This window comes from Phaseolus vulgaris, chromosome 7 (genome assembly GCF_000499845.2).
Source record: "Phaseolus vulgaris cultivar G19833 chromosome 7, P. vulgaris v2.0, whole genome shotgun sequence".
Classification (NCBI taxonomy): Eukaryota; Viridiplantae; Streptophyta; class Magnoliopsida; order Fabales; family Fabaceae; genus Phaseolus; species Phaseolus vulgaris.
Window position 1 is genome coordinate 8,606,840 of NC_023753.2, and position 69,118 is coordinate 8,675,957.

At 31.2% G+C, this 69,118-nt stretch overlaps 7 protein-coding genes across 8 annotated transcripts in view; 4 read left to right on the forward strand and 3 right to left on the reverse strand.

Moving 5' to 3' along the window:
* LOC137828815 (uncharacterized) overlaps nucleotides 1-422 on the reverse strand; it is a 5,289-nt gene extending 4,867 nt beyond the window's left edge. Inside the window, exon 1 of the mRNA XM_068635530.1 lies at nucleotides 178-422. Coding sequence (XP_068491631.1) covers nucleotides 178-305 — 128 coding nt within the window. The 5' untranslated portion in view covers nucleotides 306-422. The remainder of the gene's footprint in view (nucleotides 1-177) is intronic.
* Nucleotides 423-4,510: 4,088 nt separating this feature from the next.
* Nucleotides 4,511-10,777, reverse strand: LOC137828817 (ras-related protein Rab7). Of its 2 annotated transcripts, none has more exons than XM_068635535.1 (8): nucleotides 10,515-10,777; nucleotides 10,197-10,389; nucleotides 10,096-10,122; nucleotides 9,767-9,866; nucleotides 9,501-9,647; nucleotides 9,201-9,281; nucleotides 8,978-9,123; nucleotides 4,511-4,868 (listed from the first exon to the last, which is right to left on the reverse strand). In XM_068635535.1, the coding sequence occupies exons 2-8, from the start codon at nucleotides 10,247-10,249 to the stop codon at nucleotides 4,802-4,804; spliced, it is 621 nt and encodes a 206-aa protein (XP_068491636.1). In that variant the 5' UTR covers nucleotides 10,250-10,389; nucleotides 10,515-10,777; the 3' UTR covers nucleotides 4,511-4,801. The 2 variants fall into 2 exon arrangements, with proteins under 2 accessions (XP_068491636.1, XP_068491637.1); XM_068635536.1 differs by having other exon boundaries at nucleotides 10,506-10,700.
* A 9,449-nt stretch (nucleotides 10,778-20,226) lies between these two features.
* Nucleotides 20,227-30,460, forward strand: LOC137827845 (uncharacterized). Its single transcript, XM_068634199.1, has 15 exons — nucleotides 20,227-20,435; nucleotides 20,713-20,772; nucleotides 20,936-21,029; nucleotides 21,417-21,489; nucleotides 22,041-22,086; nucleotides 22,299-22,409; nucleotides 23,760-23,844; nucleotides 24,924-25,020; nucleotides 26,027-26,087; nucleotides 26,230-26,360; nucleotides 26,599-26,716; nucleotides 29,422-29,545; nucleotides 29,707-29,814; nucleotides 29,919-29,993; nucleotides 30,174-30,460. The coding sequence occupies exons 1-15, from the start codon at nucleotides 20,379-20,381 to the stop codon at nucleotides 30,215-30,217; spliced, it is 1,284 nt and encodes a 427-aa protein (XP_068490300.1). The 5' UTR covers nucleotides 20,227-20,378; the 3' UTR covers nucleotides 30,218-30,460.
* A 2,691-nt stretch (nucleotides 30,461-33,151) lies between these two features.
* On the forward strand, nucleotides 33,152-36,318 carry LOC137827846 (F-actin-capping protein subunit beta). Its single transcript, XM_068634200.1, has 8 exons — nucleotides 33,152-33,661; nucleotides 33,821-33,891; nucleotides 34,594-34,707; nucleotides 34,890-34,972; nucleotides 35,068-35,141; nucleotides 35,312-35,431; nucleotides 35,682-35,777; nucleotides 35,948-36,318. Exons 1-8 carry the CDS (start codon nucleotides 33,533-33,535, stop codon nucleotides 36,029-36,031), a joined length of 771 nt encoding a protein of 256 aa, XP_068490301.1. The 5' UTR covers nucleotides 33,152-33,532; the 3' UTR covers nucleotides 36,032-36,318.
* Nucleotides 36,319-39,739: 3,421 nt separating this feature from the next.
* On the forward strand, nucleotides 39,740-46,660 carry LOC137828997 (uncharacterized). Its single transcript, XM_068635795.1, has 4 exons — nucleotides 39,740-43,117; nucleotides 43,474-43,721; nucleotides 44,169-46,226; nucleotides 46,638-46,660. The coding sequence occupies exons 1-4, from the start codon at nucleotides 41,631-41,633 to the stop codon at nucleotides 46,658-46,660; spliced, it is 3,816 nt and encodes a 1,271-aa protein (XP_068491896.1). The 5' UTR covers nucleotides 39,740-41,630.
* A 6,317-nt stretch (nucleotides 46,661-52,977) lies between these two features.
* Nucleotides 52,978-56,930, reverse strand: LOC137827959 (very-long-chain aldehyde decarbonylase GL1-9-like). Its single transcript, XM_068634344.1, has 3 exons — nucleotides 56,553-56,930; nucleotides 55,913-56,262; nucleotides 52,978-53,762 (listed from the first exon to the last, which is right to left on the reverse strand). Exons 2-3 carry the CDS (start codon nucleotides 56,135-56,137, stop codon nucleotides 53,220-53,222), a joined length of 768 nt encoding a protein of 255 aa, XP_068490445.1. The 5' UTR covers nucleotides 56,138-56,262; nucleotides 56,553-56,930; the 3' UTR covers nucleotides 52,978-53,219.
* Nucleotides 56,931-62,692: 5,762 nt separating this feature from the next.
* On the forward strand, nucleotides 62,693-66,673 carry LOC137827624 (NAC domain-containing protein 17-like). The gene is made up of 5 exons (XM_068633838.1): nucleotides 62,693-63,499; nucleotides 63,985-64,262; nucleotides 64,380-64,664; nucleotides 65,181-65,715; nucleotides 66,068-66,673. The coding sequence occupies exons 1-5, from the start codon at nucleotides 63,304-63,306 to the stop codon at nucleotides 66,430-66,432; spliced, it is 1,659 nt and encodes a 552-aa protein (XP_068489939.1). The 5' UTR covers nucleotides 62,693-63,303; the 3' UTR covers nucleotides 66,433-66,673.
* Nucleotides 66,674-69,118: the final 2,445 nt, after the last annotated feature.

Genomic DNA, 69,118 nt, shown 5'->3' on the forward strand with positions numbered 1-69,118 from the left:
CATAAAATGATTTTAATATTTAAAAATTAATTTATGTTTTCGTGTTTTTGATATGAAAACATAATTCTATGATCGTTGTATTCTGGTACTAAAGAAATAAGAGTGTTGATTCAGCAAAGAAATCAGAGTAACTAAAATTTGGTGTAAACATGTGTTGATGAGATAGAGAGAGATTACGGTGTGAGGAGTTCTTTACGAAAGGGAAGACCATCGGTGAAGAGAGTGTAAAGAAGGGTAGCAAGCATGAGAAGTCCCACAACAGTGAAGAGAGTTCTCAAACCGGTTGCCACTGAAATTTTCGCCATTGAGATTCACAGAGAGAAGCAATTGCAAATAGCAGTGAAGAAAATTAAGAACAAAGATGCGATTTGTGGTTTATATGTGACCACCAACACAAGAGTGAATACACCATAAAGTAAGTTATATCAGTTGAATTTCTTGACTCGTGCATTAAGGTGGATAAGGTACTATTGTAAATTTATGAATATTTTAAATTCTCAAAATATAATATAATACAGGAGTGTAATGAAAACGTTTTTTATTGTTAATATTAAAATAAATCTGAAAATTTGAAGAAAAAGGATATAAAAATATGATACAATTTATATAAGAAAATTCAAGTGGTTTAGTTATTTGAAAAAAATATTTAAACGATCTAAGTTAAAGATGAAAATAGGATGTTTTTCATCCTTAAATTCAACTAACTTAATTAGGTTTTAGCTTAATAAGTTTTCTTTTAGCACATGTACAACGATTTTATGAGTTTGAAACTCTTCAAATATAATCAATTAAATAATATATAATAAAAAAATAATAATACTTATTATGATGAATAATTATTTTAATGAAAGTGTTTAAATAATAAGGGCTTATTCATAAAGTGGCAATAATTTTTTTTTTCTAATTTTTAATTTTAATTTTTTTAATTACCTAACTCAATTATCCAGTTCAATTAAAGTCAGATTTGGTTGCTAAAGAAGTAAACTCAACCTAACTCTATAAGCATCACATGGGTTGGATTGTGGATAAGAATAAATTCAAAATAATTTGGACTTACACCCTTAATTTATTAGTTAAAATCAATCTCATTTTTGTTGTTCATTTTTCATTGACTTATAATTAACTTTTTCTTTACAATTAGTATTGTTAATTTGTAGTGTTTTTCACTTTCCAAAGGTCTTTTTTTTTTGCAATTTACTTTTCAATCTATCATTTTATTTCGTTTTCTCAAATTATAACCTCAAACTCTTTATGTTTTATTTTCTTTTATAACTTCCAAGCTCTTTTCTCTCTCATACCTTTTTTTTTCAACAACTTATGGTTTCAAACTACTTTAATCTTAAATTTTAATCAAAGTGGCATAAAAATAAATTACCTGAATAAATATATTAAAATTAGTATGCATATTTGTACACAAAATAATAAAAACTATATATTATATTATTAGCATTAGCTGTTGCTATTGAAGTGATTCGAATATTGGATTATACGGTTACTAAAACCTAAAATCCACCATTTATGATCATATAATTAACTAAAATAGGATATACGTAAGATCATTATTACTAATTCATATTCAAGATGATATCTTAATCTAATATTAGTATTTTAAATATATTTGGAATCATTGAAAATAGAATTAAACTAATTTGACTATATTTGTTTTTCAAAATGAAATAAATAATTTATAATTTTTAATCAAATATGTTATCTACATATTAAACTTGAAAAATATAAAATCAGATCAAAACACATTTTTTTAAATGTGTAAAAGTAATTAAGAGTCATTTAAGAGATTTTTTAGACTAATTCTATAGAACAATATTTGTTTAATCAACCAACAAAGAGAAAACAACTACTTTAACTTTCGACAGACATAAAAGCTTCTAACGAACCACAATTTTATAAGAGTGAGATGTGATTTTGGTACAAAACAGAAAGGTCAAACATCTACTTTCTACCAACAAAAATTTCATATAATTTTAGACTTCTTATTATAAAAAGTGTGATTCCAAGCATATCAATACAAATATTATTAAAAATTGTTTTGCCTCCTTAAACCTTAATTTTTTTTATTAAATAAATTTGCATTTGTATCACTCAGAGCTGCTAAGATTAAAGAAAATGTATGTCATATGTTAACAAGCAATACTGTCAGAAAGTTTTGAAAATAACACAACTGAAAGCATGGATCTAATTAACAAAGAAGATACCAAGGACAGTTTTCTCTATTCGGATTGGTGTATGAATCTTAGAACCTGCATACAAAGTGCATAAAATTTATGTTTTTTTTGCTTCTAACACACTTAGAGTATTAGGTATATTTGTGGTAGAGATCAATATAAAGTTTGATTCATGAAATTGAACTGGTGTAGGCTAACAACAACAAAAATACACACTTGATGTGCTTTGTTTCTTTTTCGAATATATACAGAACTACTATCTAGTTTTCTGTCATAATTGCAGGGGAGAAGCTATTGTAGCTGAATCATACACTAGGCACCTTCTTACCTTAGAAGTTTGGTTGGATCATGATTTGTTGGGGACCAGGTTTTTTGTCTGCTTGTGTGTTCTTTATTTTTTATGTTGCAGCTTCAAATTCATCATTTATTCCATCACATGGTGACTACGTTTATGGACATATTATTACAATTATTTTTGACAAAATGCATTGTGTCATTCTTGAGTAAATGTGAGTCAATTATAACTGATGATTAAAATTTAGAGAATATAAACAAAATCACACAACTAAGGAGACCATAAAACTAAATTTTGTATATGTCATCCAGCACCTTGTATTCATATGTATATGGATAGTTTACGGTGCATGGAACAAAAATAATTAATAACACAATTTACTTTAGCAACATGAAGAAAAAACCCTGTATAATATTTTTTACTTCACAAACTCAAGAAATATTGTGTATCCATATCTGCAGGTTTAGTGGTTGTATTCATATGAGTATATATACACAGGTTTAGATCCGATTCCCTTTTTGTTAGTGGTATGACCCTAAGAATCCAAAACTGCTTCATACATTTTAGTAAAAATATTGAGGTAGATTGAAACATTCATACTATCATTTGGATGTCATCTTTAATCAAATATGTTATCTACATATTAAAGATAAATATAAAATCAGATAAAAACACATTTTCTATTACAAACATCTTACATGTCAGCATGTTTGTTATTATTTTTTGTGAGAGTTTCTCACCTTTATCAAACTTCAACTCTAGTTAATTATTTTTATAGTCGAGAACTTCATTTCAAGTTCAACCTTTTTTATGCAACATAAAATTTATATTATGAAATAGATTTAATATGAGTAATATTGCAATAGAATTATATTGCAATATGTTGTTAAAAGATTAGTTGTAATTACACATTAATTGTGCATAACTAAACCAAAAAATTACCACAGGTATAATACAACTAATTTTTAAAGACGACAAATTTTATTAACTCTTTTTTTGTAATTTTAGAAAGTATTTATTTACTAAAGACGGATTTAATTGATTTTTATTTAAGTTTAAAATGAGTGGAATAAAGTAGTATATAACTTAATCGTGTTAGAATTTCTTCAGTAAATATGTTAGTGAACTCTTAAATAAAATAACTCCTAAAAACGTCTTCATTAAAAAAAATAAGTGGTAAAGCTACGTCATTTCAAGAAGAAAAAAAAGGTTATAAAAAAGTAACCTACAAGTTTGACACTCCTGATATTATATTTCATTAATAAATATAAATATAAATAATTTTTTTTTAAAAAAAAATATTGGTTGGCAAGTGTCAAAGTATCAAGCCTTAAACCAATGACTTGTCTTATACATGAACATAACAAATTTTTAGATAACTGTTAGGAGACATTTAGTTTTTGTTGTTGGTGAAATCAGAAGGAGAAATTTAGGAGGGAAAATTTCCAGAAATATAAAGTTAGAAAAACATAAACGCTTGGTTTACCCTAAAAAAAATAAAAGTTTTACTGAAAAAAAAATGTCATTTTTAATAAATTATTTAATGTAATAATGAATTAAAATATTTAGTAAAAAAGTGTCATTGTTAACCAACCCAACCAAATTTAAAAAATATATATGACGCAAAAGGCCTCCCAAGATTTTCTCCCCTTGGATGGATAAATCATGCATGAACTGTGATTTAAACTCCATTGACTAAAGTATACTTCAAGTGTCTACTTCTCAGGAAAACACGCTATCTTATTCCACTAAACCACTTTCTCACCGCCCAATATTGTTACGTGTATCTCATGTTCTACTCAGTTAGCAAGGCAAGTAATACAAGGTGTTGTTGTCATCAAGCTTTTTTGTTACAAGTGAATCTTTTAGACATGATCACGTATCCACCCATGTTCGACCTTTAGAACAAAGCAAATTCTAAGCGTAATGGTAAGGAAACAAAAGCTACATCACATCAGTGTGACGCACCACAGAGATTATGTAGCATTCAAACAGAATATAAACATTAGAAGGTCCGCGTGACACATCCCAATTTGACAATCGACGGGGAAAAAGTTCAAAAATTATTTAAACATTCCATGGTTTATATCTCGCAGGCTGTAGTTTATCAATTGAACATGCTTAACCTGCAAGTGCAACATTCTGAAGCTCGTCCTTCCTAAAACAGGACTACAATAAATGGTACAATTTATCAAAATGGCAACCTCAAGGTACACAGTTCACTCTCACAATCAAAGCATACAGTACGTATGCACTGAATGACCAAAAAGAATTTGAACTACAGCAACAAGGGGACTTCAGAAAATTATTCAGTATCTCCATATCAGCATGCACATCCACTCCTCTGTTCATTTTCTGGAACTGCCGCCTCAGGAATCCCTTGAAAATATCTGCAATTGAAATTGAAACAAAAGAGTTCGGAAGTCAGTTAAGCAGCTATCTGCCAATAACTCAATCAGGAAATAAGAAAATGCCCCAACAGAATAAGGCATGAGACTCCAAAGAAGGAATAAATATTAATACGTTCATATACATATTCAAAATAACCAATGAAGCGATGTAGAAAATAAAAATCGTAATTATCTGTTTTATGGGATCAGGAAAAGTGCATAAAAAGGTGGATGGTGGGAGTAGGCTTTCTCACCACAGCTACCATTCTGTTCCAACCTTGTAGTGTGGGAAATGGTCTAACAGTACAAAGCTTCCTTTCCTTCATCCCCCCCAACACACAAACACACTCTTCAAAATTTTGCTGGAATCCGTAAAAAAATTAGATATGATTGGAGGTAAATTGAGTTGGAAATCCAATTGTGTTTTGAACTCCATTAAAAATGGAATATATTTACTATAATGTTGTAGTTTTACAGTTTCATAGTTATAATATAATCTCACGCTGAATAATTAAAACTTTCCCCGCCCCCACTTTAATAATGTAAGCTATTCATCAACTTGTGTTAATATTTATATGCTCGACCTCCTTGGCTAACAGTAGTTGGCACTCTGCATGTATGTCATACAAGTTTTTTTCTCATAGTTCAAAATTATGAAATATGACACTAAACTAAAGGCTGTTGTTTTCGTTTATCAAAAACAGAAAAGCTAAATACACAAACAGGGTGTGTAATATTGAGGAGCAAACTCCAACTAGCTCCTCTCCCTTTGTTCTATATGATTTTCATTTCATACAGAAAAAAATAAATAATACATAGCAGTGACAAGAACTTACAATCTATATTGGAGAAAATATTACTAAAAGAATACAGTTAAAAGCAGAATGTCATGCCCAAACATACATAACATCTCATAAGAATACGGTTTTTTTAAACTTAATAAACTATCAGCTGCATAAGAAACATGTGAGTGCCAGGTATATAAATTCATATTTTTAACCAAACAAAGAAATCATGGAGCAGGAAAACATTTGAAGACTCTCTACTAGACATTATGACTCCTTTGAAAACCAGATAATTTGGACAATCTATTGATCACAGCATCAATAAAGCTATTTGCTTCAATAACTGAACATCAAACTCAATTGCATCTAGTAAATGGAACATCAAACTTCCTTAAGTATTAATTGAATTGAACATTTATTGACATTGGAAGTTTAGAGACAAAAAGAAGCTTGATTGAAATGAGTATCATTTCCATAGCAACGAGATAATTTCTTAGTTAAGTATTGTTAGCATGTTGGAAAGGAACCAGTCATGATAGCTTAATATCACATATACACACATGCAATGGTGTTATCAAGAGAAGTGAAGGGATCAAATATTGACCCTTGGACATTATATGAACTGTTAAAATTATAAATTTAGAACTTAAAGGTCAAATGATCACATGAAAAAGTTGCATGACTTTAACTTCTGATCTTAACTATACATGCTCTATTCTCTTTTCCAAAAACAATTTGGGCACAGATGACCAAGGAGAGATATAAATGTTGACCTGATAGCTGCAATAAAAAATAGAGCCACCGAGAACATTTGGCTCCAATAAATGAACACCAGACAAGTATGGCAATTTTACATCTTCAAAGTGGAACATCAAACTGTCATAAGCATCACCAAAACTGAACATTTACTTCATTTGTTTCAGAATCTTCATAACTTGTTTTTCAGTATTGACATTTGACAATAGGTTTTAGGTTGCTTCTGCTTTAGATGAATCCTACCATTTTCTTTATTGCGCTTTTAATATCTTGAACACCTTCACTATCGATTTTTTGCAATAAGAGTCTTCCTCACAATTACTTTCTTTCTCTGCACTAGACACATTGATTTCAAAGAGAATTTACTGAAGATCATTGGATTTTTTTCACAAAAGCTATCATTCCATAAATGGGTTTCATGTCTTGAAATTAGTAATATCATTGAAATCAATACTTCAACGAATATTTTGAATCTGTTCATCAACCTTTGTTTTTTCAACCTCCCCTTTTCTTCCAGACTCCAAAAATTTCGAGGTGGTATATTATAATTCTTCATAGCTTTCACTAGAGATGGCGAAAACAAGATGGACCCAACAAGTCAACTCATTTAATGCACCTTTTCTAACTAGGATTTGGAGGAAGGTGAAAACTCGTAACTTGGAACACAAGATCCTATGATTTGACCTAAAATGCAAAATTACACTTATATATAATACATAGGAATAAAAAACAACATAAATTGAGAAAATAACCTCTAAATTACAATATTTAAAACAAAATTAAATTGAAAAATTGTAATCATAATGTCATAATATCCAAATAGTATAATCATAATGTCATAATGTTCAAACAGTATAATCAAAATGTCAAGTTAACTTGTGTGGGGGACTCATCAGTGGAGATCTTCTCAGTGTTTCTCCTCCCCATTTGGTTTTCCAACAGAAAGGCAATACAAGTTCATCTGATAGCTTAAGATGCAACTATATAGTAGTTGCATGAATAAGATGGAGCTATCGGTTCAAAAATTGAGTGCAAACGAAAATGGGAAAGGTAAAAAGCATTGAATATTTCTATTCTTTACTTCTACTAGTTTTAATACTACTACTTCAACATAAAATTTTCAATTATTGTGATACACACAAGAAGAAATGTCGTCATCATCTTTAGCAAATTCTCTAACAAAGAATCTGCAACTAGAAAAGAATATCAAAGAGAATTAATAACAAAAAAAGATTGTTATTAAAGAGAAAGGCTTCTATTGCATGTGCCAACAACGGAGGAGGTTGAACATTGCAGAAGCCATCCACAATAGAAGCAAAGCAACTCAAAACATGTCATCAACATGGAAGTTGTTTGAAAAAACTGAAATTCTAAAAGAGAAAGGCTTAGATGAAGATATTCTTTCGATGATCTAGGTTTTCATGTGGCTAATCAATTTCTCATCATGAGATCATTTATTGTCTTTAATGAACACAATCTTTTTAAGAAAATGGATGAGTTTGGATATTGCCTGCATCAATGCCAAAAGCACATCTAAGATGTAGTCATGTGATTGCTTACGAGCAATTGGCATTGGCTTGTACAAATACAAACCACTAATGTTTGGAAGAAGGGAGCAGGTTTGGGAATTTCTTTCTAAGAAACAGATTCTGATTCCATAAGATGAAGCTCCACAAGAAATCAAAATTTTCAAATTAAAGCCTTTCCAAAATGCCAGCGGAACTAGCACTCTTCAGTGCCTTTGACGACAGTTTGGAAAATTGCCTCAACATCTTCTTTCATGTGCAAACCAGCTAATTTAAATAATTTTTGACAGAAGATTATGCTCCAAAGTAATTATTCTTTTACATAACATTCAGAGACAGTAATAAAAATTATATTAAATAAAAAACTTAGGCAATAAACAGAAATATGTGTCATGAAACGCATATCACTGAACCATCTTCTATTTCTATCACTTCATCGACATTCCAACAGTGAGAGTATGTAGATAGGTCTTAATGCATACTATTTGTAAATTAAATCTTAGGTAAATAGTTGGTTTAGTACAACAAGTATTAACATATTTCATTTTAAGTACAATAAAAAAATTAACAATCCTAGTACAAAAACTTTAATTATGTTAGTTTTGTTTTAATGGTTAAGGTAATTGAGTATGTGTTTGGTCTTTAGTAATTGTCATCTGTGTTTATTAAAAGGAAAAATAACATTAATATGCAAATAACATTCCATTAATATACAAAGTCAAAATTGTGAATTTAGAATACATGTGAGTAGAGTTGGGATAATTGCAAGGTTAATACACATGACAATTTTTAAATACCAGACACATGTTCAGTTACTTCAACCATTAACTAAGTTCAAATAAAACTAACAGCATTAAAGTTTTTGTACTTAAAACAAAATAAGTCAATATATTTTTGTATTGAACCAACTATTTATCCTTAAATCTTAAACTGCAAGTAGTACTAGCATCATAGACAATAAATTGTACATGTCTGGTTCAATTATATAGTAGTACAACTTATATTCATGTATATCTGCATGCCAATTCAAAGTGAAACTTACATGTCTTGTTCGTGTTCATTGGCTAGAGCAGCCTTGGCAATACACAGGAATGCAGCATCAACATTGAAATCCTCTTTTGCGGATGTTTCAAAGTAGGGAATATTCCCTTTTGAAGCACACCAATCCTTCGCTTTCTTCTCAGAAACCTGCACGCAAGATAAATAAACATTTTACATTCAGAGATAAAGTGAGAAAATTTCATAGGGTAATAATATTTTCCTACCACTCGACTATTCCCGCCATCAATATCAATCTTGTTTCCAAGCAAAATAAATGGAAATGTCCTTGGATCGGGAGGGTTTGCCTGCATCACAAAATACAAAGAGAACATAACTCTGAACAGAAAGCTTATCCAGCAAATTCCAACATTGGTAGGTCATACATCAGAGTTAGACAATTTGTGAGTGTTGTGAAGACACACTAGCTAACAGGTGCATTTGTCTCTGTTGTGAGCACACAGCCAAACACTAGCTAATAGTCAAAGCAGCAAGAGATAAAGCACTTTAAAAAGAACAAGAATTACCTGTTTGAGAAACTCCTCATGCCAGTTATCAAGGGTATCAAACGACTTCATCACATTAACATCATACGCAAGAACACAGCAATCCGCGCCTCTATAAAAAGCAACCCCGAGGCTTTGGAATCTCTCTTGCCCAGCAGTATCCCATATCTATCAATCAGACACACAAAATAAACACATTAGAACACAACACAAATTTCACAACAACCCTAGAACAGAAAAATTCAAAAGAACACTGAAATACCGTTGGAATAGGAAACGAAACCCACTTGTAGAGTGACAAGTCTGTCGTCAATCTGAAGCTCTTTAGTGACAAAATCAGCTCCAATGGTAGCCTTGTATTGCTGACTAAACTTCTTGTGCACGTATCTACACAGTTAGTTAAGGTCCACACAGAGCTAAATTCCAAAAAAATATAAAAGGACGAATAGATTATCAATAACTATAAAAATATCATCAAAATAACCGAAAACACAAATCTGATAAACTTTACAGATGCACTCGCTATGATTACAACTACAATTATAATATATCATTGTAAACCAAAGTGAATCCGAAAAGCGGTGAAAAAACAGCGACGCGCGGCGCGTGAGGATACTGATTCATCAACGAGGTCTTTCCCACCCTGGCAATGGCAAAACACGAATCAGATAATGCGTTTTCAGAAGCGGTGTTACCGGAAAAACATAAAGAACGTACCCGCTATCGCCAAGAACAATGACCTTGAGCAAGGTTCGTCTGCGCAACGACATAGCTGCTTACGGTGGGGGCGCAACGCACTCGGTGTTCCTTCCTTCGTTTCTTTATTGAGGGATTTGATTCCGAGGTCAACTACAAGCACAAAAGGGGAAAAGGAACGCCATTTTCGATCGCTTTCTGCACTGTTCTTGTACTAAACAGATTTCGCCAAAAACAAAAAAGGAAAAACAAAAAAGGGAAAATAATTTTCCTTTTTAATAAATAAATTTCATAGACTAAAAAAAAAAGAAAAAAAAGAAAGATTCTTACAGTGGATACCTGAAATTTAAGTATGTGAAGTTCAATTTGGAAATTTTTTTCTTTATGGAAAGTAAATAGGTGTTGTGTCTTAGATTAAATTAAATAAATTAAAGAGATAAATAAGTTAAGACATAATTAAAGTATAATTAGTTATAAGAAAGGTGTTGCGAGATAAAGTTACGAAGCGTGCATGAATGATGCCACATCGTGGTGATCTATCAGATCCAATAATATCGCTCTGAGTTGTTTGGGAGAGAGAAGAAAAGGTATCAAAATACGATACACCACCTAGAAGATTCCATCATAATTATTTACGTCACAATTGAAACGGACTATTCAATAAAAAAGAAAACCAATTCAGCACTCCATTTATTAAAATTACATAATCGACTTCCATTGAATTGATATATCAGTACAAGAGAATATCAAAAGCCAGTGGGTCAATAGATTTTTAATTTTTAAATATTAATTTTCTTTAAAATAAAAAGTATTTTTTATTTTATTTTCAAAAAAGAAAAACTTGTATGAAAAAGTTCATCATTTAAGTAATAATTGTTTGCTCAAGCAATTGGATGAGTTTTTTTTTTATTTCTATATATAGATCAAAACAACTTATTATAATTTGAGTTAAAAGAGAAATTTAAAAGTAAGTGATTTTATTTAAGTTTATCCATTAAGCATTGATAAGATATTTAAACGGTAGTAAAATACTTAATTGATATGAACTCTCACTTAAATGATAATGTGTCATATATATAAGATGGTATGGTAATTAATTAAATAACTTATGTTGTAGAGAGATAACTTAAATTACATGGATTATATATATATATATATTCCTAGTATAAAAATGGTATGTGATGTATTGTCTTTTGTTTATAATAGTTAATTATTGTTAATTAAAATTAAAAATTATTAAGAAATTTAAGTTTAAAGTAATCTTGTTTCTATCAAAAATAGAATCAGAGGGTACTTTGGTGAGGAGTGTGTTCTTCGTGGAACGAGTTTTCAATTAGTCTCCAATGAGAGAGGGAGATCCACTTGCAAAAGACTCTTTGATGCTTAAGTCAGTAGGAACACAAAGATGATGATAAATTTTTAACAAAGAGCTAAGAGTATAAAATAAAGTTTAATATGTCCTTTTACTGAGAGAGTCATCACCTATTTATAGGTCTTGTTGGACTCACACCATTAAGAAAAACATTGAATGGTTATCATGAGATATAAATGGATCTTATAACCGTAACTATAACAACTAATAACATGCAATTGATTTATGGTGTTTTGTGTGTCTTAAATATAATATTAAACAACGGACAGTTATTGTTTGATTTATGTGTCTTAAATATTATACTAAATGAGTTGTTATTGGTTTGAATGTACCGGTCGTAATTGGGGGTATGTACATAAGTCCCCCCTGTTCGAATCCGATAAGATGTACTTGTGGACCAATTTGAAAGATGAACGAGTTTAGCTTGAACCCGTTTGGATTTGGTTTTTAGTTATGCTAGTCGTTGAACATGTTTCGTTCTTGATTGAACTTGCATTATTTTGCTTTGCTATTAGTTAAGTGTGTTGTCGTGCTCTTGGTTGAGTGTTTCTAGTTCTTGATTGAACTTGTAGTGTTTTTGTTTTGTTTTGCTATTGGTTGAGCAAGTTGTTGTGCTCTTGATTGAGCGTTTTCAGTTCTTGATTGAATTAGTATTATTTTTGTTGTGCTCTTGGTTAAGCGAGTTGTTGTGCTCTTGGTTGAGCAAGCTATTGTGCTCTTGGTCGAGCATTTTTAGTTATTGATTGAACTTATATTATTTTTGTTGTGGTCTTGGTTGAGTGTTTTTTTGTTTTTGATTGAACTTGTATTATTTTTGTTGTGTTATTAGTTGAGCATTTTTAGTTATTGATTGAACTTGACGAGATTGTACCGAGAAAAAGGGACTTTATTCCTTGCCTCATTAAAACATTGCTTGGTAAAACCCTCATTAGAGAAAAACACTCAAGCAAAGGAAAAAAAGTACAAGTTCTCGATTTTCAACTATGACCTGGTCTAATGTATTAAACGGTTTAAGGCCCCTGATGGGACCAACTCCTCCAAAAGTTCCCTTACCTTAAAGTACTCCTCCGTGCTATGACCTTGATTTTGGTGATAGTTATAGTGCCTAATCGGGTCCCCTGAAGGATTATTGGGGCTTTGTGTTGGCATACATACGAGTTTTAAGTTGCAGGGCTCTCGGAGTACGATCTCCCTTGAGGCATTCAGAGGGTGTAGTTTTTGAAACTTCCCCAACCTCTTTCTTTTAATATATGAGAAGGTCGTTGAGATTGGTGCCTTCATTGCCCTTCTCCGGGTGTCTGCGTTCTTCTCAATGATCATATATCTTACCGCCCTAGCCCATTGTTAATCCATGTCCTTAGTGTTGAACCAAGTGGTGTTCAAGCTTTGAAGAATCCAAACCCTTTGAAGGATGTTGAAGCCTTGATTGTGTTTGGTGTTGCTGTGCTGGTTTAGTATAGTTATGGGGTAGTTTGAGTTTTGTAATCCACCCCTTGATCGAATCTAAAGCATAAAGCATCTCAATCTTTGTGAAAATAAAATGTTTTCAAACTAAGTTAAAACAACCGATTGTTTTGTCGAAACAACCGATTGTTTATACTTAGGTGTTTTGAGAAAAAGATTGAAAACTGTTTTTCAAATGGTTGAACCGTTAAGAACCAAAACAACCGATTGATTCGAGGAAACAACCGATTGTTTGTTTTGGGACCATAACAAAAAAATTGTTTTATCTTTGACTGAGCTTTAAATGATTTAACTGTTTACGCTCCAGTCATTAAATGTTTTGACCAATCTTTTAATGCAATTTAAGAGTTTGTTAAGATTTGATAACAAACTACATCTTTGAATAAATTCAGAAAAACAAATTTGAGAAAAAATCTTTGACAAGTTTTTGCTAAGAGTTTTTGAGTTTTTCAAAGAGCTGAGATTGTTGAAAGTATGTGATTGATCAAAGTTTGTGGAATAGGATTCTGCTTGTATTGATTTCAGATTATCTTCTGTAACAAGTGTAATCCTTGTACTTTGTGAAACAAGTTTCGTTTTTGTGTTTGCTAAGATTGGTTGTGTGTTCTTGAGGGGATCAAGATCAACAATCTTGGTGTTGGTGTGTTAGCCAATGAGAGTGTGTTTCTTGAAGTGTTAAAGGTCATTCTCTTGGTTGTTGTGTAAGTGATCAAGGTGTGATTGCTTAGTGGATTTCCTCAGGGTTTCTGAGAAGACTGGATGTAGCTCTGGTGTTGGAGTGAACCAATATAAACATCTGTGTGCAATCTCTCTATCCCTAACTCTTTAAATTCAGTTTTATTTGTTGTTTGCTGGTATAAACAACCGATTGTTTCTGTGAAACAACCGATTGTTTTTCTGTGAAACAACCGATTGTTTTTCTGGTTGTGCTGATTTTGTTTGCTGTTTTTGGTAAACTGAATTTCTTATCAATAGTTTCCTGAGATAAATTCATTCTTGTTTTAAAAGTTTACGAAAATCCTCTTTAAACATTTCACCCCCCCCTCTAGTTTAAAGTCATCCATTCTAACACTTGGGGGGTTCGCGTATAGGGTGTCCAAGAATTTCCCTCAACGTAGCCCCCACCAGTAAGGCGTGCATGGAAACCGCTGAGTGTAGGTTGGGTATGTTTAAAGTAGCTCGGGAAAATCGGGCCATGAATTGTCTCAAGCCTTATGTTTCCCTTTGCACGACATTGTGAAAGGATGTCGAGGTGGCAGTCACGGACTTGTAATCTACAAACCTGGTGAAGAACCTGCCACAGAACGTGTCAAAACGAGTCTACTGAGTTTCTATGCATAGAATAGTACCATTCTGAGGCCATCCTAGCCAAAGTGGTGGGAAACAACTTGCAGTACACGTCCTTGTCCTTCGAGAATAACTGAGCTTGGGTCATATAAGCCTTAACATGTGCCTCGGGATCTGAGGTCCCCAAGTACTTCTCCAAATTGGGCCAACTCCATCTCTGGGGCAATTGAGCCCTCATAACCTCATTCGTGGGGATGAAAACCCCTTAAGGTTCCTCATTGTGCAGTTGGTCAACGGGTCAGGAAGTGCCTTAAAGGACTTATGCTTGTGCCCACGACTCCCTTGACCTGTCCTACATTGTGTGGAGCTCGGTGGGGTTCCCTTCCAAGATAATTTTCTGGTAGGGGTGCGAGATATCGACCTTTCATGCTGATTCGAGTTTTCTCAGGGACCCTCTAGGATTCGATGGTATGCTCCTAGTGTTGCTGGTCACACTAAGTGGTGTTGTTATTGTCCCTACGAGCTATATGATCATGTGTTGCTCTCTTAGGGATGCCAAATTTCGTTCCATTTTTTCTCGCATTTGGCCCAAGGCGTCTCTCACAGTTCTAGATAGGTCTTCCTCGTTCTTTATGGGGGTCCCCTATTGGTTGATTTGTGTTTTTCTGTTGGATACTCATAATGATAGTGTATGTTCAAATTTCTATAGTGGTTATAGGAAAAGTTTTACTAGGCCCTACAGTAGGCACCAAATGTTCCTACAAAAAATGGACTCGAAGGGTACCTCGGTGAGAACTGCGTGTTCCTCGAGGAACGAGTTTTCAGTTGGTCTCCAATGAGATAGGGAGGTCCAACTGCAAAAGACTCTCTGATGCTTAAGTCAGTAGGAGCAAAAATGATGATAAATTCTTAACAAATAGCTAAGCTAAGATTAAGAGTATAAAATAGAGTTTAGTGTTCCTCTTACTGAGAGAGTCATCACCTTTTTATAGGTATTGTTGGACTCAGACCATTAAGAAAAACATTAAATGGTTATCATGAAATATAAATGGATATTATAATAGTGATTATAACCGCTACTAACCCACAACTCATTTATGGTCTGATTTATGAGTCTTAAATATAGTATTAAACGAACAATTATTGTCTGATTTATGTACCTTAAATATTATATTAAATGAGCGGTTATTGGTTTGAATAGAGGACCGAAAGGTCGAGAGGCTGTTAACATATTAAAGGACAGTAAAATCATAAAAAGATAAATAAATAATAAAACAATCTTACATTCTATCAATGTTCAACGAATAAGCCAAAAATATTAAAAATACATTTAGTAACTGTAAGGTGTAAAAAATAAAAGTCCAATAAAGTTAATAAAGGCCAATAATTAGCACTGTAAATAGATTATATGATTAATCAAGAGTAAGCCCAACTCCACCTAACCAAGAGAAAACCCAAGTCTACATAGTTAAGAGATAACACAAGTTCACCTAACCGAAAGATAGTTTCAATCAATCAACCTAATGACCAAAAACTCAAGTTAACATCAAGATACTCAAAAAGTGTGAGAAGAAGAAGAATGAAAGTTATTTACATAAAAAAAAATGAATTATTTAGATAACTTTTTATGTTAGTATTATTTTGATATAAAATAAAAATGAGTTATTATTAGTATTTCGAGTTGAATGAGACCATTATTGTTTGAATGTAAGTTTTTAATAGAACTATGGTAATTAAAATCTTCATGTGTTACATGTCTATAGATGAAATTGGCGATTTTAACTCATGGAAATTGGTGCCAGAATACTTTAACCCATTAGCATGAACAAAAAAAAAATCTTTGCCCATTTTAGAGTATTTTAATATTAAAATTTTATGCATGTATTATTTAAGTAACTTTGAGACTAACAAGACTTTAAGCTTCTCTCATAAAAATTAAATTATCTACAATTAATGGGTTCTGCAGTTTAATTGATAACTTATTATTAATGTAATAATCCCTGACTTTTTGGGAAATATTTGAAAAATATTATTAGAGCGGTTTTCACTTAAATAATATTCCTTTATTTTACGTTGCATGGTTTAAGTTATTCAATCATTGTATAGTTATAATAAAATATTGTGTTTATGATATCTTAGAAGGTAAGAAAAATATTTCGTATGACTATGTATTTAAAGTTTATCATATGTATTAGAAGGATATTAAAATAGAATTAAACACGCAAGTTAATTAAATCACTGAAAAAATATTTTTAACAAAAGTTAATTATATTTAGTATTTTCGGGATAGATAGCGTTGGATTACCGACGGTTTTTATAAATTTCTAGAATGACAATTATTTTTTTACAGTTTTTTGAAATTTCTAATATTTCCAACAATTTTTAAATTTCTGATATTTTTTGCGGTTTCCAAACATATAGTATTTATGATGGTTTTCAACCTCCAATATTTAGATTTGAATTTCCAAATCCAACACTCTTAGTTTTATTCATGTAATCTTCTCAACTTCTAACATTTCTATCAAAAAAATATTTAAAAATTTAAATAAGATTAAATATTTTCTTAAAAGGTGACATATATTAAAAAATTGTTAAGAATATTATATTTTTATCAAATATATTGTAATACAAAGAATATTTGATATTTTCTATTAATTTTAAAAAAAAATCATTAAATAAATGAAAATCTTATAGTACAAAAATATAAACGAAAATATAAAATATATTTTAATTCATAAAAAATATTTCAATGACAATTTTCAAATAATATGTATAGTATGGATTAGTTACGTGGGCACACATAATTTACATGTTGTATTCATATTATTTTTGTTTATCTATTTGGCATTATTGGTTAACTTAATATAAAAAAAATACTCTTGTTATACCAATTTAAAGGTAAGGGTGAATTTAATTTTTTTTATTCAATTCCAATTGTCTATCTTAATAAATTTTAGAATGTAAAAATGTGAGATAATTTTTTTTATTCAAATCCAGTGGATTCTCTTAATAAATGTTGGGAGGTGAAACGTTAGGTTTCAATTCATTGAAAGTGTGGGTTTCAATTTCTGCTATTGATATACAAATTTAAAAATATGTTTTACTAGTTTAATTGTTTTAACAGTGATATAATGTCCATAATGTATTTGATTTAATTATTTTTTAATTTAATAGTAATAATAACATAAATATATGTAATATATTTCACACAATTTTAAAAAAAAAAGTTCAAAAATTACAATTATATTTTAAAACGGATTACAAAACTATGTTTTTAATCTAAACTCTTAACTATCAGAAACCACAAATCAATTCATAATTGTTCTTACAACAAGGACCAAGAACACTTGAAATGGGTTAATCAAGACTAATCCTTCAATCTTGGGCTGAATACTATCTTGGGCCGGGTACTTCTCTCCTTGATGGTGCTCTCGGCTTCTTCTCTCGGCTGGTACTCTCGGCTTCTCCTCTCGGCTGGTGCTCTCGGCTTCTCCTCTCGGCTGGTGCTCTCGGCTTCTCCTCTCGGCTGGTGCTCTCGGCTTCTCCTCACAACAGGTGGGGGGTACCTGCAAGTCGCTCCGATGCCAAAGTCAGAAAAGGTTTAATGTTCATCAGATAAAATCACTCTTACCTTTTTCTTGTGCTGACCTCCTATTTATAGGGTTTCGTTGATGGGCCTTCAACAGTACTTTTGGACTTTCTTCTCACACCTCTTTATTACTTTTACACCCCCTTGTGCAAGTTCCTTATTTAAATTGGGCTTTATTATGATTTTTATTATCCTTTCAGGTTTCGGTTTAAACCTCTCGGTTTCAACCTTTTTCCCTTGTTTATTCAATGTTGTTCTCGGCCTAAACCTCTCGGTTTTAGCCTACTAGTACAATAATTTTACAAAACTTTAAAAAATTAATTTTTAAAAAAATAGTAAATTAAATACTTATCTTTAATTGTAGGTGTTATCAAACATCAATAATAGTTTAAAATTTTACAACTTTATAAGTTTTCAAAATTTGTAGAAAATGGTTACAAAATATCTGTATAAATTTATCAGTTTCAGGATTTACACATGCGTCTCTTCGTATAGACAAATAACAAATTATCACACAAGTAAAATTTTATCATAACACCACAATTATCTATACAAGTTCATTTTACAAATTCATAGACCAATTAGTTTATGATCACTTCAATATATCATACATGCATACAAATATCTAATTTGTTCATGAAAAAATATCTATTAATATATTTTGAAAAATTCGTATTAAACAAGTTTTATACGAAACTAACACATTTTCTCCATGAATACAATCTAAGGTAAGACATCCAAAATTCTATAATTATTTAAGTAAGATACTTTAAGAACAATCAAAATTTAGAAAAGACAATGCTTGAATAGATGAAGATAAAGAAAAAAAAAACAGAATGAGAACTTAGTGAGATAAAGAAGAAGAAAGGTGTGCATATAAATGAGAAAGAGTGAAAAATAAGATGAGATATTATACTCATTTTTTTTTTTGTTTTTAACAATAATTTACACAATACTAATACATTGCATGGAACAACTAGTTATTTAATGATTATTTAGGAAAGGAAAAACACACTAATTATCCTTTTTTGTGATTTGATTTTAAAAATGTAAGTATTTTTTATGGAAATTAAAAAAATAAAAGGATGAATTTAATATATATATATATTAAATAATTAAAAATATATTAAAAACTAAAAAGTTGAAAATAATAAGAGTTAAAAATATATAGAAAAATGAAAAGTAATGTTGTAAAATTACTAGTTGAAGTTGCTAAAATTTTTAAAAAAATTGAAAGGACAAAGGTTTCAAAAAACAACAATGTTTATGACAAAATAAAATGTGAAGAAATTTTTAGAAATATATGAAATATTTTTAAAATTAAAAGTTTGAAAACATAAAACAGAAAAACACAATTTTTGTTAAAAGATGGACGATTAAAAATAATATATTTTTGGAAACATATTGAAATTTATATAAGAATAAATTAATATTTAAATTTAGAAGAAAACTAAAAATAATATTTTTGTAAAAAATATATGAAAAGGCAAAAAAGGTACATTGTTAAAGTACAATAGGCTGAAAAAAAACATTCAACCAAATTATTATATTTAACTAACAATATTAAGCTTTATAAAAGTAATGCTTATGAACACTCTTTCACAAAGTTGAGAAAGATTAAAGCTTAAAATTATATTAATGCTTAAAAAACATAACTTGTAGAATTTAGACTATCAACAATAAATTAAAACATACATGTCAATATTTTATATCTTGAATTATTTTTTTTGAAAGAAAAGTTAACCAAGTAATCTTAAATTTATAGAATATTAGATAAAGTTGTTTTTATATTAGATTTCACAATGTTCCAAAAATTAAAAATGATAAGTATTTTGATAGCTTCCAGTTATTAAATCAAGATGTTTCTAAGTTTTCAAATTTTGTAAAAGTAAGGAATTATATGTTTAAAAAAATTATGCATTGGACTTCATAGTAGAGTTATCATTATCACAATTCCCCTAATAAAAATTGTTAAAATATTTAATACATTGGACTTCATATATTCGTATTTAATTGTAAGTTATTAATAATTAAAATTGTTAATATATTTAATAAAAATTTACATGTCAAACATCACTATCAACCTTGATATCTTAATTAGATCAGCATCTCAAAGTTCACCTTCACTACCATCAATTAAAATTAAAATTATTCAATTTTTTTATTAAAGGTAAAGACTGAATTGCATATTTTATTCCATTTCTTTTATTATTTTGCACATTTTGTAACTTAATCTTAATTCTTTTCACATTTTATCAAGTTTTTAAAATTTCATTAAAGTAAGGCGAAATTGGACAATTAACTCAAAACTAAATAAAACCTAATTACCTCGAATCAAATGGTATGGTAGGTTATTTTTCTAGAAAGGATTCAATTAATCCGATTATTAATCCACAAGAAGCTCTGTAATTATTAAGTTAATATGTAACACCAATTTGATATTTGAAAAACTTCACCGAACTGCGGTATAGTGTTTGTTCGTGTCTTGACCATGGCGACTCAACCGAGCGATGCAGAACTCATAGTCAGCTTGCAAGCCAGGGTCAAGGTATTTCCATTCAATTTCTGCTAATTTTTCATGTTTTTCTTCCTTAGCCAATAGAATTTTTGTTCGTTTCTGTATTCGGTTTGCGTTTCTGTATTCGGTTTGCGTTTCTGCAACTATATATCCTAAATTGCTTTTTGTTGTTGTTTGTTTGTTTCCGGAAACTGAGATAATCTTGAATAGGAAAACCATCACAGTGTTTTGTTAGGCTTAAGTGGTTTTCGCTTGCATTGTATCTTTGACGTGGTTTTACCTACTGATTTGTGTTTCATACATTCAGGAATTAGAAATAGAGAATGCAAAGCTGTTAGCTCAACTTGCTGATTGCCACAGTCATGAGGTTAGCTGGTAGTCTATTTCATAGTTTTGTTTGCATTTTTGGTTGTGTTTTATCTTTTGGCAATATTGAGTACAATTAGCCTGGAAAAGTTAACCATGAAAAACAAAGAGGCAGGGGAGGAAGCTGCATTCCTCAATGAAATTTGTTTGAATCTTTGACGCAGGTGGATAAAAAATTACATGGCCCTGAGGGGAAAGGCAGGGAATCAAAAGAAGGCAACATGAAATTTGAAAAGAAGATAGAGGAAAAAAAGCCAGGTTCTGTTCTGGATACTTTCTTTAGGGGAGTAGCTGTGGCACCTGTGACATGGGTGCTAAGAGAAAGTATTTTTTGATAAATAATATCATGATAAATTTCTCTCTCTGCCCATTATTATTTTTTTGTCAAAATTATATTAAAATTGAAGTTATCAGCTCCACTTTATGTTCTTCAGTACAAACTCTGTACTGTGTTTGATGATCGTCTCAACTTCTTGATTTCATTGTTGTTTTACATGTATACCTTGTTTCTGTTCTTCAGTTGCAATGGTCTTTTATTTTAAATTCTTTTTTACCTGTGTACATGTGTTTCCTTTCTTTGTTGTAGCTTCTATCAGTTTTGTAAACGGATCTACAAATTAAATTAGCTTTTACATCGTGAAACAGGTTATGACACAAGTTTTATGAGTCATCGCAGCAAGAGATATGTAGCTTTAAAAGTCATGTACTTTGGAAAAAGGTATATACTATCACTGTAATATTGCCTTTCATTTTCTGTCTTAACAATTTTACTCATAGCTACTCTCTTAGTTATCCAGAGGTTGAGAGTCAAGCCTTTCATCTCACAGCCTATATCTCTCCCCCACTCACCCCCTCGCCCGCAGTTAGAACTGGGAAAGGATTTGTTGTTGTTTTCCATCTTATCAATTTCTGCTGAGATGCTGATCTATATTGAAAAGACAGAGCACATTTCATGTAAATTATTTCTTTAATGCAAACACACAAAATAAAATAAAATTTAGTATTTCAAGTTCATTCCACAATCACTCAATTATAGATTTCTATCTTACTCTGTGCTTATATATATTTAGAACTTCCTTTGCAGGTGACATTTGATAGATACTTAATAATCTGAAGTTCCATAGTTGAATTAAAGCCTTTTTTTTTTCTTTCTGTTTTTTTTATCCCTTATCATTTTGGTATTTTGGTTCTTTACACTTTTGGTCTACATTGGACTAAATTCAACATTATAATTAATATCAAGGTCTTCTGACTACCTCTTAAATACAGGTTTTATGGTTTTGCGTCTGAGGCACAAATGCAACCAACTGTCGAGGTTTGTTTTTCAAAAACACAAGCCAATAAATTTTAATCTGCATAAATTGATCATGAAAACCATGAAGCAGAATTTTCGATGTAATCACAAATTATTATTTGTTCTGGATGAAGTATTCTGGTTATCAAATGTGGGTATAATTTTGTAAAACCATTACATGATATTGTATGTGAATGCCTCTGTCTATTTATCATTTGTCATTTTTCTTGCAGTTTGAACTTTTTAAAGCTTTTGAGAAAACACGGCTATTGGTTGGGGATAAGAAGGAGTCACAGTATTCAAGATGTGGTAGAACTGATAAAGGGGTTTCCTCTGTTGGACAAGTAAGTTGAGGCATGGAAGAGTAAAAGAATAGAAATACATAACTTGATTAAGAAAAGATAATATGACAAGTTGATCTTTTGTATTTTTGTATTAAGATACCCCCCAACAACAATCATCGGGCTTCTTAATAGTAAAGACCTATATGGAAAATGCATTGGTAGAAAAGATAAGGTTCTTTTGTCGGGTGCCACAATAGATATATCGAGGGCTAAACAAGTTAATACATTATAATTAACATCGGGACTCTCTATCTTTGGGTAAGAGCTATGTATGGGGATTTATAATTTGCTGACTCTCAATTGACTTTATTCCCTTCCACTATATCACCTGCAAGGTTTCATTATTTCTTGGGACCTTTATTTTTCTTGAAACCTGGATTAAGACAAGTAACTGAAAATTGGAGTTTCTGTTATTGTTGCTTGCTAGACTTAATTCACCTGTATTCTTTAATGATAAAAGGAATTTGGAGCCTTGATTCTTCTCGGGTGTATATGTGTAGATTATTTATCCAATTTCTCACTGTGTCCCCAAACCATGACAAATTATCCTTAAATAACCCCTATGGAAATCTACACTTAAAGTTTTAAGTCTTGAGTCTGGACAGAATTTCTCAGTAAGATGAATAGTAATTCTATGGCACTAATAGTATGTTGCAGCTTCATTGACCAAATACGAATTTATCTACAAGTAGGTGTGGATGTGCTATTTTGGGTTTGAAATGAAAAAGAAATATTTATGCCTATTGTAGAGATCCCACATCAAATAGAGATAACCATTACAGGCCTTATAAATCATAGGTAGTCCTCTCCTTACTAGTCACATGTAGAGTTTAGTTAGGTCCAACTAAACCTAAATTGGAGGAAGTTGTTTAAACCCTCTTAATTTGGGGCCTCCTAAACATTATGGTTTGGAGGATATATATTCTTCCTGTCTCTGGGAGATTGTTTTCATCTAACTAAAACAATAAAACCTGAAAACAACGTTAAAAGTGTTGCACAATCCTTAATATTTTATTGTTTAGAAACTGTTGATAGTAAAACAATCACAAGGTTGTTTTGTTGTGTGAGGAAGTTGGACGAAAGGGAGAGGGAGACCAAGAAGGACATTTGAGAAATTTGTTTAGAGGGATCTCATGATAAACAATATCTCTTAAGATTTGGCCTTTAACCAAGCTTAATGGTGTTGTTTGATCTGTGTAGATGACCTTACCTAGTGAGATAACACTTTTGATCTGTGTCCCAAATTTCTAATTGTTATTTTCCTCTACTTTACAGTTGATAACTGGAACTTCATATAATCTGTTAGTTCATTGTTTAATTGGTTCTGATGATGGCTATTTCTTGAAGCAGGTGATTGCTCTTTTCCTAAGATCAAACCTCAAGTTATCTGCAATAAATAATGGAAGTTCTGGAGAAGTTTTGGATGAGAAACATGGTTAGTAGAATAATTTTTAAAAAACTAAACTTCTTTGTTGCTTCTGATTTTCATAATTTTTTAGGGGACTTAATCTCATTTGATTTTCTTTGTTTGTTCACTTTTACATCATAAAGTGAATCTGGTAGAGCATTGACACATGGGTAATATAAGAAAAGAAAGGAGGGTGAACTTAATGGAAGGGCCTGCAAGTTTGAGAAGAAAAAAGAATGATATTATAGGCATGGTAGTGGAGGATTCTGTTAGTGGAGAGAGAAAAGGATAACTCAATGGAGGCATGTGAGTAGTGTGATTGTGTAGGTTTTGAGGGTAGATTGCACACACCTGTATGACAGTCTTATTTTCTTTTTCTTTGCTTCAAATGTTCTATTTCCAGTGGTTTAATTGTCAGGAGCCTTTTCTCCCTTTCTTTATGCTCAGAATTTTCAGTTTATATCAGAGTCACATTTAATCAATGAAACGAGTTAATGCTGTGAAATTAGATTTGTACTACTGAATGTGATATTGCCATTAATAATTAATTTCTTAATTTGCTTCCAAAATTTTATATAATAAATTTAGAACTAAAACTCAAGTGCTGGGTCTAGATTCTAGAACCAAACAGTATAAATCTGTATACAATCAAGTTTAGTTTGTGTTGCTGTATTGATGACTGGATTTTATTTCCTGCATTCTCTTTTCTCTCCTATGAAAGGTTAAATTTATAGATAACACTAATTACTTATTCTGAATTCTACTACATGAATAGGGAAGTCCTTCTCTTTGAAATTATAATTCTGACACAAATCCTCCTACTTGAGCTTACATAATAGTCTTCTTTTTTTCTTCCCCAGTAGGAGGAGGTTAATTCAGTGATGCAAGGAAAGTTGAGTTTTTCATGATATTTGAATCCTTATTTATTCTTGTATTAGTTCTGAGGTTTTACGACCTGACAATAAGTAGGGCGGGTTGTAGAGATCTATGATTGATGGTCTTCTATCTTACTATTATGAATTGAAAATGTCGAATCAGAGGTTTCTTAAATTTTATTATATGGGAATTATGTTAGTACTGACCACTGACCAACCTTTTTTATGTAGAAGGGGAAATAGATTATGTTCGGGTGCTAAATCGAGTCCTTCCACATGACATTCGAATTTTAGGCTGGTGTCCTGCTCCTGTTGATTTCCATGCAAGGTTTGTGTGTATTCTTTAAAACTTTGCCTTCAATAGTTATTAGTTATTTCTTTTATAACTTTCTTTTGCTGGTTTTGAATTATTTTGTTTGTTGAAACTTAAAAACAATGGACGTATGTTATGTTTTCTGATTAATTTATTATGTGGAATTTAAATTTAGATAAATGTTTTATTGTTATGTTTTAGAAGTAAGTTATGAAATAACACTTTATTTAACTAAAATGAAGGTAATAAGTTTGAGTATTGGTATCTAAGTAACTCATAAGGTATGGGAATGGATGCTAAAGTTAATATCCACATGCTTATGCTGTAAAAAAATGTTTTCTCAAAATTAGATTACTGATCCCGTGCATAAGCACAGTGGGCAAAAATAAAAGAAAACAATTTTAATTCAAATATAATAATAAACCTAAAAAATAAGAGTAGGTGGGGAAAATTAAAGCAGAGATTGACACTTGTCCTATTGTTTGGGCAGTTTTATTATATATTTAGATGGGCTCAACCAGACATGCACAATTTTACTTGTGTTATTTCAGTTGATGTTACAAACCAGCCTAGTGCAACTGAAGATTATTTTAGTGATTTGTAACTATAATATTAGTGAGTTAGAGTTTCCATTTTGGAGGGAGGAGGGTTGAACTTTGAGATTGTGGTGGATAATATGGTTATTTTCATAAGCAATTGTTTTCAAAAGCTTATGATCTTGTACGGGGCAGCCAGACCAAAAACACACTTTGAACACGGCTCATTATAGATTTTTCCTTTCACGAGCAAGTGGATTATGCATTTCAGTTTGATCAGAAATGGAGAATTTGTCATTTCACTTTACATCGTAAGTTGATACAGATGGGGTAGGATTGTGATGCAAGCTGAATTGTCTTTATTTAGTGACACTAACCTTCATATTGTGAAGATCTTGCAAAAAATAATTTAACTCTTTACTTCATGAAGCTTCATATCTTGAATTATTCTATTTCATTATCTTCTTCCATGTTTGCTTTGTCAGGTTCAGTTGCTTAAGCAGGGAGTATAAATATTTCTTTTGGAAAGAAAAATTGAACATCCCGGTAGGAAATCAATTTTGCTACGCAGTTCTATAATTTCTGGAGCCTTGTTTTACTTTTCTTTTCGCCTTTTTGTTTCTAATCATTTCGAAGATTTTAGAAGCATGTGAACTGTAACACTTGTCATTGATTCATGTCCCATTAGGCCATGGAGAGTGCTGGAAACAAACTTATAGGAACACATGACTTTAGAAACTTCTGTAAAATGGATGCTGCAAATGTGCACAACTACAGGCGGCACATCACATTGTTTGAGATTTCTCCTACGGATGTGAGGTTAAGATTGGTAGACATTTTTCTTACCCTCATCCTTGTGTTTCTGTGGGTGCTTTTTTACTGGCAAGAAATATGTAGGAAACTAACACTTAAAAAAATTATGTAAATTGGATGTTACAAATGTGCACCACTAGTGTTAGCTTTTCTTAATATTCAATTTATTTTTTGAAGCTAAGATTAGTGGAAAATTAGCAAGGTTTTGTTATTGAAGTCAATCTTTTTCCCCATTTACCTGCAGGTACAATGGTAATCAACTTTGGGTGATTAAAATAAAAGGTAGTGCTTTTCTATGGCATCAGGTTCGCTGTATGGTAGCTGTTCTATTCATGGTTGGCAAAGGTCTTGAATCTCCAAATGTGGGTACTTGACACCCTCTCGTATAAATAATTTTGAAATCTTTTGTTGCTTTTTATTGGTTCCATAGGATTTAAATGTGTAGATAATTTTGTTTTATTGCCACAATAATGAATCTTGGTTCTTCTAACATTATTGTAGATGAATGTGGCAATCAAACAAAATCATGTAATTCTGTTGTGTAAAACTAGAGTTAGGATCTGTTTTTTTTTTTTTTTTTCCTTTTTTAGGGACAGCATTTATTGGTCCAAATCAATATAGAATTCCTTCTCCTCTAATTCTTAGGTCTAAATCAGTACAGAATATTTTCTACCCATTCTTGGGTCTAAATAAGTGTAGAGTATTTTCTTCACATTCTCAGGTCCAAATCAGTGCACAGAATCGGACTTGTATCTCTATTTATTTTACCCTCATTGTACCAGTTCCATGTGAAATTCAATCACATTTTCAATATGGTATCAAAGTTCGATCTAGTCCATCCCTGACCAGAGTGCCAGTCACACTCTAGAAAAACTAGAGTGCCCAAGGGGGAGACTGTGGGCTACGTACCAGCTCAACCAAAGGGCATGTTCTCCCTATCACTGTCTTATAGTGTATTTGAATGAGAGAGGGTAATTAATTAAGTTTTATAATGAATTTAAAATGTTTATAACAAAAAATGTTGTTTACAATCTTAAAAAAGTTGAAATTCTAGGAACTTATGAGAGTAATTTGATTACTTAAAATCAGATTATTTCAAATTTCATCCAAAATACTAGAATTTGAAATCCTTCATACTCTCTTCTCTCTCAAATCTCTGTCTTTTTTTTTTCTTTCTTCATATTCTCTCTTTGGTTTCATCTTCATTGATGTGTCATCAGCTTGACATCATTTTTTTCAACTGAAATCTCCAACGTTAATTTTTTCAGAAGTTGGTCAATTTTTTTTCTCATGTCAACAGATCGTTTTGCGTAACTTGGTTAGGATTGTTTGTGACCATTATCAGTTGGGAAAATTTTCTACTAACATTAGTAAAAATGTTGGCAAAAATACCTAACCGAAGACTTTGAAAAAATAACTCTAATCTTTATAAGCCAAAATAATTGTGGCTAACGTGAATTGGAAATAATCTTATTAGCCATAAGATCGAGTTGGGTTGGGTCTCCAAACCCTTATTCTAAGATTTCCAACAGTGAAGATTTGGTAATATTGTGATATTGTTGATTTGAGTACAATTTCAAGTACTTGGAAAAATTGTTACCTTCTTTTTTCAAAAATGTTAAGGAATTTTCAATGCAACCATGCATACCCCACAAGACTTATCCCTCTCAATCTGTAAGTCTTCTCAACAATTCTCCTTCATTTGTAGTGACGTGTGGGGTATATCAAGGATCAACAGCATTATTGTCTCTAGATGGTTTATTTCTTCCGTGGATGACCATTTGAGTCTTGACCTCCATTAAGCCAATGGATAAGAGAGAACTCTTGAGTCTCTTGGGTCTTTTCATGAAGGACAAATAGGTAGTTTGATGAATATTTGCAAACACAATTTCAAATAAGCACCAAGGTGCTGAGAATGGATAATGATCACAAATACTACCATTTCATATTGAACACCTACGTTTAGAAACATGGAATTGTGCATCAGAGTTCACTCGTGGACACCCCACAACTAAATGAGGTGGTGGAAAGCAAACATTGACATGTTTTAGAGTTGACGTGATCACTCTTAATGGCCACAATGTAAATTCCCTTGAAAGTGTTTGGATGTTCAGCCTTTGTCCAGAATCTAAACCTTCACCTTAGCAAACTTGATCCCAAATCCATCGAATGTATCTTTCTTGGATACTCATCTCACTGAACGGGATACAAGTTTTGTTACTCTCCATCAACTATAAAATTTTAGCATACAATGGATGTGACATTCTTTGAGCACCAACCTTTTTACCCCAACATTCATATTCAAGGGGAGAAGTTTTGCACAACAGAATCACATGATTTTGTTTGATTGCTACACTTATCTGCAGAAAGTAGACAACAGGATTGATGTTGTGGTATGTGTAGATTGCATGTATTTATATGGGATCACTAAGAATATGGTGTTAATATTAATTTATTTGTTTTAATAATAAAAGTTTTGTTGGCTTAATGGAGGCAATGCTCACCATATGGAAGTGTTCTCTCTTATCTGGCATATACAAAAATGTTGCCATAATAAAGTGTCTGTTACAGTCGTACATCATAATTGTTTTTATCATCTTTATGTCTTAATTGAGGTTTTAATAGTCCTCTCAAACGTCTTCGAATATTTTCTTCAATTACGTTGTATATTTTACCTTAATGCTCTATTTTATTAGTTTTCCATAATTAATATGTTTTATAATAACATTAATGTGTTTTATTGGTTTGTCAAACTAATGAGGGACAAGTTATAGCTAAAATATGGGTGATGGATCTGGATATGGCTTTATAGGCAGTGAGTAAAGGTACTGATATTGAAGTATGTATGAATTTGGGTTTTAGTATTATTTTAAAACATGGGTGTGGAAAAAAAATGTACTCGTTGTTAACCTCTGCTCCTCAGAGTGACCTTGTCTCTTTAATATAGATATCTATGTCTGTGTTAGCGTTGCAGTGCAATATTAAATCCTAAGGACAATTCATCTCTACATATGGATTTCTTATTTTTGCAGTTTAAGATAACGACTTTTCATGCTTAAATTTGAAGGTGATTGATATGCTACTGGACACTACTAGGATCGTAAGGAAACCCCAGTATATCATGGCTTCAGAGGTTCCTTTGGTTCTTCAGTGCTGCGAATTTGATGACATTAAGTTTATGTGTTCAACAGGTATTTCTGATTTGTAAGACTTTTGAGTATTGGTTGGTTGGATTCCTTTTTCCAGATCTTATACTAGTTAGTTAACATATTAACGCTACAAACTTTGGTTGCATCCAAATTCCAATATTTTTCTTCTTTGCTTGAATTTATTTAATTGATTGCATATCTAGATGCTGGAGATGCGTTGCGGTTACACTTGGTGAATGAATGTCAAATTTTCCAGCTTCAAGCTACAATCTTTCACGAAGCTCTTCTTAACTGTGTGCCTCTATCAAATGGTGCTGCAAATGCGTTAGCAAATTACTTCCCAATTACTCTGCTTACTTTTATTTATCGTGATTCCGTGATCTATTATGCTTATATATGACCATTCATTTTCCAGATCAAAGCTTGCTTCCGTTTCAGGGAACCAAGAAGAAAGTTTCCCATGTCCCTCTTATGTCACGTCCAACTGAGCGTGAGTTCTGTATCCAGCAATATTTTTTTAAAATTATTTAAAATTTACTTAAATGCATACTATAGATGAAATATGAATGATGTGTTTTCTTCCAAGCGCCATACCAAATTATTTTCACAAAATATACTTCTGGGCTCCTCTGATCTGGCTGCTTTCTTGTTTTTGTTTAATTAAATCTAGCATCATATGAAGAACGCCGTGCCAAACTCAACACAATTGCATGAGGATCTCGTTGGTCAACTCCGTTATATAATGTGTTTGGGTGAGCATTTGCATACTTGATTTTGTATGATTTTAATTTTGTAAAATTAATTTTTGGTTAATTTAGTACTTTGGTAATTTTAGTATAATGTTATTTAGTACTTGGGTAAAAATAATTTTTAGATGTGTAAATTGTCAATAAAGGGTATCTATAGACTATTAAGGTAATTGTAATATTAAATTATGGGATTATTTTTGTCCTTGCACGCACTACTGGCATTTTTTCCACTGCAAAAGTAAAAACGTGCTTCCATCAAAACCATGATTTGGAATGCTGAATCGATTCTGCACAATTTTACCAAACATGGCAAAATAAAGAAGGTATATTTGCACGGGTGAGTCATTTTTTTACGTTTTTCCAGACACGTAATGGATCATCCAAAAAATTTGGAAATTCACTTGTTTGTTTTATTCTTGGTTAGAGGATAGAGTAAATAATCTGAACTATTAATGAGAAAATAAATAGTTGTATGCATAACAAATACATATCTGTGTCAACTATCGATTTCCTTAGTCTATCTTTGTTCATTTTAGTGGGACCAAATTTTCCAAACACAGACCTTCAACATGGTTTGGATTCTTAAGTGATAATTTTTTATTGACTTTAAGGTCAAAGGAAAATGTTTGATATGGTACCATTTTTAAAAGAAAAAACCACTTTAAAGATTTTTCTTCTTCTTTCCAGTCAATATGTAAATTTGTTATTCTTAATAAATATTGATATGTATGGTTAGAACTTAGACTCGTGTATTGAGGTATATTTGTCAGACTCAATGTAAGTAAAAAAATCTTATAAGATTAATCAAAATGTAAGTAAATTTTAATTAATTTTTCTCTATTTAATGCTATCTTTTCTAAAGTATTTTTCATTGATTGATGTTTCAGTTTTAAAATCCCGCATGGATTTCCTTGCCTTTTGTTTTTTCAATTCTACTAAATTTGGTAGATGAATTTATTTTATTAAAGAGTAAATATCAAATTTGATCCACGAAAGACTGAAACAATTATTAATAGGTTTTTAATATAATATTTCATGTAAATAGATTTTTAATATTATTTTTGTTTGCACATTAGTCTATTTAATGAATGAGTGATGTATTAAAGAAGAAATTTTTTTTCTAACATAAGTGATAACACATGAAGTCCAATTTAGTTAAGTCTAAAAATAAGGACTATTGGAGTAATAGAATTCTCTCTTATAGTATGATCTAGTTTTTCCAATACCTAGTTTTTTTATTAGATATTTTAGTGTCATTATTTGATGTTAGAGAAACACTTATTTTTTTTCTCAATTGATGTGTTCATGTTATGGGAGTTTTATTTGCAAAATAAGCATTTTAAATTTCACATTCTCTGCTTATAAGTTATGTTATAATTTTTTTTTCTCTCTACTTTCATGATTTTGTTATAATTGTACAATTTTCGATGTTATTCATGGCGATATATGTCTAACTTCATTTGTGTTTAATGGTCTAATGGGTGTTGTGGTTGATATTTCCTTTTGTAATGAGGTTACTATTTATGGAATTTGATTTGGGTAGGTGTGTTCAAGGGTAGGGGAGTGGTGTGGACAATTGGGTTGGAAGATAAGGTTATTTTATGAGTAAATATCCAATTAATTCTTGAAAGATAAGATTGAGGTAGTGACACATGTCCGTAAATAAAATTTTCATGTAAACGTGTCCTTGAAAATTAGTTTAATGTCGAACCATAAGTTTTACTACTATTTAATTGGTATTCTTTGTGAGGTTGAAAGGGTAAATCACGGATATGTTTGAGAAAATGAAAATGAATCCAACGAGAGGTGATATACACTTTATGATGTGCTCATTTATTCCAAAGCTTTGTAAAGAAAGAGATTTTGAAAAGGGAAGAAAGATCTAAGATGAAAAGCCAGATCTATCAACATTACTCTTTAGTGCTGTCAATCCTTCAACAACAGAGGCTTACAATGGTGTGGAAAACGTAAGAAACTCATTGTAGGTAAAAATGATGTTATTGTAGATATTATTGACAAGTATGGGGAAGATGGTTTTTTTTTGCCAAGATTCCAAAAGTAATAGAAGAAGTTAGATCAAATCGATAAATTATCTTATAAAACTAATGTTATACAAAAATATTTATGATTTAAAACAAGTAAATTGTAAATAAGTTTTTTCTGATGCATTTTAAACACTGTATCCGTTTTTTTAATTTGACCCGGCATCTTCACAGATACAACTGTCAGATTTTAACCTTCGGTTGGGTGGTGGTGGTGGTTAGGCAAAATGTCCTCGTTCTGAGTGGTAAATCCATAATTTGAATCTCTTAACTATGGAGTTCTACTAACTTTTACTGTAACAAATCAACATTGGGTAACTAAATAGACCATCTAACGCGATGAACTCAAATAAATTATCATATTTAACGTCCCCTAATCACAGAATATGATTTCCCTTAATGAGTTTCACACATTTGTCATAGTTTGCCAAGGGAATTGAAAATGATAGGATAGGGAAAATGACATAATTGTGAGTTGAAAAAGAAAAATTCAATGCTTATTATGGAGTTGGGATGACTTTAGTAAAACAGACAAAAGCTAATTCCCAATAGTTTGGTTGTCCATGTCTCCAATGTTGGGTGCCTTGAAGCTAACTCCTAATCTGGCAATGAGCATGTGGCAAAAAGTTGAACCACCGAAACAACTAAACCCTTTTTATTCCTCTTTCTCGCTGATGGCGGATTAATCATGGCCCTCTGCTTGTTATCATATGTATGGGTAGGCATGGTCGCAGTCCCCTACTATTCATTCAATTTGAAAATGAAATCCATTAGTACCATTGTTTCAATAATTATCATCACTGGAACCCATCTCCAACCACAACTTTCAAATTCCAGTTTACACACTTTCTTCACTTAATTCAACTTCCTCAACATTTTTTTCTAATAGTTAAACTCAATAAAGTTTTTTTTTTCTTGAATATATTTTTTAATTTTAAAATTTAATTATATAAAATAGATATGTATTATTAGTATATTGTATTTCTTAAACAAATAATATTGGAAACTATATTTTTCTGTCCAGATAAATATTTAGAAAGAAATTAAATATTATATTCTTTTGAGCGCAAGGAAGAGAGAGGAGGGGGTGGAGGGAAATTCGGATAAAAAAAAAAGAAGAAAGCGAAAACAAACTTAAAATCTCTTGACACGAATTGTCCCTCACTGGCGTCGCGGTCTGTGATATGCATGTTTGCGTCGTGTAAGGTCTGAATTTGAAAGAAGAGAGAGAGAGAGAGATGGAAGCTGCGATGGGACTGATGCGGAGGATTCCGCCGAAACACACAGAAACCGCTCTCTCTGCACTTCTCAGCCTTATGCCTCACCACTCCTCCGATCTCCTCTCTCAAGTCGATCAGCCTCTCCAGGTCTCACTCTCTCTCTCTTCAATCTTTATCCCATTTAATTCAATTACAATAATTACTCTCTCTTTAAATAGGGTTTAGGATAATTTTGGGTGGAGGATGAATGTTGTGTCGCGATTTGCTTTTCCAACTTCTTTTATGAATTGTTGATGACAAAAGCAGGTTCTGTGCGATGTGGAATGCGGGAAGGAGTTCATTTTGTGTGAATACAACAGAGATGCAGACTCTTACAGGTTAATTTTCGTAACCATCGCTATATCTGCTTTGTGCTGGATTCAATATGCTTAGTGTGTGTTGTCAAGCATGTTTCTCTCTTATTTTTTTATTTTTTTTTATTTGTGTGTGGTTCTACTTGATCGAGTAGATTATGTTTCCTTTGAAGCTAAATTAGGTATGACCTTTATTTAGTCATTTTTTGTTGTTGGAATCATCGCTAGGAGCATGTACTGAAGGAATATTACATCTAGTATACTTCAACCTAGTTTGCTATAGCATTTAAATGTAAAACATTTGCGTTTTTCTTTTAAAAGGGATTTAACTTTATTTATGTCGATGTAAAGATATAGAAAATTGGCTGTGTTTGGAATCAGAGAAGGAGAGGGGGAATGAAAGAAGTGGATTTTCTTCCGTGAATAGTATATGGTTAATTCTATGCTTTTTAATATAAGGAAAAGACAATTGGATGTATTTGCTGCCCTTTTGATGAATATGGCTGTGTAGTAGAAAAATAGCAGAATATTTTATGGAAAACTCGGTCTGGAAATGGAGACCAGTACAAATATTTAATTGTGTGTTGCTAAGTAGTTCAGTTAAGTTCCTATGCTATAGGCAGATCTGTTATTTCTTTCTCTGGATTGTTCCCCCAAATTTTCCTTTTTAACGTGTTTACTATTTAGGCACGGTTTAAACTTATTTTTGACTCAATGTCTCTACAGATCACCTTGGTCAAATAAATACCATCCACTATTAGAAGATGGGTCCCTCCCTTCTTTAAGACTGCGGAAGCTGGAAGTTGAAGCAAATGACATATTTGCAATATATCGTGACCAGTGAGGTCCTTTACTTACCTCATCTTTAGAGCTTATGTGCTGTTTTTAGATGTCTTATTAAGAAACCTTTTGTCCTTAGTAACTCAATACCTAATTTTGTGTGTTCTTGATGTCTATCCGAATACAATTATTTAGCTATTTTGTTTTAAAACAACATGCACCATTAATGGATAATGTCATAGGTATTATGAAGGAGGCATTTCATCAGTGTACATGTGGGAAGATGACAATGAAGGTTTCGTAGCCTGCTTTTTAATAAAGAAAGGTGGGTCTATTATTTGAGTAAACTCTAATGGAAAGCACTACTCACACTTTTGACCTTGTTTCTGATGTGATATTTTTTCAATTCCATGATTAAAGATGGCTCAAAGACAGGGCAGGGTAGACGGGGATATTTAGAAGAAGGAGCATGGGATGCTATACATGTTATAGAGGTAAAGTGTCATTCCATTGAAGACTAAGCATTGACAAATATAGCTGTATGACAATTTTTAATACAATGAGGAACTATAACATCTCTCTTTAGGTCTAAATCTTCTGATTCTTTTCTTGCAAGTTTATTTCAGTTATTGATTCTTAGCCCTCCTTTTTTTTGTTAATTTAGGTGGGACCAGAGGAAGAAGAAAACACCAATTATCGTTTAACCAGCACAGTTATGCTGACTCTGACTACAGATAACGAGTCATCTGGAACTTTCAGTTTATCTGGATCAATTAGACGTCAGGCATGTTCAATCAGAATTAGCTCATGTTGTATTTTGGCAATTACATCATTTAGTTAATAATTGTATGCTATTTTTCTTTTTGCGTTTCTTGACAAGCCACGTTATCAACAATGCACCCTGATTGAATATTGATTTAATTACACGGTTTTTGTTTGAGTAATGAACAATGCTAATATTCTTTCCTGCCTTTAGCTCGAGTCATCTTTTTTTCTTTAGTTTTAATCCTAAATTATTTTTCCTTATATTTTAGATGAGTATGAGACTATCAGTTGCTGATGGACATCTTTGTAACATGGGAAGGATGATTGAAGAAATGGAGAGTAAGCTGAGGAACTCACTGGATCAGGTAATTTTTTTATTATCGGATTCAAGCTTCAACTGCATACTTGTATTTGAATTTTTTTTATTTTCCTTTTCTGTTATTTGTTCTTTGGTCGGGGAAAGGTTTGGGTATTTGTGAATTGCAGGTATCCGTATGTTAATCATCTATCTGTATGTTAATAATACACGTTACAGGTGTACTTTGGGAAAACAAGAGAAATGGTTTGCACACTGAGACCACCTTCTGAAGTGTCACAGATGAGAATGCCCGAGAGCTGATGTGCCGTTACATGGTGTAGCAGAGAGAAATTGCTTTGTTTCCTTCATATGTTTTGGGTTATTGGCTGGTAACTTGTCACACTATTTGCAGTAGGTAGTGTTACTACGGTTGGTGGTTCGGATGGCCATCGTTCTATAGAGGTAGTTCTGTTTGTTGTTTGAGTGCCAATTGTTGTCTTCTGTAGTGGATAAGCATCATGCTTGTTGTTGATACTTGAATGTTCAACGAAACTGTGAAATCCCAAAACACTTTCCCACGATAATGCCTGATATGATGGATTATTTTACCATTGTTGTTATTATTAACCAAAATTATCTTAGGACTATGTGAATGAAAATGAATACCAGCCCGAGTAAGGTAAAATCGTCCAGAATCATGGGCACGGCTAGCAATTGATATATATGTATTCAATAGATTTTTAATTAAATGAAATGCTTTTTTTATTATGTATTTTCCTTCTCTGTTGTCCGAATTAGAACAAATCGATTGGATTGACTAGGAATCAATCACTTGACTAATCTCCCAATTCGTATAATCCTAAAAGTTTATCTTGTAAAAGAGTGTAAAATCAGTTTATTTGATTCACATCTGGGCATAATTAGTTTGACTGAGTTAGTGGAAAAAGTTTAATTAAAAGATGGAGTATTATAATGACGTGATTTTAGTCTAATAGTATTGATGGTTTAAAGAGCGTTAAAAAGGTATTCTAAGGCACTATCTAATACATTTAAATTTTATTGACAAATACGTTGTTGATTTATTAAATAAAATGAGTTCATAAAATTGTGCTTTTTAATATTTTTCTGACAATTGTAAGTACAGCGCTTAAGTTGTACTAGAAAATATTTTATTAGTTTTTTTTTTATAATTATATTGATTTAATTTTTAATTGGATTTGCTAATCAAAAACATTATCCTGCTTTGTTTGGATTGGAAAATGAAAAGTTGACGGTGTGTGACACATGTTAGAATGAATGTGTGAAGAAAGTTTTCTTGAGTGATGTGATGGTTATGATAAAATTTTTAATTTTTTTAAATATGTAAAAATGTAAGTTTACAAATTTACCTTTATCTTTAAAATATTTAAATAATAAAATATGAAATATAAAAAAATATAAGTCAGTCAGTTTTAGAATATAATTTTTTTTTATAAAAAAATTATAAATAATATGATGAATGTGATTGAAAAAAATTAAAATTTACAAATTCATTTAATATATAAAAAATTAATTAAATATTTTAGATGATTAATATTATTTATTATTATAAAAAATTATTTTTATATAAATAATTATATTATTTTTATTATTATTAATAACTATTAATATTTAATATAAATAAAATAAAATAAATAATATTATTATTTATTAAAGTTATTTGATTTACATTTATTATCATTATTTTAAAAATTTATTTTAGTTAATATTATTATTTATAATTTTATTATTATTTTATAAATTAATTTTAAATATTATTATTTTAATATTTATATTATTAGTATTAATAATGCTTTATATTATTATTATTATTATTATTTATTTGGACATCTACAGTTTATTTAAAATAAAATTTTAAAAAATTAAATAATTTTAATTATCTTTTATTATATATTAATGATAGAAATGTAAGTTGCTTGTGATTTTCTCTCCTCTTCAACTTTCTCTTCATCAATTAGATCCACAAAAATTCATCCAACTTTAGCTTTCCACTCCCCTTCCCCTCGCGAAACAAAAATGGGTAAGCACTATTTTTTTCTTATAAATGTTATGAGGTTTCATGTTAAATTTTTGAATATCACGTACTTATTAGTTATGATATTTATCAGTAAAATTTAAATTTTATATTACAAAATTATTAATATTATATTATTTTTGTTTGATATTGTAAAATATATTATAATAAGATTATGTTAACTTTTTCTAAAAGTGTGTGTTTTATAACTAATATATACAACCTCCTTATTAGTTACTTTCTAGGACCTCCATTTCAATTACATTTTCTCCATGACACTAAAATTTAAGACCTTTCTTAAGAGTTCAATATCACTCACTCAATTCAATGAATTGTTACTCTTAAAAATGTACTTGAGGGCATATATATGTTTTTTAAAAATCACTTGAGTGTATCATTGGAGATACAGTCACCTGTGTTTTATAAGGAGTATATTAATACGAGAAATAAATAAATAATAGTTAATTGTGAAGTTTTAAGTTTGTTATTTAATTATATTGTAATTTATCTATTAAATATTTAACTTATATTTTTTAAATTATAAAAACAAAAAATATACAAATAATATATATAATAGCAACAACAATAGTAGGCCTAGTTTGATATTTTCTGGGCTTTCTTAAGTTGTTGGACTTTTAGTTCTCTGTAATAATCAATACATGAATGAGATTATTGAAAAATAAATAAATATATTATAACTACAATTTGTAATTATATTCAGAGTAATTATATTCAGATTTTGATGTATTAAGCATAGATATGGAATATATTGCAGCTTTTGCATAACATATTTTAAGTGCAGTTGTCTAAGTTTGTACGTAGTGAATGTTATACTAATTAACAAACAGTAAAAAAGAAGAAGAAAAAAAAAAGGACCCTATAAATTGATTATTCTATTCACATCAAAGTCGTTTTAATGCTTTCAATTATTAAACATATAAAAGTTCATTCAACCTGTTTGCACTGGCTCTGGATCTTACTTTTTTTCTGCCACCTCACTAGACATTTTTAGAGCAAGTTATTCTTTTCATTGCTCAAAATCAGCCCCTAAAAAATTTTCAGCACACAGATAATGATTTTATGCAGGGAGACTTGTGAAAGAACCATTATCTAAAATAGCATGAATTATGAACAGATTTAGAAATCCTCGTCACTGTCCTTTGTTGACATTTGATACTTTTGAAACTTATCTTTTAACTCATGAACTCCTCTAAATTATACAAACTATAGTAGTTTTAGTTCATTCCCCTGCACACAGTTTTTGGCATGATTGGTAAAAGACTCTACATATAGCACATTCTCTTATATGGCTAGTTACCTTGCAATATACCTGATGGAGGAGGGCCAAGCACACCTACCCAAGGAGAGCGTCTAGACCAAGACCAAGACCAAGGTGAGCGTCTAGGACGTGAAGGTGAGCGTCTAGGCCGTGAAGGAGGGAGGCTATCCATGGAGCTAGACCGTCTAGGACCCCTTACAAGATCAATGGCCAAACATATTCAAACACAAGCAAATGAGGCCACGGATGGAAGAGAGAAGGCTTTGTATATGTTTGCATAAAGGCCCATTGGGGGTACTTAGTAGATAGGATAGTGTAGGAAGCATTTTTGATGGAAACCTTCTAGAATCTAGGGTAATGTATGGCCGGTCATTGCACCTTAGATTTAGATTTAATTTTTGGTTTTATTTTCTTTAGAAAGGTGGCTTAACATTTACGTCCACATAGCCTATAAATAGGGAGGCTATCTCATTGTATTTGACAAGTTTATTTGAGTATTGTTATGCTGCCCATTTTGTGCACTAGCTATACTTCTCCTAGAAATTTAGGCTATAAACTTCATTCCCTTCACCTTTCTTCATAGAGCTGGCCGAACCTCTCTAATTCATACTCATCATGCACCTTCAAAGCCATCACAACTCCTAGGAGGGCTTTGTTTCACTCACCCATTGCTTCCGCATCAATTTTACTACTTTGATTCAAGAAGAACACATGAAATGCCATCATTTGGTATCATGAGCTTTTGGTTCTTCAAGATGAGTAGCTTGTCTTTTTAATTTCAGTTCTTCTTTATTTCATCTTTGTCATTTCAATTCCTTACTTGTCTTGCTGTTTTTATATTTTTAATTTGTTCTTGGTGTGCTTTGTGGAAGATCCAACCCAAGCACTCTTGTTCATTTGATCTTGAACAAGTTCTTGTGCAATTTGTGATAGGATTCCATACACCTTTGTGTTGCTATTTTGTTTTAGGCTTTGAGTCTTTATTGCTTTCATTATTTTGCTTCATATTATGCTTTGAGTCTTTAATTTTCTGAATCTATACATGTTTTGTCAAGTCATGTTAATCCATATTGTCATCAATTCTTAGTAGTCCTATTTTTTTGGCTTGATTGTTTCTTGTTTTGGGTCTCTTTATTTTGCTTTAATCTGCTGTTATTTTGATCCTTTGGTGCTTTTTATTTTTAGTTTGAGTTCATAATTGTGTCTTAGTTCATACACAATTTCCATTCTCACATTTCCATTGTGTTAATTTTGGTTATCTTGCTGTTTTCTTCCAGTTTTCCAGATTTCCCCTGTAACACCTCTCTGTTCTGGGCTGTTTTGTTTAACAAAATTTTTCTACCCATAGGAAAATTCTGAATTTCTGGAAAATGCAAGTTTAAGGTGTTATAGAAAAGACAAAAAAAGAATGAGGTCAAAAGGAGCAACAGAAAAAAAATGATAAATCTCACAAAATCAGAGTGCGAATCTTGAGCGTTACAGCTGGCCTAACTGCACACCAAATTTGCAAAAATTATTAAAAAAAAATGGTGCATGCGTTTTAGGTGATTCCAAAGCCAAAATTTAGCTAAGATCCTGAATTTTCTTGTATCCAAATTTCAGAAACAAATTTTACAATTACAGCTCAGCATAAATCGGGGAACAAAACTGTTTTCTGGCCCACAACATTTTCCAGTGGTGCTGTTTTTTTATTTGGTCATCTAATCTAGTGCTTTTCTTTAGGAATTCCTTTTGTGTGCCAACTTTTATTGAGTACCTTTAATTGTTTGCTTTAATTTCTTGAATCTCTTTCTAAGTTGTCATATTATAAATCCTTTTGGTGGTACTGTTTTCTTTCAATTAAATTTGTTTCTTGCTTTTGTTTCTTGACCTCTCTTTTATGGGTGCTGGAAATTAATTCTCTCTTGGTGCTTATGTGCATGGAAATTGACTTGATTTAAGGCTAAGCCCTTGTGAATAGGTGCTGGAAATTGGAGAATTAAAGCCAACTTTCTAAGGAGGAGTCAAGCTAAGGCCGAAACAAGCTTCTTGAAACAAACACTACAAACACCTAGAAGATCAACAATCAAGACAACAAAGAAAGTGCACTAACCAAAAAGAGGAACAACAAAGGGAGTTTTCTTATCTCCTTTACAACTTGGATTATTGTTAATTACCTCTTTAAAATTACGTTTTAGACGGTGAGTGTGTCTTCAAGGGCTCAAAGTGTCCAAGAAGCCTCACCTAGGGCCGAATAGCATAGTTATTTTGCTTAGTAATTTGTTGCTTGTTTGAACTTGTATTTCTTTTGTTTTGGTAGAAACGTTTTGCATGTTTAGTATTGTTTAATTTTGTGCTATACCGACTAGTTTGCTGCATATCTAGCTTACATAGTTTTCTTGCTTTTTGATTTCTCAACTTCTTGTGTTCTAAGTGTTCTACTAAGAGAAAATTTTGTGTGAAGTCATCGGAGGAAAAGTTTTTGGCAAGGAAAAGGCTTGGTACTTAAGTAGTCCATTGTGACTCACCTCCCTTACCTGGAAAACTCCCTTCTCTAACTTTCCTAAACTTTCTCCAAGTAAAACACCTATATACACAAAGTTTTAGCCATGTCTTCTTCTCCTCACTCTCCAAAGTCTATAGAAAGTGAAGTAAAATCTTTGAAAACTCTTTTAAAAGAAGTATCCCAAGCGGTACAATTGATCTCTTTTAGACAATTGGAGAATGAGAACAAAATTAATGAGTTGGCTAAAGCTCAAGAAGAGAAGTCACAAAAATCACAAAAATCAAAAAAAACTCATGCATCTCAAAGTATTGAGTCTCTAGGGGAGGGAAGCCGTAGAATCAATGATTATTACCAACCACCCCCTAGAAGAACTAGGCAAAGGGAACAAGAGGTGCCAAGGGAAACAATAGTAGACCTACCTCATTTCCATGGTAAGGAAAATGTAGAAGTATATCTAGATTGGGAGATGAAGGTAGAGCAACTTTTTGCTTGCCATAGGGTAAGTGAGGAACGAAAAGTACCCTTAGCCACCCTTAGTTTCCAAGGGAATGCCATGTATTGGTGGACCTCTCTCGAAAGAGATAGACGTCTTCATAGGGAACCTTCCATTACATATTGGAATGACCTTAGGGGAGCCCTAAGACGTCGACATATACCCTCTTACTACCATAGGGAGTTAATGGACAAGCTCCAAAGACTCCAACAAAGAAATATGAGCGTAGAGGAGTATAGACAAAAGATGGAGCTCTATATGATGAGAGCCTCTATTAGAGAGGAAGAGGAAACCACCATTGCTAGGTTCCTTAGTGGCCTATCACTTGAGATAAGAGATAGAGTAGAGCTCTTACCTTATCAAGACTTGAATGATTTGGTTCAACTTTGCATTAAAGTTGAGCAACAAAACTTGCGCAAAACTTCAAGTCAAAAGGTGAGCCCCTATTCTAGCTTTTATCCCAAGAAAGAGTTTAGAAGGGAGGGTAGTACATCCAAGGAAAAACCAAAAGAGCCTACCAAACCCTTCACCAAAGAAACCTCAACCCCACCCATCCGAGCTAGAGATGTCAAGTGTTTTAAGTGCTATGGTAGGGGGCATGTGCAAGCACAATGTCCAAACCAAAGGACTTTGTTTTTAAAAGGTGTAGACGAGTACACTAGTGGCGAGGATGAGCCTAGTGAGAAAGAGGAAGGGGGAGAGGATGAGAGGGTAGCTCCACTAGAGGGAGAATTGCTTATGATTAGGAGAACCCTCAACAATCACCCTAGCACATCCATGGAAACACAAAGGGAGAACATCTTTCATACAAGATGCAATGTTTTAGAAAATATATGTTCTCTCATTGTGGATAGTGGATCTAGTTGTAATTGTTGTAGTGCTAGGATGGTTGAAAAGCTTAAGCTACAAGTAGTTCCTCACCCAAAACCTTACAAACTTCAATGGCTTAATGAAAATGGGGAACTACATGTAGACAAGCAAGTGGAAATCAAGTTTTCCATAGGGAACTACAAAGATAAAGTTTTATGTGATGTAGTGCCTATGGAAGCTTGCCATATCTTATTAGGGAGGCCATGGCAATTTGACAAGAAAACCTTGCATGATGGTCTCACTAACGAGATTTCTTTCACCCATAAATATAAGAAGTTTGTACTTAGTCCTTTACCACATTCTCAAGTGGTGAAAGACCAAATACAAATGAAACAAAAGAGGGATGAGGAAAACAAAAAAAAAAAGAGCTAGAAAAAGAGAAAATCCTTAGGGATAGAAAGGCGTGGGAGAAGAGTGTTCCTTCCCACAAGGTTGGTCAACAAGAAAAACCTCTTGAAAATGTTTTTGAAAACTTGCTTCTTGTTGAACAACCAAGCCTTATCTTTTGTAAAGGAGCACTTACATGCACTGCCACAAGTAGTGAACTCATGGTTTTACCTCCTCAAGTAGAAAACCTTTTGAGTGAATTTGAAGATCTATTCTCCCAAGAAGGACCCATTGGGCTTCCTCCTCTTAGGGGGATAGAACATCAAATTGACTTTATACCGAGGGCAAGCCTACCAAATAGGCCTGCTTATAGAACCAACCCCGAGGAAACAAAGGAGATAGAATCACAAGTTCAAGACTTGTTGGAGAAGGGTTGGGTTCAAAAGAGCCTAAGCCCTTGTGCTGTACCTGTCTTGTTGGTGCCAAAAAAAGATGGAAAATGGCGTATGTGTTGTGATTGTAGAGCAATCAACAACATCACCATCAAGTATAGGCATCCAATCCCAAGGCTTGATGATATGCTTGATGAATTGCATGGGTCAACTCTATTCTCCAAAATTGACCTTAAAAGTGGATATCACCAAATTCGAATCAAGGAGGGTGATGAGTGGAAGACCGCTTTTAAGACCAAATTTGGACTATACGAGTGGTTGGTGATGCCCTTTGGGCTTACTAATGCTCCAAGCACATTCATGAGGCTTATGAATCACACCTTGAGGGATTGTATAGGTAAATATGTAGTAGTTTACTTTGATGATATCTTAGTCTATAGTAAAAGCCTAGAAGACCATCTAAGTCACCTTAGGGAAGTTCTTTTAGTTCTTAGGAAAAATAGTCTTTTTGCCAATAGGGATAAGTGTACCTTTTGTGTAGATAGTGTAGTTTTCTTAGGTTTCATAGTTAACAAAAAGGGGGTGCATGTAGATCCCGAGAAAATCAAAGCCATCCGCGAGTGGCCAACTCCACAAAATGTAAGTGATGTAAGAAGTTTTCATGGGTTAGCTAGCTTCTATAGAAGGTTTGTCCCTAATTTTTCTAGTCTAGCTTCTCCTTTGAATGAACTTGTGAAAAAAGATGTTGCATTTTGTTGGAATGAAAAGCATGAGCAAGCCTTTCAAAGGCTCAAAGCTCAACTCACCAATGCACCCATTCTATCTCTTCCAAATTTTTCCAAAACTTTTGAGATAGAGTGTGATGCATCGGGGGTAGGCATAGGTGCGGTTTTGTTGCAAGGTGGACACCCCATTGCTTATTTTAGTGAAAAACTCCATGGTGCCACCCTCAACTACCCCACCTATGACAAAGAGCTCTATGCTCTTGTGCGAGCCCTAAAGACTTGGGAACACTACCTTGTGTCCAAAGAATTTGTTATCCATAGTGATCACGAGTCTTTAAAATATTTAAAGGGCCAACACAAGCTCAACAAGAGACATGCTAAATGGATGGAATTTCTTGAACAATTTCCTTATGTAATCAAATACAAGAAAGGAAGCACCAATATAGTGGCCGATGCTCTTTCAAGACGGTACACTCTCTTTTCAAAACTAGGTGCCCAAATTCTTGGATTTGACCACATAAGAGAGCTTTACCAAGAAGATCAAGAACTCTCATCCATCTATGCCCAATGTCTACATAGAGCGCAAGGAGGTTACTATGTGTCCGAGGGATATCTTTTTAAAGAAGGAAAACTTTGCATTCCCCAAGGAACACATAGAAAACTCCTTGTCAAAGAATCACATGAAGGGGGACTCATGGGCCATTTTGGAGTTGATAAAACTCTCGATCTTTTAAAAGCAAAATTTTGTTGGCCACACATGAGGAAAGATGTCCAACGACATTGTTCTAGATGTATCTCATGTTTAAAAGCAAAGTCTAGAACAATGCCGCATGGACTCTACACCCCTTTGCCGATTGCAAATGCTCCTTGGGAAGACATTAGCATGGATTTCATTTTAGGACTTCCTAGGACTGCAAGAGGCCATGACTCTATCTTTGTGGTAGTGGACCGTTTTAGCAAAATGTCCCACTTTATTCCATGCCACAAAGTGGATGATGCTCAAAATATTTCTAAACTCTTCTTTAGAGAAGTGGTGAGACTCCATGGTCTCCCTAGAAGTATAGTGTCCGATCGAGATCCCAAGTTTATAAGCCACTTTTGGAAAACTCTTTGGGGTAAACTTGGAACAAGACTACAATTTTCAACTTCTTGTCATCCTCAAACGGATGGTCAAACCGAAGTAGTCAATAGATCTCTTGGAACTATGCTTAGGGCTATCATGAAGGGAAGCCACAAATCTTGGGATGAGTACCTTCCCCACATTGAATTTGCTTACAATAGAGTAGTTCACAAGACTACTAATGCTTCTCCTTTTGAGGTAGTATATGGTTTTAATCCTCTCACGCCCATGGATTTGATACCCCTTCCTAATCCACAAGATTTTGTGCATAAGGAAGGAGTAATCAAAGCTGATTTTATCAAGAAAATGCATGAGAAGATTAAAATTCAAATACAACAACAAAATGAGAAGTACACAAAATACAACAACAAAGGGAAGAGAGAAATAATTTTTGAGGAAGGAGACTTAGTTTGGCTTCACCTTCGCAAAGATAGATTTCCAACTCAAAGGAAGTCCAAACTAAGTCCCCGAGGTGATGGACCTTTCCAAGTTCTCAAGCGAGTCAACAACAATGCTTATAAATTGGACCTACCTCTTGAATATGGAGTACATGACACTTTTAATGTAATTGATCTTTCTCCATTTGTAGGAACCAATGACGATGACGAGCTGGATTTGAGGACAAATCCTTTCCAAGGGGGAGGGGATGATGGAGGAGGGCCAAGCACACCTACCCAAGGAAGCCAAGGCACAAGCCAAGGAGAGCGTCTAGACCAAGACCAAGACCAAGGTGAGCGTCTAGGACGTGAAAGTAAGCGTCTAGGACGTGAAGGTGAGCGTCTAGGACGTGAAGGTGAGCGTCTAGGCCGTGAAGGAGGGAGGCTATCCATGGAGCTAGACCGTCTAGGACCCCTTACAAGATCAATGGCCAAACATATTCAAACACAAGCAAATGAGGCCACGGATGGAAGAGAGAAGGCTTTGTATATGTTTGCATAAAGGCCCATTGGGGGTACTTAGTAGATAGGATAGTGTAGGAAGCATTTTTGATGGAAACCTTCTAGAATCTAGGGTAATGTATGGCCGGTCATTGCACCTTAGATTTAGATTTAATTTTTGGTTTTATTTTCTTTAGAAAGGTGGCTTAACATTTACGTCCACATAGCCTATAAATAGGGAGGCTATCTCATTGTATTTGACAAGTTTATTTGAGTATTGTTATGCTGCCCATTTTGTGCACTAGCTATACTTCTCCTAGAAATTTAGGTTATAAACTTCATTCCCTTCACCTTTCTTCATAGAGCTGGCCGAACCTCTCTAATTCATACTCATCATGCACCTTCAAAGCCATCACAACTCCTAGGAGGGCTTTGTTTCACTCACCCATTGCTTCCGCATCCATTTTACTACTTTGATTCAAGAAGAACACATGAAATGCCATGAAATGCCATCAATACCAATACCAAAACCAATCTGAAATCAATAGAGGAAAAAAAAATATGACATGGAATTCTTTCATGTACTTGTTTGTTTTGATAAGAACACATATTACGATTAAGAATTTGTTACCTAAAGTTTAAAATTTATGTTTTAAATATTTTAAAATTTTGTTGCTTACAAAAGTGCTACGTGTTAGTATAGTTCCCTATCACCCAGATTACGATTAAGAATTTGTTACCTAAAGTTTAAGCAACGATTTCTAGAGACATAATTTTTTTATTGTTGACTAAAATAATTTTTGTTATAGTATGTGTACACCTGTATACATTATGAGAACTGGTCTACTAATATCCATTGCAAAAGGCTATAAAGGTTGGTTTTTGGTATAACTAAATGCAAAGTAAGATCAATTGTGGGTTCAAAGCTCTATTAATAATAAAAATTTATATAAGTGAAACACGGTGGCTACATGTTTGACATTTCCTTTTGAATATTCAAATCAATTTTCTTCAATACAACAGCTGTTTAGAGATTAATAGAAAATAAAGGTTTGATTCATTTCACAGGAAGAAGAGAAAAAATAATTATAAACAAAATGGAAAGTTATTGCAAAAATAGTATAACTCAAGTAAAAATGTTTTCTGTCATAACACTGCGTCCCTACTTACTGTTATTTACATTTACTTGGTTGTTTTGTCTTTGTAGTTTTATAAACCATGGGTATCTTTTGTAAAAGATAATACTATTTGAGTCAAATAGAATAATTATAGTAATTGAGACTGGATATTAAATTAAAACAATTCTATGTAATTGATATGCTTAATGGTAATGATTGCTTAGTCTTCTTACTATATTTCCTAATAAAATAAGCCTTAAGAAGACAATTTCGTATGAGCTTGTCCTTTTACTTATTTTGAACAATGAATTTTAATAACATTATTCTTATTCCGTTCACACAAACTTGCATCCTGAAATGTGTTTTTTCTTTCTACTAATCATCATGTTTTTAATTATGAAAATAAATGTTCAAATACTAAACAAATGGTTCTGAGATTAATTGTTAGAAGATTATACTGATAAAAATAGTTATCATTTCAATTCTTTATGCTAGCAATAATTCATTTGTTTCTCAGTGAATATCAAGTTATGTGTTCAATGTTTTTTTAATTATTTATAATTATAATATCCATGTTCATATAAATATTAAAATTCAAATCTTGATTAAGAAATTAGAGTATTCAAGCACTTGTTGTTAACCACTTTCAATATTAAATGGTTACGCTTTGATCAAAGTGGTTTCAATGGTTATTGTAATAATCTATTAAGCTCTTCGAACATTTAAAAAACAGTCAAGGCTATTGAATATATGTATTTCTCACAGAATAATTGGTTGGCTCACCTATTAATATTTTCAAAAGTTTTTTACATTTTTCTGAAATATATTGTTATTATTTTAATTATTATGTATTTCAATCTGTATTCTGAGATCCTACTCAATCAACAATAATTTTTAATGAGATAAAGATTAAACTAATATATATATATATATATATAATTATAATTATTTAGTAAATAATACAAGTGGATACACATAACATTTTATCATAAATAATCTTACACAAAGTGAACAAAAATAGAAAAATTAGTTTACGGTAACATAAATAATAATACCACCTCTTCCTTATTTAATTATCATAAAAAAATCTAATAATTTATTTAATTCGATTATTATAAGATAACGAAAGATATAACTTTTTTTTAAACCATATTGTCATTTAAAAATGTTAAAAAAACTCTTTAATAAATAAAATACATCCTTATATTGATGCATAATCGTTACTATTCTTTTATAATTTACTACATAAAAAATGAATAAATTATATTAAATATTTATATATATATATAAATTGACTATGATTTTAGGTAAAGATGATGTTAACAAATATTAGTTTAAGAAGAAAAAGATATAGTAAGAAAACATAAGTGAATGAAAATATATATTAACCAAAACCTATAATAATAGACCGTACAAGAAAATTATGAAATAAAAATCAATTTTAAAAAAATAATAATTAATTGTTTGTGACTAAATTAGAGACAATTTTAGAGACTAAAAAATTTGGTTTCTAAATTAGTTTTTATTATTGTTAAATAGTTTATCTAATTAGTTATCAATGTTTTAACTACCAAATTTAAAATCTAAATAATTGGTAGTTAAAATTTTGGTTGCTAATTACATACTAATTTAAAAATTATTTAACAATAATATAAACTAATTTAGAAATTAATTTTTTTTTAGTTTTTAAAATAATATCTAATTTAGTTAATATTGTAAGTAATTATTTTGTTTTCTAAAAATTGGTTTCTAATGATTTTCAAATATATATTACAAAAACCTAATATGACTCTCAATTTTTTTTTCACTCCAATCCTTAAATTTAACCATTTTAGTTTTATATATAAAGAAAAGTATTTGATAACTGATTATATATGAAGAAAATAAAAGATGTCCATAAACATCAAGAAATTTATGGTAACTATGATTACATATTTTACATTTTTTTTTTGTTCGTATCATAACTTTTCAAAACTTTAAATTAATTAGATAAAGTAAAAAATTAAATATTTATTAAATTAAATTAATTAGATTAACTAAAAAATGAAATATTTTTTAAATTAATTTTCCGTCCCTCAGCATATGGCATAATTTCATATGCTTCAACTATATTTTTTAGTTTTTTATCATTAGTATATTTTTAAAAAAATTGTCCAAATTCCTCCTTAGCTTTTTTTTTCAATTTTTGACATGAAGAATATTTTATTAGTCAACGCGGGATAAAATTCGTTTATTGTTTATTTAGATAGAGTTGACAAATTCGTTTTAGTCAAAATTGTGAAACTATCAAATCAAAATTGTTAAATTATTAAGAACATGAAGACAAGTACGAATGAATAAGAGTTTCTTCCAAAGAAGCTTCCTAATGAAAAATGATAATAAAAGACAAATAAAATATATTGTTAGTTCTTGAAGAAGGATCAATCCTAAATCATTTTTTATTAATGCAAGAGCTAAAAATATATTTTTTCTATAAAGATCAAAATTGAATTTCAAGATATTAAACTAAACATATTTTACTGCTTAAAAGCTTATACTGTAATGATAGACATATTCTTTTTATTCTTCTTATTCAACGGGACTCAATTAATTGTCTGCATCATTGATCAATTAATTGTCATTAAGTTTTGTTGCTTCTCTAAATTCATTTGTTCTTGCTCATGAAGAGTTAGTTATAATCTACACTAAAATTTATCCATACCATGCCCAGAGCATTTAATTATAAGATATTTCTTACTTTCTTTTAAATATTCATTCATTATATGGGGAATTTATGTTTATTTTTTAAAGATGAATGATATTATATTTAAATTTATAAATAATATTTTTAAAATTTTAAATATAAAATGAATTCAATATATAAATTACTAAAATTAAAGATTATTTAAAATAAATAAATTAAAATGAACTCTTCAGTTTTCTTTATCTTTTTCTCTTCTTTTACTTCATTTTCTCTCTCATATCTCATTTATTTTAAAATCTGATCATGTCATGTTGTAGATGAGGAATCATAGTACATTTCTACCCAGTCATATTTTCAAACAGAGTAAGTTCATTTTTACTCTAAAGATCTCTTATTATCTGTTTTTCTCTATGATTTAGTCATCAAATCTTAGTGGAACCAGTTGAGAAAAATGTTCCTTCTCAACTTGATTAAGTTTATACTAAAATTTGGTAATGTTTGGATAATTTGTTATAGGTTCCTAAATTTTGGAGTGGTTTCCTTGTTTGAGGTAGAATTTCCATCAGAATAAGGAATTTCAGGTAAGGGAAGTTAACTTTAATTTTTTAATAGTACTCTAAGCTAAAAGATCTGAATGTGGAGGGGACATAATTTCATTATTCAATTTATCTTGTAGGGATGTTGTTTGTTTACATATTGTGTAAACTTGTAGAAATATTAGATGTTGATAATTTAGTATTTAAGTGTTGTTTTTTTATTATGTTGTTAAATAGGACTTTTGAGTGTTGCGGATTACATTTTGAATGATATTGTATGATAAAAATGGTATGAAATTGAATTCATACATTTGGGATAATGTATGGACTGATGTTTGTTTGTTTGTTTATTAAGTATTGATGTCTATGTAGTAACAGAGATCTCTATGCTTCACAGCTAATCTAAGTCACTTAGACTAAGATATCAGGTGGTGAGAAGTTGATGAGGGAGTTCATGCACACTGTAACATATGAAATGCACGACTTGGGTTGTATTGAACCTACCCTAATCCTTTCTCTTGGATTTGTTGGTAATCTTTGGATTTGGTGTTAGTCTCTGGTAGGATTTATTTAATACGGGTCTTTCGGAAGGAGTTAGTTGTTATTTTGCTTGTTGAATATCCTGAATGTATAGATCCATGTGAGATCTATGCGATTGTTTTATGTTTGGATTTGAAGAAGATTGAATAATTGAGAAATTGATCTATGTAATTTGGTTTTCTCTTTTGATTTAATTGTGTCATATTATAAAACTTTATTTTCACAAGCTTACCCTTGATTTTTATGTTGTGTTGTGAACTGTGATGACTTTACTATGTACACAAGTAGATGATCGTACAGGTGCAGGAGAGTCTAGAAGGCTTTAGAGTTTTGTTTTGAGTTATGAATTGTAAATATTTGTATTTCTATAAGTCTTAATCATGTATTAAGAATGTTTTAAAAAACTTTAACCTTGTTTAGAAACATGTAAAACTTGTATTATAATAGTTAGATGTATTTTTGGAGTGTTACATTTAATGGTATCGGAGCGGTTCATCCTTAGGATGACTTGAGGGTATAGGGTTTATTGTGTTTCTCTTGCGTGTAGATTTTTGTTTAAGTTTAACAATGTTATTTTTTTAAAATCTATTTTTGTGGTCGAGTCAAAGTGATTGTTATGAATAGAGAGAAAAATATTAAGAATGAAAAGAATCTTGATAAAGGGTGAGGGTGCACACTCATGACTAAATCAAGATGATTTTCTATCTTAATTTAAAAGTAGAGTATACTTTTTTTGTATTTGTTTTGGAATGGCTATTTCTATATTATGTGAAGTTGATATTGAACAAAAGTTTATTTTAGGGAAATAAATTTAATCAGTATAAGTGTTTGGTTGGAAGTTTACGGTGGTCTTTTTAGCTAATAGTTTTATACCAACATTTATTTTAGTGTACTATTTATATATATATACATATATATATATATATATATACTCTAAAGATGGACTCAAATTCTGAGTGAGTTTGAGACATCTATCTTTGGAGGACCTAGATATAATCTTTTGGGATGAATTAACTTTATGTCGATCACTTTGTTTTAATTGTTGACGCATAGAAAAGTGAGTAGTTGCACAACGAGTATGAAATATGTCACGAATTAGGGTAACTTGTTTCATAATCTGACTTCAAATAGAGATAAATAATACAAGTTAGACAAATAGTACTTCGACAGAGTAGAGTTTTATACACAGTTTTCCAGAGCAAGTGTCAAGGTTCTCTTAAAAGAAAAAGTGAAATTTTCTTTGGTTTGGTGTTATAACACCTTATAAAATGGCTTCATTTGAGTAGTAAAGTTGAAACATTAAATTGGAGAAAATAGATTGTTAGGTCGAGTATGATACCATCATGTATAAGATTTTTTTTTACTGCCAATATTTTTTTTAAAATCAATTAAATGATAAAAACTTAAATTTAAATAATAAAAAATTACTCTCTTTTTTATCATAATAAACATTAAATAATTATTCTACCCTTTAGAGACTATATAGCCTGTTAAGTATACAATTTTGTGCTAGAAATTGACGTTAATTTGGTTCCTAAATATTTCTGTGTATATAACCTCTATGTTGGATGAATTTGTTATAACTTTATAGAAAACAAAATTTAAGAACTTTCAATCGTAGTTGACATTTTCAATGAGAACTATATCTTCTTTTTAAGCATTCAAAAGTAAATTATATCTTTAACACAATGGTGTTCTTCTGGATTACAATAAAAAAAATCATAATAAATTACACAAGTGAACCGATAGAAGTAGGAACAACAAATAATGACAGCGTAAAAATCTAGTACTCTTTTAGCAACTTACACCTTCAAAAATGTTTTAAGTACATGATAATAAATAATGAAAAAACTCCTTAATCACATCATCATAGTTATGCTACACAAGGTGGGTTGGTAAACCTACAGTAACAAGATGAACTGAAAAAGCCACTAAGCCTCTGGTCTGGTCTGGTCTGGTCCTAAGGAAAAATTATGCCTTCTGATGTGAGTTTCAACAATTACAATGTGACTATTCCTTAGCTAGCCTTGCCTCAAACCCCCCTCCAGGCCTCTTTACAAGATTGAAAGGCATGTATGTCCCAAGAAGTTTGTCCCATATGGAAAAGAATGGCTGAGAATAATTGTACTTCAGCCCTTGCAGTTGATGATGAATGTCATGGTAAGCTGTGTTGTTCTGGAAAAATATATGGAAGATGTTTCCAGGCAACCACAGTCCACAGTGATCATCAACAGTTTTCACCACAGCGAAGCAGAAGAATACAACTGCTGTTCTTGCAGTCATCCCTGAGACAAGAAATGATATGGCACCACCAACAGTGTCAAGTAGAAGACCCTCAATTGGGTGATTGTAAAGGGCTCCTATTGCATAAGGAACAACCAGTCTGTGATGCTGGGAGTGGATATGGCGATATAAAAACTTGTTCTGATGCATGTACCTATGCACAAAGTACTGCCATGTATCCATCACAAACATCGCAACAAGGATCTGCAAGATTTGCTTGGGGATAGAAGGCTGCACTATAACCCCAGATGCATTTGTCGTTGTAGTCAACTGCAAAGTTGCAGGATGCGCATCATCAGACACTATCAGAAACAGCTAAAGAATTTGTCGACAGAAAATTGTTTGATTTCTAACATAGCATAGGAAATTTCTCTCTCTCCAGACATTTATTATGATAGGTCCCCTGTAATTTTTATGAGGTATCTAGAAACTTTAAGGATATTGTTTAATTATTTAACATACATAAACACATCATTTAAGGGGTAATAGCCAAGTTCTATTAATATAATGCCTACTATACTTCAATTCCTTAACTTGAACCTCTTCATGTATTAGAAGCCAAGCTTATTAATAACTGGTTTACATGGTAGCTTCATCAGGTTGCCAAACCAAACAGGAAAGCCCATAGCAATGAATAACCAATGAAAATGAAATAAAATCTGCTCAACTGATACTAAATATAAATCTACAACAATAACAACGACCAATCCTTATCCTACTAGGTGATGAAACTTAAAGATAGATCCACAAAAGACAAATACTTAATATGTTTTGAACAGAACCCAAAGGCTCGCTATTCAGAATTATAGCAAGAGCAAATCTCAGGGACAGTTAAATTTTAATATAAAGATTAACCTTATTAACATGCATGAATTAGCTCTTGAATAATGCTGCTTCTACGGTTCACGTGACAAAGTAAAAGGGAAGTCATAGAGCAAAAGATTGCGTGTATTTATTAGTTTCATTTCAAATAAAAAAAGAAGACACTTATTTTCCCATAACACTGAAGCAAAACAGTGATAATTTAAGATGGACGTGTGGTAACACAACAACAGACAGGATTGGGGATGCTTTCAATTCAACAATGAAAAGGCAAAAGGCAGAGTCTCAAAAAAAAGCCAAACCTAATTCACAAGAAAATATTCAACTAAAAATTATAATGTAGATAGATTCTTCCAAATAATCAACTATTAAGTACCAGAAACAAAAAGACAGAAAGAAAGAGGGGAAGAGAGAAGAAGAAGAAAACAGAAAGGTTAGATACAAGAGAAACAAAGAGATCAAGGGGCCATCCACTGCGATTCTGTTATTGTTTCAGCCTGCCTTATATACAATAGTCCTACTTTATTTATAAGCAGATAATCACAGCTATGAAATAACTAATATTCTTTTCTTATTTATATTTTCATATCACACCTTCACTGTTGATATGCCACCTAACCTAACATGTTTACATGGAAGCTCATATCTAAGATCAAACCATTCACATATCAAGCAATTGGATAGATCACTCCATGAATATGCCACACCATGCAATTTGGTAGATCCCATATAGAGAGACACATAATGCCACCCTGCCAAGCTGAAAATATATTTTACCCAATAAAGAGCTCATATTTTAAGCTGAGCAAATTCAAGCAAAACAAGGATGGATCATTCCTTAATATTAGCAAAAGACTACTGTTTTGTGATGGACAAATCAAACTCGTTACATAATGGGAAATGATTACTGAGAAATTAATTCACTGAGTTTTTACCCTCAAAATATTGTGTCCGTGAGAGCATGAGAAAGCAACAAAAACAGTAATCCTGGATGAAAACGATAAAGAAACAACTACCTAATTGAAGTCACTGATCTGTCTCTCTTTTACTTCCTTCCACGCAGTATGCTTGAAAATATGTGTTATTAAAGTCACTTTGCACTAATAGAAGAGTCACTTGGGGTCTTCTACTTTTCGGGATCGGTTTTACAAATAATACTCTTTCTTTGGTCTAATTTTGAGTATTAAAATTGTTTAATCAATTAATTGAGCCAAATGTATTTTATGTAACGCCTTCTCTATTTAATGCATAAATTGTAGCTTCAACATAACTGATGCCATATCATTTTGCAAATCAAACAAAGGGGTTCTTATCCTTTTAAGATGGGAAAGGAGGATATGAAAAACATAAGAGTCATTTGTCCAAAAATCAAAAATAGATGAAAGCAACAGAAAAGGAACAATTAGAAGTAGGGATACTCAAACGAAACATAAGCTAGAAAATGGAATGACAGATTCATTTTAAAAATGCAACTAACAACAGATGCGAAGAAAAACATCAGCAAGCAACAGTGCTCAAACTTTGATAGTTTTTTCAACTAAAAAACTGTTAACTACAAAAGCTATTTGTAGAAATTAACTGAACGTAGAAGAACTGACCAAGATGAGAGCAACAATTGCCTGAACAAGCTGCTGAAGCAAAACACCCTTGACAACTGTTTTAAAGGGAACCAAATTCTTGTTTCCCTCGTCTTTCCTAGTATGCAACCGATACTTGTCTAGAGGTGGGAGCAAGTGATAAAATCCAGCATATATCCAATAAAGCACAATAGGGGCAAACGTGCCCATCAATTCATCGCTCACATACCCTTCCCAGAAAACCATTGTACAGATTCAAACGTGGAAACAAGTCAATTCCAAGCAAAAGGCAATTCAACCCAGAAACAAACTCAGCAAGTCAAAGCTGCATTACAGCTAAAGATCTTAACTTGGACAAACTCCTTCACTCCCTGAAAAGAAAAAACAAAATTGTTCACTTGATGGGCAGACACGAGAAGAAACAAAAATAACTAACAGCTTCACATATGTTTGTTTACATTATTCTTATACTTTGCAAAAACCAAAAGAAACAAAAACAAGAAGGGCATAGAGTTTTGCATAAAACCGCGTTGAATTCCCAAAACCTGAAATTATGAAGATTTTGAAACTTCACCAGAAGTTCTTAGAAACCAACTTCAAAGCATGAAACTTTCCAACAACGCAGAAGAAACCCATAACAGAATCTAGAACGATAGCTTACCAGGATACCCAGATGTTCAAAATGTTTTCAGTGCATTGCTCGATCAGATCTAGGACGTAATCCGAACGGGATAAACAGTGGTGACAGTTGTGAGATTCCGAAGATCTTCAAAAGTTTGAATTTTTATTTCAAACTTCAACTAATTTTATTGCTTTTTGCACTTTATCTTCTCTCCCTTCTCTGTACCTTCTCCCTTCAGAGAGAAAAGAAACGTTTTTGGGAGACGCGAAAATGATTGAGGCATTTTCTTTTTCGCCCCTTGTGACCTAATTTTGATGTTAGGAAATGAGAGATGGATACACGTGTTGCAAGCCCGTTATCCCGATCAAGCTTCCTTCCATCGCAGACGTTCGAAAAGAGTTCTTTTGCCATTTTCCGTAACTGGACAAACAACAACACGTTTTCTTATATATTTTCTACTATCACTTCAAATTTTTGTAATATTAAAATATAATATAATGTAATAAATTAAGGAAACAGTATGTTTAGGGTTGGTGAACTTTTGGGTAGAATCAGTTAACATTTTCCATATATATTTACAATTTATGTGTTTAAATCATTAATTACGTTAGTGTAACTTTAACGCCTTGTTAACTGCGAAATCATTTTATTCATAGAATATAAGACCTAAATAATTAATTATAAATTGTAAGAATCTTAATTAATTTTAACAAAAAGTTTGCGACCCTTTTTTGATAAATTAATGGTTTGTCTGAATGGTCTAATTAAAAGTAAAATAAAAAAGTGAAAAAAATGAGAGAAAGGAAACAAACTAGTGTAGAAAAGGTACAATTTTTCTTAAACTATCTATGTTGTATTATTTTAGTCGGGAGTAAGCATTTGGTTACCAGTATTGTTTTGTATTATTTGATTGATTTACATGGACTTTAAGTTATAAAAATATAATTATAACAATATATATATATATACACGTTTTATATTTTTAAGGTATTTTTTGTTATGTTTATGGTTTTTCTTTAACTCTCTCAATCTATATATCTTGAATTATTATTTTATTCGGTTCAAAATGTTTAAGATAAATTTGAGGAGTTTCACAATAATCATTAATATTTATAAATGATATGAAATGATAAAAATAGTGGGCTCGCATTAAATTAAAATTAAGATGTTGGGTCCATTAGGCTGATTACTTGGAAGTATATGTAGTAGTGCATTTAGTCCACTAAGTAAGAAATGATTGATGACAATGAAAAGTTTTGGAGATCCTTTGCAAGTACGTTCACCCTTTGTTCACGAAGCCGTAAAGTCGTGACCTTGCAATGAGAAATCCATAAAACTCATGGGAGAGCAAAAGACAGAGGATAATACAGGCTGAATCCACTCTTACTCCTACATTGTAAGAACATTTTGGGCTTCCATCGTGTGACACAAGTAGAATCAACCAAATCAAAATGGTGTCTACAAGACGAAAGAATTAAGCAAAGGAGATGGAAGATGGTCATGCATATTCAACCATAGCTATGTTAACATAATTATGAAAATAATTTGACACTTTAAAGAGAAAAAGACTTTTCACCTCGCTTTATCTACCATGCACAACAAGCTTTTCATTGTTGGAGCTTAGACATTCCCATGCAGAGATTCCCAACAAAGATGCAATTATTCCTTAATCATTGATAGCTAGGGTAGATGGAGTTTGAAAACTAAAATAAACAGGTGTGTAGGTGTATGACCACTCTCATGCTTACTTGGTTGGTGTCGAGAACAAATTCGATGTGTGATATAATTTGTGAGAGTTGTTTGTGCGTGAGATTCTTGTGAAGAATGGTGGTGGAGAGTGTCATTCGGTCCTTGAGATGGTTGCATAGTTGTTGCAGTGGTGGTCAGTGAAGATGAGGAAATATAGGTAAACATAATCGACTACACTCTCTTTCATAATCGATTATACTTATTTTTTTTGTCTTTATTAATCAATTATGTATGCATGATAATTGATTATGTGTTGACTTTGTATGGATAATTGATTATGTTGTATGTAAATCATATTTTGTGTTTGGTTTGTGTATGTTAATCGAATAAGGTCTATCAATTATCAATTATGTGTGATGGTTTGCTTGTTTTGGACGTCTCGGAGGTGTTTGGTTCAATCTTGTTGTTCTTAGGTGTAGCCATTGGCATCCACGATGGTGCAAGGTGGTGATCCAAGTATGGTGTGGTTGGGCCCAAGTATGATGTTTAATACATTGTATTTTTTAGGTCATTCTTATTGACTTTTGTGGTGTTGTTGGAGGGTAGGTGTGGAGTGGTGGTGGTCTGATTGTTTTCCTACAATCTTAATGGATTCGCTGATAAATGTTAGAAGAAACCACTATTGTTGGTTAGTTATGATTTTTATATTATGAATGACTTGCTCATATTAAGTTGATTTGAAATTAAATAAAAAATTTATATAAAAAATTATTTAATAATGTTATTGGTAAAAATAATAATAAAAGTTAAAAATAATAATTCAGGAAATAAAATTATAAAATAATACAAATAAATATAATTGTTTATAATAATAATAAAAATATATATATATATATCAAAATAATAATAACAATTAATATAAAAAATTATATATTTCAAATTTTTATTTAAATAGAACATTAAATAATCTAAGATTTGTATTTATTTAGAATTTTAAATATTTTAAAAATTTATTTCATATTTTTTAAATACGATCTTAAATCACTTAGATTTTTATTTATTTAAGATTTAAAATAATTTAATATTTTTATTTATTTAATATTTTATTTAAATATAATAATAAATAATTTAGATTTGTAGTTATTTAAGATTTTGAATAATATAAAATTTTTATTTAAATAAGACATTAACAAATTTATGATTTGTATTTTTTAAAATTTTTTAATAACTTAGGATTTTATTTATGTAAAATTGTAAAATATTTTTACATAAAATTTCATTTGTTTATACATAAAATAATTTAATCATAATTTAATTTTAACTACAAAATTATAATCTTACACTTTTATCTTTTTTTTTATTAATGAGACCGATGACATCACTTGAAAAACTTTTGATAAAATTTTATGTAATGTGCAAAGACATTGAGATTAAGTCAAACTAAAAAGAATTCAATAAGAGTAGTTGGAGCATCTGAGAATAGTGAATGTGGTTAGAAGATTTTTCAACAAAACAACAATTGAAATTCTTCAAGATAGTAATAATTTCAAATTTAAATATCAATCTAAGTTTGTCTGAACAATAATAAAGAAATTCTTCCAGAAAAAAGAGTTAAATCGAAAGTTCTATTAGAAGCTTGAATGAAAGTTCTATGAAATAATCTATTTTCGAGCAACTCTCTCCTTATTTTTGTAAGTTTTTTGCAATTTTCATCTAATTCTTCTAATACAATATCTCTTATAAATTTATTAAGTTCTTCCATTTCATGCTTTATTATTTCTTTTATTATGATTCCTCTAATCCTATTAAGCTTATTCTTTTTTTTTCTTTTTCTTTATCTTCTTTTTCCTCTTCTTCCTCCTCTTCTTCTTTTTATATGTTTTTATTGTGTTTCTTTATTTTTTGTGTTTATTGTTTTTATATTTTTTTATTAACAAAATTCTAGAGTACTAGAGTTTTGGAAGGCGAAATAGATGAAGACCAAGTGAATTTACCTCAACCATAGGGAACTCCTGATTCTAACAAAAAAGTCATAGCGGATTTAAAAGTGAAACGACTAAACTCATTTATAATTCAATTAGGAATATCATGTTCCTCCCTAACCATGATATGATTAAAAAAATGAGGCATGTACTGTAAAGATACGGGAAAGAAGTAGTAAAACACTATTTATCATCCCAAAAATTAATATAAAAACTTATTATACCATATCACAAAGTGGACTTTAAGCCTAACTCAACCTTATAAAACCAGTTCATGGGATGAGGTTTGCACTCACTTATATACTATGAAAGGTTTTAATCTCTAGTCGATGTGGGATCTCCAACAAAACCTCTACCTCTAAGAAATATAATAGAATAAACCTGCTTAATTTTAGGTCAAATAGATGAATATCGATAAATTATTTTAAACTCATATTTTAATGTAAGAACCATGACTTTAAAGAAAAAAATGAAACTCGTTACTATAAAAATTAAAATTTTGGTTGAAAGTGTTAGAATTATTATTCCGAACCAATGTTAATTTCCACTCCATATTAGTCAAAAATAAAATAAAATTAGTTCTATGTTAGATATACTAATATTTTTTTTTATGTGAACTAGATTTTTTTAACTAACATCTATTATAGTTTTTTTTTAATATTGATAATGGACAATGTTATTTATTTTATCATCACATAGACCAATATTATTTTTAATAAAATATTTTCATTAAAAATATTGAATGTTCAAATCATAAATATCAATCGTCAGAAAATACTGTGAAAGTATTTAATATATTATATAAAATTAATATGTAAAAAAAAATCAACGAGATATTTGATTGATTAAAAATATAATGAAATAAAAAAATTCGTCAACACAATAATTGGAATCACCTCGTTTGAATTATTATGCTAATTATTTATTATTATATAAATTAACTGTATTTTTTAGAGAAAACTTATAACATTTGCAGTGACAATTACATTAAAAAAAATTAAACCTAAATAAATTATGAAGGAATATATTTGTTTATATTATATTTATATTTTAGGTAATGGAATAATGAATGAATTTTAGAAAAATGCTTAATAATATATAAGAAAAGATGTTTTAAAAATTTAACACCGTATGCATTTAGATAATAGTGTAGAAACTTAGAATGATTGTGGTTAACGTGTATTCATTCAACAAGTAATATATTTAGGGAAGTATAAAATGATATTCATTATGATAGTATGTTTACAATACTAAAAAAAATCACAATTGCAAATAATATTGTATAATATTTTAAAAAATACGAAAAAAGTGTAAAAAAATATTTCGGATACTGAAACATTCTATTAAATAATACTATAAAATAACACTTTATAAAATTTAAATTTACTAAAAAAAAATATTTAATTGGAAATTTTGATAAGAATGTATGTTTATTTTAAGCATGTAACTAAATAGAGTAATACATTTTTCATAAAACTATAAGATATAAATAAAAATTGATAAAAGTAATATGAAAATAGGAATAAATACAATAATGTCATGTAATAGTTTCTTCCACAGGTGACACTTTTTTTTTATAATTTATACTCTCTCTTCTTGTATAATACTTGTTCTTTAAGTAAAAAAATATTTCTTTTTATATGTCAATTTTAAATTTGAAAGACATTATTTTTTTTGTAATTATACTTTTATTTCCATTTTTATTATGCATTGAAAATTATCTGAAGAAAAAAACTGAAAAAAGACATATAAGTAACTTATTTAAAATTTTATTGAAAATAAAAAAAATATTTTCATTAAATTTGGTGAAATAACTTTAAATAATTATTATACACTAACGGTGAGAGTAATAACATATGAAGCTCGGACACTCTCTTAAAAGACGTGTCGGTGTCCGATACGAGTATCAGATACCGACACTCGTATGACACCTGTAGGACACGTATCCGTGAAGTGTCCAATTCAAAAAGTATTTGTTAGATTTATGACAATTTTAGTACGATTCTAACACAATTTTAAAAAGAAAAAATATATTAATTTTTTTAAAAATCAAACTTTATACATATTGTATAAATTGTTATTATGATTATAAAAATAAGAAACAAATCCTTGTGAACTAATCATGAAAAATATATTTTTACTCCAAAAATTTATATGGAACATACTTGTGCACATAAATCTTTATTATCAATTTATATAATTTATAATTATATAATATATAGATCCGTGTCCTATATTTTAGAAATTTTACGTATCTCTATGTCTATGTCGTATTAATGTCTGTGTTGTATCAGTTTCGGTGTCATAGATAATAACTAATAAATATTACTCAAAGGAGGTTCTTTAGGAGACATGAAGCAATACAAAAGATTTTAGATTTAAATAAATTATCTATTTTTATTTTTTTTACATTATAATAAAAAACTATTAACATATTAATTTATACCCATTCAATTAATAGTCAACAATGATAACCATTCATTATAAGAGATAAGAAAAGTATGAGTTGAAGGGTCTGATTCCCAATCCAATGTTCACACGGAGTAGCCCAATCCCATACACCCGAACTCGTGTGTAACCGCTATACCTTTGACTCCAATGCTCTAATCACCGATCATCACCACATCAGTGAAGCTTGAAACCCACGCAATCGCATCACGTGGATGGTCTCACACTCTCACTCCCTCGCTTTGGGGCACTTGATCTACTCAGAGGAAGGTTCCTACAACCACTGATATCAGCTTCCTTCTTTGACCGCAACACTATCCCAAACCCAAAGGAAAACCTCTCACATCTCTCCATTTTCCCAAATCACGCGTTTCTTTCCCTTCTATCACTCTTGGCTTAGGTTTTTCGTTCCGCGGCTCACTCTTCGAATCCTCTCACCCAGAGGTTCGATTCGTACCATGTAATTGTGGGTTTTCGGCTTCGCCACTTCTTTATTCCCAGAAATTTGCTTTCTATTTCCCTTGTTAGGCTTTTTGATTCCAGGGTTCGATCGCCGGTTTCGAGTACTTCAGGCTCGTCGTGTCATATTGTTTGGGGGTTTTGTTTTGATTTTGAGAGTGTTTTCTTGGTGTGGGTGATCGAGGTTGTTTGGTTTTTTCTTACGACTGAGAATGGGTGAAGCTTCGGGAGATGGCAACGCTGACTGTTTCAGCCAGATGATGGCGTCGATGCCTGGTTTTCGCTTCCATCCCACGGATGAAGAGTTGGTTATGTACTATCTGAAGCGGAAGATTTGTGGGAAGAGGCTGAAGCTCAACGTTATTCGTGAAACCGATGTGTATAGGTGGGATCCTGAGGAGTTGCCAGGTATTTGATCTCTCCTCTTTATACTTTATAATTTTTTTAAGTCGATGATTAACTGATTGTCATGGCGTTGACTGATTGTTAGATTAGAAGTTGATGTGTTGATGAGTATTCAGATCTTCATGTTGTCAATATTGGTTATGACAGTACCAATCGTTGACTTGGGTTTACTTCAATAGTGTTATTTGGTGTTGTGTTTTATTTGTAACTCTAATAGGCGGTCAGGTTATTGTTGTGGTTCTACATCTCTTAGTTGATATGGTGGGTATTTCGTAGGAATTAATGTTTCAATATTGTCAATGCTTTGGAGTTCTAAAGTTGTGGCTTGTCTTACACAAAAAAATTATAGATTTTGATATTATGTGCATCACTACTCATCTTGCATATTTTGTCCAATATTTCTTTAATCTGATTCATAAAACTCCGTCTCCCATTCGATTTTATTCTTGTTTGGATACTAGCTAATTAATGGCTTGAATATTTTGCAGGGCAATCCATACTGAAAACTGGAGATAGGCAATGGTTCTTTTTCTGTCCCAGAGATAGGAAGTATCCTAACGGTGCAAGGTCTAATCGAGCCACCAGACATGGTTACTGGAAGGCCACAGGAAGGGATCGTAATGTGATATGCAATTCTAGGGCAGTTGGAGTGAAAAAAACCCTGGTTTTCTATATAGGCAGAGCTCCTAGTGGCACGCGAACGGATTGGGTTATGCATGAATACACCATGGACGAAGAGGAGCTTAAGAGATGCCAGGGTGTTAAGGTACCATTTTAAGTGTTCATTTTGCTTCAAACTTCTTGATTTGTTTTCTTGATTGTTTTTATCATGGTAAGTGTAAATTTACTGACTTTGGATTTTTTTATATAAATTCATTATCAGGAATATTATGCACTTTATAAGGTTTTCAAGAAAAGTGGAGCTGGTCCTAAAAATGGTGAACAGTATGGTGCACCATTTAGTGAACAAGAGTGGGCAGCGGATGATGACATAGTGGATTTTAATATTAAGATAACTGATCAGGAGGCTCCAAATGTTGTCTCTGAGAATGGGAATGTACTGCATCCGTTGCTTGATGATGAAATCAACGACATCATTAGAGAAATTTTGGATGATGAGCTTGTCCTTGATCAGCAGCATGTGAATGGTTTTCTTGACTTTCCTCAGGTATGTGATCTTCTTAAAGTTTCTTATTTGATTTAGATCCACCTTCATTTCCTTTTTGTTTATTATGTGGGTAGGGTGAAGGGGTAGGAAACCTTTAGCATCATATACTATATATGTAATTATTTCTACTTTTCAAGTTCTGATTTTTTTTCTTCTATAAACTGATTCCTCTTACTAGTGGGATAAAGATTATTCTTGACGTTGGTTATAAACTGGCTTACAATAGGACAGCAAAAATTTGTAGCTTATTCATCTTGATCGGTAAAAATATGTGAAAAGCTGCTATATTTTGTGGTTTTGAATTTGTATGTGAATACCCAAAAATAATACAATTGAATATCTCTACTATAAATAAAGAATCTGGAAGGCGGTTTCATTTATTTGTTGATTGTAATGTTGGTCTTCCCTTTTTTCCTTTATCAGATTTTTCAAAGCTACTGATGATTTGTTGCCCTTTTAATTTCTACACGTCATTTCTGAAAGTCATTTACTGATATTTGTCCTAAAATTCTGTAGGTTGTTACTGAAGAAACACAAAGTACTGTTGTCGATCAGTTCTCTGAGGCGGTTATGTTCCCTGAGACAATCAATTCTTGCTGTGAATTTTTTGATGTGCAGCCCAGCTTTGAGTTCAACCAGCCAGTTACTTCTCATTTACAAGTTTCTGAAGCTTCTGAGGTTTCTTCTGCCTCCAACGTTAAAACAAAGGGGCTTGATTTGGATGAGGATGGCTTTTTGGAAATTAATGATCTCATTGATACTGAACCTACATTGGCAAATGTGGAAAATCCCGTGGAGCACCTGCGGTTTGAAGATGGGTTAAGTGAACTTGATCTATACCAAGATGCAGAGATGTTTCTTCGTGACCTGGGGGCAAATGAATATACAAATGCCCTTGTCAGCAACAATATCGAAAGTCAAACTTACCAGTTGCTATGCAATCCAGAGGATGCCAACCAAACTGTTGGTGAATTCTGGATTCATGGTGAAAGAAACACCCTGAGTCCATCAGAAGAAGGCTTTGTTGATTCTTTCTCGCTACCATCCGCAGGTATAGTCAACAGTACAAGATACAGTGTTGCTTCACTGCTAAAAAATTGATTTTACATTCTTTGAATCGGATGGAGATGCAGGCTTCCTATCTCATTTGTTCCGAGCTCTTCACAGTTTAATGCCCTTGATTGACATGCCAGCTTATGCATGGCAGAAACTTTCCTGGAGTATAAAATTTGTGCCATTTTGACAGCTTTTAAAACTCAAATTAAGTTTTCTGACTTTATATTCCCTCTGGGAAAATGAGAGCCGAGCCAGTTTCAAGTGTCTGTTTTGCAAAAATCTAAAACAAATGTCTTAGGCTATCCCCTAATATATGCTAGTTTTTTGTTTTTTTGGTCATGTTTTAGGTGTTGTATGTGAATCTCTCAGTTTTCCTGAGGAAGGCAATTACAATCAAAGTAGCACCGTGGAAGACGTTTCTACAAGTAGCTTCTCCTCTTCTCTCTGGGCCTTTGTTGAGTCAATACCTACTACTCCTGCATCAGCTGCTGAAAGTGCTTTGGTGAATCGAGCATTGAATCGAATGTCTAGCTTCAGCCGGGTAAAGATCAGGCACACAAACATTGCTGCAGGTAAAGAAACTGCAACTACGAAGAAAGCAGGCAGAAAGGGATTTTCATTCCTTTTCTTCCCTATTCTTATTGCTTTATGTGCTTTTTTGTGGGTTTTTGTTGGAAGCTTGAGATTATTAGGGAGATGTATCTCTCCTTGATTATTATATATATCATGTAAATCCAGAGTTTTACTGCTAGGCATATGTTGTCTGGGATGGCCCAGTTGTGGGACCTCCCCGTAATTGCCAAGCAGTGGTGTTCTAACATATTCTCAAAATAAAAAATATCTTTGTGAATATTGAGGGCATTATAAGGCGTGGGGTAAACCTAATGAGCCTTAATAGAAGAGATGACAATGTACAGGAATTTGCAGGGTGAAATGGTAACCAAGTTTCCAAACTCGTCTAATCTTATTTTTTAATTAGTTTATAAAGTTTGTTTTTGGGCCCATGTAAATCTTGTACTTTATTAACCTTGGAGAGCATTTTATTTTAGAGCATTTCATTTGTCGAATGTGTCTTTGTATTTGTGATGATCTTTTGTTTGTTCCTGCATTAGCATTAGATTGTTATTATTTAAGAAATAGCCGGTCTGCAAGTAAAGAGCTAAGCTAAGTCTGAGAATCTGGATGGTTGGACCGATAATCAGTCAGGTCATTAAACCTGGGCAGTTCATGAAATTGGAGATTAAAATAATTGATCAATAATCGGCTAAAATTGGTCAGATTAGGATAAGCTCAGCAGATGGTTCCTAGCCACACAATTTTGCTTTAAGAAAATCAAACTATTAATTCTTTTTTGTTTATTGACAATGTAATCAAAATAAGAAGTGCGTAACAAAAATTATTCAATCAAATTAAAAATAAACAACTTAATCAAAACATTTTGGCCATAAGTAATTATTTTACACCAAAGCATTCCATTTTTCAGTTCATGCTTGTTTTGAGTATTTTTGTTAATCAATTGATCTATTTTCTGCGTACAGTGTTTCGTTTCATTTTAATGTGCTAAAATAATGACATATTACAATCAAATCTGTCAAAGTTATCATTCTTTTAATATCTTAGTTTAGTTTGACTGCTCTAAATTTCCTCCATTTTTTTCTTTACTTGTCTACTGTGCTGCCCAGTGTAATGCAATATTGGGTTGGTTTATTTGTGTTTAGGTAAGATCTTATCCATTACTATGAGTAAATTTGTGTCTTCTATGTATTTGTTTAATCTATTTATTTTTAAAATAAATGTTATTTATTTATTTTAATAAGTAAAGCTTTTTATTTCTTAAATGTTTATTTAAAAAACACTTATTTTAAGTTTAAACAGATTCATTCTTAATATAGTTATGTTTTGATCACACCGTTTCATTGAAGTTAGTGTCATATATCTAAGCGCTGAAGTATTTGACTTCAAGAAAGCCAATATACTAGTTCAATTCGATTGCTCAGCTTTCATTTTACTTCTTGAAGCGGTTATAATAAATTAATTCTTTAATTTAGGAATGATTATTAAATCTAGTCAAATAAAGCTATTTACAAATGTTTAATTTATATAGTAATACTTCAAAGCAAACTAAATGTCGAAATAATAAAAAATTATTAAGTGCAAAATACTTTTTAGATGGATTTTCTAAATTTTGGTATATCGTGTTAGGATTCTATTTAAATAGTTTTTTTCATAACTAATGTCGAAAATAAAAATAAGTACTTTTTATAAACTAAAAAAATATAAATTAAAACTAATTTGCAAAAAAGCTAAATAGTTTAAACTAAATAAGTGATTATTGGAAAATTTACTGATTAATACTCCCAAAACAGCCTGATGTGAGAATTTATACCTGCAGCTTGAAATTTTGTTGAATATATGATGTTGTTAGTAAGTATTTATGGTTTCATTCAGACAGTGCAGCAACAACTATTTTTGCATGACACGTGTTCCAATCAAGAAACTTCAACAACGCTTCAAGAACTGCAGTAATATGTTGTTCCCCTTTTTATCTTCTTCGTCACTTTTTTCTGTGTAAAAAAAAACTTCTGCATTATGCTTAATCTATCAATGTGAATGAATTCACAAGTTACTGTTGAATATAATCTTTAATCTTTAATTGAAAATATATAATCTTTAAACATTTATAAAAAAAATCTCATATTTAATATACATATTTTGTATTATTATTTTATCTTTTAATTATATTTTATTTTCTTAAAAAAAATCGCACACATCACTAAGACATATTACAAATTATTTATATTTTTATCTAACAAAAATATATAAAGGAATTAAAAGGTACATATGTCATATATCTATTTTACCTTTAATTATTTTAAAATTAAAAAAATAAAACTACACACACTTCAAAAACACAACAGATACAAATCACCTATATTTTAGATAATTACTCACTATATATATTTTGATATCTAATTATCATTATTAATATTATTTTTTCTTTTAAAACAAAAACAGCAAGCACAAACTATTCGAGACAAAACAACAAATTATAAATGATTTTTATGACTTTTTTTTTTCACTCGTAGTAATGACATTACAATAATGATTTTTAAATTTTGATTTTAAAAGAATAAAATATTCTATTAATTTTATTTTATTTAGAATTATGAGATGCATAAAACTAGCATCAACTATTAAGAAATATTAAAACTATAATTTTAGTATGTAAATAATTTATATATAGTATATAAATATTAAAATCCGTATATTACTAAATTCAACTAAATTATTCTTTAAAAAAAAGTAGACACACTCTACTCCGAAATACCCCTCCATAGTATAAATAAGTAAAAATGGTTATCTATATGATGTTTTTATTATGAAATAATTATACACGA

Coding starts and splice junctions, on each gene's coding strand:
- LOC137827624 (XM_068633838.1), top strand. CDS start 63,304: ATGGGTGAAGCTTCGGGAGATGGCAACGCTGACTGTTTCAGCCAGATG. Junction 64,263..64,379: donor AGAGATGCCAGGGTGTTAAG/GTACCATTTTAA, acceptor ATTCATTATCAG/GAATATTATGCACTTTATAA. Junction 64,665..65,180: donor GTTTTCTTGACTTTCCTCAG/GTATGTGATCTT, acceptor AAAATTCTGTAG/GTTGTTACTGAAGAAACACA.
- LOC137827845 (XM_068634199.1), top strand. CDS start 20,379: ATGGCGACTCAACCGAGCGATGCAGAACTCATAGTCAGCTTGCAAGCC. Junction 21,490..22,040: donor GTCATGTACTTTGGAAAAAG/GTATATACTATC, acceptor TCTTAAATACAG/GTTTTATGGTTTTGCGTCTG. Junction 29,994..30,173: donor TATGTCACGTCCAACTGAGC/GTGAGTTCTGTA, acceptor AATTAAATCTAG/CATCATATGAAGAACGCCGT.
- LOC137828997 (XM_068635795.1), top strand. CDS start 41,631: ATGTCTTCTTCTCCTCACTCTCCAAAGTCTATAGAAAGTGAAGTAAAA. Junction 43,118..43,473: donor CAATTTGACAAGAAAACCTT/GCATGATGGTCT, acceptor AAACCTTTTGAG/TGAATTTGAAGATCTATTCT. Junction 43,722..44,168: donor AAAAAAAGATGGAAAATGGC/GTATGTGTTGTG, acceptor TAGTTTTCTTAG/GTTTCATAGTTAACAAAAAG.
- LOC137827846 (XM_068634200.1), top strand. CDS start 33,533: ATGGAAGCTGCGATGGGACTGATGCGGAGGATTCCGCCGAAACACACA. Junction 35,142..35,311: donor ATGCTATACATGTTATAGAG/GTAAAGTGTCAT, acceptor TTGTTAATTTAG/GTGGGACCAGAGGAAGAAGA. Junction 35,432..35,681: donor CTGGATCAATTAGACGTCAG/GCATGTTCAATC, acceptor CTTATATTTTAG/ATGAGTATGAGACTATCAGT.
- LOC137828817 (XM_068635535.1), bottom strand. CDS start 10,249: ATGTCGTTGCGCAGACGAACCTTGCTCAAGGTCATTGTTCTTGGCGAT. Junction 9,282..9,500: donor ATGAGGAGTTTCTCAAACAG/GTAATTCTTGTT, acceptor TTTGTGATGCAG/GCAAACCCTCCCGATCCAAG. Junction 4,869..8,977: donor AATGAACACGAACAAGACAT/GTAAGTTTCACT, acceptor TTTCAATTGCAG/ATATTTTCAAGGGATTCCTG.
- LOC137827959 (XM_068634344.1), bottom strand. CDS start 56,137: ATGGTTTTCTGGGAAGGGTATGTGAGCGATGAATTGATGGGCACGTTT. Junction 53,763..55,912: donor CAATTGTTGCTCTCATCTTG/GTCAGTTCTTCT, acceptor GCAACTTTGCAG/TTGACTACAACGACAAATGC.